A 72,089-nucleotide genomic window follows, 5' to 3' on the forward strand; every position below is an offset into this window, starting at 1 on the left:
TAACATGGTTCACACACACCCACACAGTCGTAAAGAGGGCACGACAGCACCTCTTCCCCCTCAGGAGGCTCAAAAGATTTGGCATGGATCCTCAAATCCTCCAAAAGTTCTACAGATGCACCATTGAGAGCAGCTTGACTGGGTGCATCACCTCTTCGTACGGCAACTGCAAGGTACCCGACCACATGGCGCTACAGAGGGTGGTGAGTACGGCCCAGTACATCACTGGGGCCACGCTCCCTGCCATCCATGACCTCTATATCAGGCGATGTCAGAGACACACACACACACACACTTACACACTGCTGCTAATGCTCCACATACGATGCTGCTACAGCTCAGTCTATTATCTATCCATTGCCTGGTCACTTTACCCATACCTATATATACATAGCTACCTCAATTACCTCGTACCCCTGCGGACTTGTCACGTGACTCCAGCTGTAAATGCAGCATAGGTTGTAAACTTTATGCCCCCACACTTCAACTCACATAGCACAGGTGTTCAGTGGTTTAGCAGCAGACTGCTGTGAACGTGTGTGTGTGCCTGCCTGCCTGCCGGCCTGCTTGTCTGTGTGTGAGTGTGTGCAGTGGTGTAAAGTTTTAAGTAAAAATACTTTAAAGTACTACTTAAGTAGTTTTTGGGGGTATCTGTACTTTATTTTATTATTTATATTTTTGACAACTTTTACTTTTACTTCACTACATTCCTAAAGAAAATGATGTACTTTTTACTCCATACATTTTCCCTGATACCCAAAAGTACTTAGGATTTGTCACATGCGCCGAATACATTCTTACCATGAAATGCTTACTAACCAACAATGCAGTTCAAGAAATATAGTTAAGAAAATATTTGCTAAATAAACTGAAGTAAAAAATCAAATAAAAGTAACACAATAAGATTACATAACAATAACGAGGCTATATACAGGGGGTACCGGTACCGAGGTAATTTGTACATGTAGGTAGGGGTGAAGTGACTATACATAGATAATAAACAGCGAGTAGCAGCAGTGTAAAAACAAACAGGGGTGGGGGTCGATGTAAATAGTCCGGGTGGCCATTTGATTAATTGTTCAGCAGTCTTATGGCTTGTGGGTAGAAGCTGTTAAGGAGCCTTTTGGACCTAGACTTGGTGCTCCGGTAAAGCTTGCCGTGTGGTACTTGTTACATTTTGAATGTTTAGCAGGACAGGAAAATGGTCCAATTCACACACTTATCAAGAGAACACGTGGTCATCCCTACTGCCTCTGATCTGGCAGGCTCACTAAACACAAATGCATTGTTTGTAAATTATGTTGGAGTGTGCCCCTGGCTATCCGTAAATGTTAAAAACAAGAAAATGGTGCCATCTGCTTTGCTTAATACAAGCAATTTGAAATTATTTATACTTTTACTTTTGATACTTCAGTATATTTAAAACCAAATACTAGACGTTTACTCAAGTTGTATTTTACTGGGTGACTTTCACTTTTACTTGAGTCATTTTCTATTAAGGTATCTTTACTTTCACTCAAGTATGAGAATTGGGTACTTTTTCCACCACTGTAAAACACACATACATATACAGTGCGTGTGTGTGTGTGTGTGTTTGTGTGTGGTGGCTTTACCGTAACACTGTACAACTGCGGTGATCTCTGTCTGTCTCATGGTCTCATGCAGAAAGTCACTTTATGTGGCTTAGGTGACAGCACACCTCCCCCACAAGCCCTGGGCTCAGTTTGATAACTACAGTATGCAGTATTTGAAAAGAAATATTAGCAAAATACAGTAAAACACACATACATATACAGTGCATTTGGAAAGTATTCATACCCCTTGAATTTTTCCACATTTTGTTATGTTACAGCCTTATTCAAAAATTGATTAAATAGTTTTTTTTCTCCTCATCAATCTACACACAATACCCCATAATGACAAAGCAAAAACAGGTTTTTAGAAATGTTTGCAAATGTATTAAAAATAAGAAAAATGAAATACATTAACATAAGTATTCAGACCCTTTACTGCCACCCCCATGCTTCACCGTAGGGATGGTGTCAGGTTTTCTTTAGACGTGACGCTTGGCATTCAGGCCAAAGAGTTCAATCTTGGTTTCATCAGACCAGAGAATCTTGTTTCTCATGGTCTGAGAGTCCTTTAGGTGCCTTTTGGCAAACTCCAAGCGGACTGAAATGTGCCTTTTACTGAGGAGTGGCTTCCGTCTGGCCTCTCTACCATAAAGGCCTGATTGGTGGAGTGCTGCAGAGATGGTTGTCCTTTTGGAAGGTTCTCCCATCTCCACAGAGGTGCTCTGTCAGAGTGACCAAGGCCTATCTCCCCTGATTGCTCAGTTTGGCCGGGCAGAAGAGTCTTGGTGGTTCCAAACTTCTTCCATTTAAGAATGATGGAGGCCACTGTGTTCTTGGGGACCTTCAATGCTGTAGAAATGTTTTGGTACCCTTCCCCAGATCTGTGCCTCGACACAATCCTGTCTCTGAGCTCTACGGACAATTCTTTCGACCTCCTGGCTTGGTTTTTGCTCTGACATGCACTGTCAACTGTGGGACCTTATATAGGTGTGTGCCTTTCCAAATTATGTCCAATCAATTGAATTTACCACAGGTGGATTCCAATCAAGTTGTAGAAACATCTCAAGGATTATCAATGGAAACTGGATGCACCTGAGCTCGATTTCGAGTCTCATAGCAAATGGTCTGAATACTTACATAAATAAGGTATTTCTGTTTTTTACTTTTAATACATTTGCAGAAATTTCTACAAACCTGTTTTGCTTTGTCATTATGGGGTATTGTGCGTAGATTGCATTTATTTAATTGAATCTGAATACTTTCCGAATGTACTGTAGATGTAGTCAAAATGCAAATAAGACATGTTTCATATTAATAAGAAAAATGTACATCTGTTATATGACAGGGGACTGGAAGCTTGTTGTGTGCAACAGGGAGGGGCTGCAAGCTTCACAGAAAAATGCAAATTGAAACATAGCCTATCTATCTATGGGTAACAGAGTTTACATATTGTGCTCGATGCACTCAGTTTTCCACCACAAAACACCAGAAAATTACCAAAAAGAGTAGAACCAGCTCCTCTGCTTTTGCACTGTGATTTGACTATTATATGTTCAATGTTTCTTTTGAAAAAATGATTTACAAAGGAATAGTTTGACCATTTTAAAACGAGAGTTCAGTTTATGTAACAGGGTTGACCTTAAAATGAGGGACAGAAGTAAATGAATCACTCATCACATGAAGAAAAAAAAGTCTTCAGAAATGACTTTTCATAGCTAGTACATAACTAGAGCTTTAAAATAATGGTGAAAACATTAAGAAATGTTGGGGTTAAGTGTATTAAAATCTTCCTAGAAGTTGGACAAACATTATGAGGGACATGTCAAAATGCTGATTTGAAATTGGATTTATTTAATTTTCAATGTGGGTTATGTTAAACGGCACTGGATTTAATATAACAGGCTTTTAAAATGTAATTGTGGCAGAATTTCTACTTAAAATATTAAAGGGATGTAAAAATGTACTCTATTCGTGGAAAGACTCAGTTGCTGAAATTCTGAGTAAACACTAAGATTGGTGAGGTGACAAAACCACCGATTGCACTCATTCTGAACATCTTCCCTTAGCAATATAATGGGTTCTGTGTGTGTGTGTGTGTGTGTGTGTGTGTGTGTGTGTGTGTGTGTGTGCGTGTGTGTAGTGTCATTTACTACAGACCTGACTGGAGTGTGACAGGCTACATGACCTGACAGAACCGACTCCTGTCTTCCCGTCCCTTACTATAACTAAATACTTCATACACTTCTCTACATACCTTACCTTCCTACCAAAATAGAACAGATACGGAATGGAAATTACACCGAAAATCTACATCACAATGCCAAAGCAATCCCCAGTCATGTCATGGAATGTTTCTTCAAAATACCATACATGTTATGACACTGTAGGTCTATACATTTTATAGTCCTCCTCGGCATATGTTTGTATACAGTCTTCTTATAGCTACTATAACTACAGTACTCCTGAGTGCCGCAGTGGTCTAAGGCACTGCATCGCAGTGCTAACTGTGCCACTAGAGATCCTGGTTCGAATCCAGGCTCTGTCGCCGCCGGCCGCGACCGGGAGACTCATGGGCGGCACACAATTGGCCCAGCGTCGTCCAGGGTAGGGGAGGGAATGGCCGGCAGGGATGTAGCTCAGTTGATAGAGCATGGCGTTTGCAAAGCCAGGGTTGTGGGTTCAATTCCCACGGGGGGGCAGTATAAAAAATATATATATATTCACTAACTGTAAGTCGCTCTGGATAAGAGCGTCTGCTAAATGACTAAAATGTAATGTAGATGTACTGTACGTTGCTCTGAGAGCAATAGGCTACCTAAACATGTGATGAGAAGAGGGTTGACTTCAATCTGAGTATGTGAGATCAAAGACCGGAAAAAAAATACAGAGGTTTTAATGAGTTCATTGCCATTCTGATCAGAACGTTTGGCTTACGTTTTCATTTATATTTTTACTATATTTTATTGTCTATTGTCCAAGTCTTGTGACTTGGAAGCACACCCATGTCCACTCCCCTCATGATGACCATTGACCTACAATGACCATGCAGAAATTCACCATTGGAAAAGTTATGTCAAAAATAGTGACATTTAATCATTGTATATATGTCACTAAAGCTAACATATTAGGTGTCACTGAAGCTGACATATTAGATATATGTCACTTTTGGTGACATATTACTTATGTCACTATAATAATTTATGAGTATTTCACCAGCAAATAAGATCGACTTGAAAAATTACACTACGGTTAGGGACAGGTAAAAGGAGGTAGATGAAAAACATTGAGAGGGAAACTCCAACCTGAACTTCTAACAGGAAGTATGTGGGTAGACAGGATGTGCTGCACTGTTGTTAATGGAAACATAAAAGAGTAAGCTATCTTTTTTATCAGAGCAGGCTAAAATAGTTACATTTACATTTTAGTCATTTAGCAGACGCTCTTATCCAGAGCGACTTACAGTTAGTGCATACATTATTTTTATTTTTCATACCCCCCGTGGGAAGCGAACCCACAACCCTGGCGTTGCAAACGCCATGCTCTACCAACTGAGCTACATCCCCGCCGGCCATTCCCTCCCCTACCCTGGACGACGCTGGGCCAATTGTGCGCCGCCCCATGGGTCTCCCGGTCGCGGCCGGCTACGACAGAGCCTGGATTCGATTAGTTCATCTACAGTAGTCGGTTTGTCAGTCAATAGGCCTACCTATGGCTTGAACTCACAAGATTAGAACGATAGCAGGTTGATGGTGCAGGAGAGGGTTCTCTAGTCTTGATGAGTAACTCATCAAACACTATCTTAGCTAAGGTGTTGCTATTTAATACTGATGGCTATAAATGTTTTGGCTAAAAATACAAAATGTAAGGAGACATGAATGAGAGACAGAGAAGTTGCTCTGTTATTGGTAAATGTTTCTGCGAAGTAAATTCTGTGATCAACAGGCTTTTTGTTCCAACGTGTTTCCAGTGAGATGACCCGAACCTCAAGATGTTTAGCATGTAGTTGACACTCAAACAGCTGTGATGTCACGTGTGTGTTTCTCTTATGCCCTCCCAGCTTCCCCTAACACCTGTGCTTACTTCAAGAGAAGTTAAGAGGAAATACCTCTTACTATTATCACAGGACACCTGGACTGGACACCACAGAAACAGTCCAGTAGACCTTACAGGAAGATGTGGTAGTGGAGAACATCACACCACCCACTGATAGATGAGAAAAGGGGAAATGAAAACCATTTTATATATAATGGGTTAGTCATTTCTTGCAAAGAGCTGAAAAACTGTTGATGGAAACCCTGAACAGAAAATGAAACACACCCAATTTTGTGTGACTACTAAGAGTATGGAAACAAACAAACACGAAAACAAACAAACAAACCAAACAATGGTAGATGTAGGTCTACCTCTGCACCGGAAACAAAGTGGTTGAGTCAATATTGTTTCCATGTTATTCCACCTTTGTTATTACTGCAATGTAATCATGTTGCATCAATATAGCTTTTTTATTTAGCAAAAAGTAATTGACATACAGTATGTATGCAGTTTTCATCTCATTTGACCTGTTTGCCATGCAAATGTTCTAGAATGATTTCCCCACACCCTGTTTTCTTACAGTAAATTGACTGGTAAGCATGCGCTGGTCTGTCTCGCCGGTGTCTTCCCCTGCTTATGTTGACGGCTTAGTGACAGGCACCTGACTGAACACTAACAACAGCCAAATACTTAAGCAGAGGACAGAGTGACCGGCGTCCATCACCAGCCAGTGGCTTCAAGACATCACACACACACACACACACACACACACACACACACACACACACACACACACACACACACACACACACACGGTGAGCAGACACATACACATACACACTTCCTGTGGCTGAGATGGGATGAAAAGATTGATTGAAAGATAGACATCGAGAGAGAGACAGAGAAAGACAGAGAGAGAAAGAACGAGAGAGAGAAACAGAGAAAAGAAAGACAGAGCGAGAAAGAAAGAGAGAGAAAAACAGAGAAAAGAAAGACATTGTATACAGAAACATCTGGTGCATAGCCTCCTGTATGATAGCTGTCTCCTGATTCTCAGTAAATCTCTGCTGTCTTTTTCCTCAGAATGAAGTTTTTGGTAGTTGTGGCTGCTGCTCTGGCAATGGCGAGCGCCGCTAGCCTTTCATTGGAGGACCTGGAGTTCCATGCCTGGAAACTGAAGTTTGGTAAGAGACGTATCTCTAGCCTATATTCGTGTCAGCCTATTTCATTTCAGCCTCTTATCAATGACAATAATGGAGTGTGTGACTCTCTCCTCTTTTCTTCATGTTGATTATCTGTCAATCTGAACCTCTTCTTTCTCATTGTCCTGTTTAAGATGATATAGAGTAGGGGTCCCCAACATGTATAGAGCTACTCACAGCCTGCACATTTTGTTATTGTAGGCGTATATTTAATAGAGGCACCCAGTGCTTAATTTGAATTATTATTATTATTATTATTATTATTATTATTATTATTATTATTATAGAAAGAGGAGAGCAAAAATAAGTTTGAATGAAATTAGTTTTGTTGTACAAACATGTCAATATCGATGTTCCCGAACAGATTTCAGTTGGTTTTGGGATTTTGTGGCTTTAGTGGGCTACTGTCTGTCTGTTCTTCAAAGTGCAAATGCGTTCGTGACTGAACTCTATAGGTCATGATTCAGGTAGACAGGCTACCGCCAAAACGTGTCATAAATCCAACCGCAAATAATGTCGCATAGCCTATCTACCCCATCTAGGCCTAAGCATAACAGTAACCTACAATTCTATAAGGGGAAAAATCAAACGAATGGGCATATTAGATCATTTAAAATAAATGATGCAGTGTAACACTGGAGAGATAGAGAGAGGGTTGCAGGCTTATGTCTGTCAGAGCAGAGGGAGGGAGATAGCTAGAAGCACTGTTCTCTCTCTCTCTCTCTCTCTCTCTCACCACAGCAAAGGCCACGCGTTGGTTTCAAAACATAGCCTACACAGTTGCACAAACCAAAGAACAGTCACGGCCCACACAAATCAATTCTCAGAATATCGGCAAGAGAATTAACAAGGAGTCCATTTTATTTATCTCTGATCGCTCTCTTTAGAATTGTTACATTGCAAACAGTGAAAATTATGTTTCATGCCATGAGAGGAAGGTTCAGTGGCGATTTCAGCATGTACATCTTGATGGGGCAAACTCCCCCATTTAAAAAAAAATGCATGCCAAAAAAGCCACTACACAACACAACACAACACTAAACAATATCTGAATTGCACTATAAGGGTGACAAACGGTGCCCACAAACTGTTAGGGCCTACATAAAGCTGTCCCAACAGCAGAGCTTTCTTTTCAGCACCATGGAGTTAATCCTTACCACCGCTACACCTGGCTATCAGTGGAGCCTTGTCTGGCAGCGAAACCATTCAGCCTCATTTACTGCCTTTTTAAAAAACATAGCTGATATGGCTGACTGGCTTAAACAAATGTGGTTTCTATGACAAATGAGATGTACAAACTATGGCAAAAGGGAATGATGAGCGGATAAGTGGCAATCCATAATTTTGATTAAGACATTAATGAGCGAGCTAAGACGGACGTAGTCAATATAACTATTTGTTCAGCACTTTGGAAATGTACAGCGACAGAATTCAGAACATTCTTACAGTATTCTCCCTGTACACCAAGTCAGAACCGTAGGATAAATAAAGGGGGCATTTAAGCAGACAATGAAAGCTCTTACAATATTCGATGATGACATTTCTCTAAAACAGGCTATAGGCAACATGTGCACCACCAAGTCAGAACAGTAGGCTAATTTCTGAGGGGGAAAGGGACCAAATTATTAGGGTGAGGCACATGGGCTACTAACAGCTTACTACACAACATACACTTAGTATTACTTTCTTAGCCAGAGTATACATATCTCCCTGGCATATTACATCATTTATGCAGCAGCATACAAGACATTTTTGGACTCGCCGTTGTTGGGCTGTGCTCACTTGAACAGGAAGGTGGCACGGCGGTCCTTGTCATCAAACTTTGTCATCAAAGTCTGGCATTCTCTGGATTTATGGTGCTTTCAAGACAACTGGGAACTAGGAAAAAAACAAGGTTGAATCATGACGTCAGTGATCTTCAAGTCGGAGCTCTAGAAAGAGGCCCGAGTTCCTGACATGGAAGACCATTCAAAACGTATTTTCCCAGACGGAGCACGTTTTTTCCGAGTTCCCAGTTGTCTTGAACTCACTGAAGTCAGAGATTTCCCAGTTCCAAGTTTCCAGTTGTTTTGAACGCGGCAGAAGTCATGCTGGATTGACAACATGGCCAATTTATTCAACCTTTTCTGGCCCATGGTGTTGCATGTGAATGTTTATCCTTTTAAGCTTGGAAAAAATACCCTTGAACCCAAACTTGGACCATACACCCTCACCAATGAATAGCAGGCTACTGATTGCTTTGCAACGCAGTTAGCCACTGATTCCTTCCAAACCACTCTGTTAAATTTGCGATTTCCAACTTGTTGTGTAATGTCCACCGAAACGTTTTATCTATAATTTCTCTTCATATGACAAGGATTGAAAATGATTTGCCAGTAGATTGTCAACTTGATTTATGAGGATGACTGCTTGTCTAGCTTGCTAGCTAAGATTTTGAAAGTATGATGTTGACATGACCAGTCCAATCAAAGCTACGGTAGATATAACGTGATTTGACGTAATTTTATCTGTGGCCAATGACCTTGAGCCTTCTTGGATGGGCACTTCTAAGGTAAATCTATGGTAGCACCCAAGGGGCTTGAATTTTTTAGCTCTCCCCGTAGATTTTGTGGTGACATAGTGTCCCCATGAGGGACAGATCACTGAGCCAATGAAGGCGCAACTAACATGACCAAACCCTACGCATTGTATTTTCCGCTGGCTGCCCCACAAACACAGAAAGCACTGAGCTAGGCAGAAACACCTGTACAGTGGCTTGCGAAAGTATTCACCCCCCTTGGCATTTTTCCAATTTTGTTGCCTTACAACCTGGAATTAAAATGGATTTTTGGGGGGTTTGTATCACTTGATTTACACAACATGCCTACCACTTTAAAGATGCAAAATATTTTTGGGTGTGAAACATACAAGAAATAAGACAAAAAAACAGAAAACTTGAGAGTGCATAACTATTCACCCACCCAAAGTCAATACTTTGTAAAGCCACCTTTTGCAGCAACTACACCTGCAAGTCTCTCGGGGTATGTCTCTATGAGCTTGGCACATCTAACCACTGGGATTTCTGCACATTCTTCAAGGCGAAACTGCTCCAGCTCCTTCAAGTTGGATGGGTTCCGCTGATGTACAGCAATCTTTAAGTCATACCACAGATTCTCAATTGGACTGAGGTCTGGGCTTTGACTAGGCCATTCCAAGACATTTAAATGTTTCCCCTTAAACCACTCAAGTTTTGCTTTAGCAGTATGCTTAAGGTTATTGTCCTGCTGGAAGGTGAACCTCCATCCCAGTCTCAAATCTCTGAAAGACTGAAACAGGTTTCCCTCAAGAATTTCCCTGTATTTAGAGCCATCCATCATTCCTTCAATTGTGACCAGTTTCCCAGTCCCTGCCGATGAAAAACATCCCCACAGCATGATGCTGTCACCACCATGCTTCACTGTGGGGATGGTGTTCTCGGGGTGATGAGAGGTGTTGGGTTTGCGCCAGACATAGCGTTTTCCTTGATGGCCAAAAAGCTCAATTTTAGTCTCATCTGACCAGAGTACCTTCTTCCATATGTTTGGGAAGTCTCCCACATGGCTTTTGGCAAACACCAAACGTATTTGTTTAATTTTTCTTTAAGCAATGGCTTTTTTCTGGCCACTCTTCTGTAAAGCCCAGCTCTGTGGAGTGTACGGCTTAAAGTGGTCGTATAGACAGATACTCCAATCTCCGCTGTGGAGCTTTGCAGCTCTTTCAGGGATATCTTTGGTCTCTTTGTTGCCTCTCTGATTAATGCGCTCCTTGCCTGATCCGTGAGTTTTGGTGAGTGGCCATCTCTTGGTAGGTTTGTTGTGGTGCCATATTCGTTCAATTTTTTAATAATTAATTTAATGGTGCTACGTAGGATGTTCAAAGTTTCTGATCTTTTTTTATAACCCAACCCTGATCTGTACTTCTCCACAACTTTGTCCCTGACCTGTTTGGAGAGCCCCTTGGTCTTCATGGTGCCGCTTGCTTCGTGGTGCCCCTTGCTTAGTGGTGTTGCAGACTCTGGGGCCTTTCAGAACAGGTGTATATATACTGAGATCATGTGACAGATCATGTGACATTTAGATTGCACACAGGTGGACTTTATTTAACTAATTACGTGACTTCTGAAGGTAATTGGTTGCACCAGATCTTATTTAGGGGCTTCATAGCAAAGGGGGTGAATACATATGCACGCACCACTTTTCCGTTATTTATTTTGTAGAATTTTTTTATAGAAGTTATTTTTTTCATTTCACTTCACCAATTTGGAATATTTATTATTCTGTACATGCATCGGTCACGTCTTTCCCCTGCATTTTACAGCTTGTTTGTAGCATTACGGACTAAAGTGTCGTTAGATATTGCTTTATATAATCAGGTCCATTACATTTATTTCAAGATCTTAAACTAACAAGGCGTAGGCCTATGCTGTTAGCATTTTTTTTTTTCAAAAACGTTTGCAAGGCACTGTATGCTGAGCATTTGTTGGCTGCTTTTCCGTCACTCTGCCATCTGACTCATCTCAAACCATCTCAATTGGGTTGAGGTCGGGGGATTGTGGAGGCCAGGTCATAAGATGCAGCACTCCAGCACTCTCCTTCTTGGTAAAATAGCCCTTACACAGCCTGGAGGTGTGTTGGGTCATTGTCCTGTTGAAAAACAAATGATAGTCCCACTAAGCTCAAACCAGATGGGATAGAGTATCGCTGCAGAATGCTGTGCCTTGAATTCTAAATAAATCACAGACAGTGTCACCAGCAAAGCACCCCCACACCATAACACCTCCTCCTCCATGCTTTACTGTGGGAGATCATCCGTTCACCCACACCACATCTCACAAAGACACGGCGGTTGGAACCAAACATCTCCAATTTGGACTCCAGACCAAAGGACACATTTCCACCGGTCTAATGTCCATTGCTCGTGTTTCTTTGCCCAAGCAGGTCTCTTCTTATTATTGGTGTCCTTTAGTAGTGGTTTCTTTGCAGCAATTCGACCATGAAGGCCTGTTTCACACAGTCCCCTCTGAACAGTTGATGTTGAGATGTGTCTGTGACTTGAAATCTGAAGCATTTATTTGGGTTGCAATTTCTGAGGCTGGTAACTCTAATGAACTTATCCTCTGCAGCAGAGGTAACTCTGGGTCTTCCATTCCTGTGGCGGTCCTCATGACAAAAAGTTTTAGCATAGCGCATGAGGGTTTTTGCGACTGCACTTGAAGAAACGTTCAAAGTTCTTGAAATGTTCCGTATTGACTGACTGTCATGAATATCTGTGGAATGCGGTATGCCAGAGTCAAGTGCACTGAATGAAATGAAAATCTACTTTACTGAATAGTAAAGAAACAAGCAAAACCTCCAAACACAGGGAGGAGCAAACAAAAGACACTCTTAACAAGCAACAAACACTCACAACACACAGTCGGGGCGAACAGGTTAAATAGGGAAGGACATAATACAATAATGGGAAACAGGTGCGCAACACTAGACAACAACCAGGTGAACATAGAAACATAAAACATAGATCGGCAGCAGCTAGTATTCCGGTGACGACGAACGCCGCAGCCTGCCCGAACCAGAAAGAAGGGCAGTCTCGGCAGAATCCGTGACACTGACATTCATGTCTTAAAGTAATGATGGACTGTCGTTTCTCTTTGCTTATTTGAGCTGTTCTTGCCATAATATGTACTTGGTCTTTTACCAAATAGGGCTATCTTCTGTATACCCCCCCTACCTTGTCACAACACAACTGATTGGCTCAAACGCATTAAGAAGGAAAGAAATTCCACAAATTAACTTTTAAGAAGGCACACCTGTTAATTGAAATGCATTCCAGGTGACTACCTCATGAAGCTGGTTGAGAGAATGCCAGGAGTGTGCAAAGCTGTCATCAAGGCAAAGGGTGGCTACTTTAAATAATAAAATATATTTAGATTTGTTTAACACTTTTTTGGTTACTACATGATTCCATGTGTGTTATTTCATAGTTTTGATGTCTTCACTATTATTCTACAATGTAGAAAATTGTAAAAATAAAGAAAAACCCTGGAATGAGTAGGTGTGTCCAAACTTTTGACTGGTACTGTAAGTCCATGTTAAAGCTAGAATCCTTAGTTGCTACATACATATTTTTTGGCTGAAATAGCCAAATCCACTAATAGACATACATTTTGACATCATGGATGGTCAGTCCTTGCATCCATATGAATTTGAGAGTGGTTACATTTATCCAGGCCCATCTCTCAGCTTTTTACTAAAACAGAGGTAGGGTGCCCGCTTTGCTATTGTTTCAATTAAGGACTATTCAAGTCTGAATAGGGTCCTGAATGAACTGACTTTGACTCCTACAGGAAAGTCCTACAGCTCTCCAGTGGAGGAGGCTCAGCGCAGGAGGTCCTGGATCTCCAACCGCAAACTGGTGCTGCTCCACAACATGCTGGCTGACCAGGGCATCAAGTCCTACCACCTGGGCATGACCTACTTCGCTGACATGGTATGGCCTAGACACATGCCATTTTAATTGGACAGTGAAGAATAGTTCACATATATGTAAATTCATGAAGGATAAAATGATAAAATGAAGAATAGAAGGAGCTCTTTGACTTCCCCTTTTTCAGAGTTACAGCATTGGTAGAAAATAAAAACAGCCTGTTAGTATGTAGGCTACTGTACCTGTTGTGCTCTGTATCCTCTAGTCTACCTGAAGTTAATAATTAGATACAACAGAATGATAGATACCCCAAAAAACAAGGGAAATACATTTAGTCTTTCTGAAATAATTGTGTCCATTGATTATAAATAATAATTAGGTCTGTCAAACGATTAAAACATTTTATTAAGTTAATTGCAGGATCTGCTGTGAATAATCGCAATTATTCCCATTACCCAAATCCTCAAAGTGAACAGGAATTTAAAGGGAAAATCCACTCAAAAACTATATTTTGGGATTTTTTTCATTAGTTCACTGTTGATACAGTCCCAAAATATTTTGCATGTCAGCAGTCAAGTTTTCAAGATATTGGACTTTAAAGAAGCAAAGTGTCACTGGCCACATCATCAATGTTTGTCTATGGAGATTGCATGGCTTTGTGCTCGATTTTATACACCTGTCAGCGACGGGTGTGGCTGAAATAGCTGAATCCACTAATAGACAAACATTGGCAGTAGAATGACCTTACTGAAGAGCTCAGTGACTTTCAACATGGCACCGTCATAGGATGATACCTTTCCAACAAGTCAGTTCGTCAAATTTCTGCCCTGCTAGAGCTGCCCCGGTCAACTGTAAGTGATGTTATTGTGAAATGGAAACGTCTATGAGCAACAATGGCTAAGACGTGAAATGGTAGGCCACAAAAGCTCACAGAAGGCGCGTAGCGCTTAAAAATTGTCTGTCCTCGGGATGCAACACTCACTACCGAGTTCCAAACTGCCTCTGGAAGCAACGTCAGCACAATAACTGTTAGTCGGGAGCTTCATGAAATGGATTTCCATGGCCGAGCAGCCGCACAAAAGCCTAAGTTCACCATGCGCAATGCCAAGCGTCAGCTGGAGTGGTGTAAAGCTCGCCGCCATTGGACTCTGGTATAGTGGAAACATATTATCTGGAGTGATGAATCATGCTTCACCATCACCATCTGGCAGTCCGTCGGACAAATCTGGGTTTGGCGGATGCCAGGAGAACACTACCTGCCCGAATGCATAGTGCTAACTGTAAAGTTTGGTGGAGGAGGAATAATGGTCTGGGGCTGTTTTTCATGGTTCGGGCTAGGCCCCTTAGTTCCAGTGAAGGGAAATCTTAATGCTACAGCATACAATTACATTCTAAACGATTCTGTGCTTCCAACTTTATGGCAACAGTTTGGGGAAGGCCCTTTCCTGTTTCAGCATGACAATGCCCCCATGCACAAAGTGTGGTCCATACAGAAATGGTTACATTACAGCCTTTTTCTAAAATTGATTGAATTGGGTTTGTTCCTCAATACCACATAATGATAAAGGAAAAGCAGTTTTATTTACATTTTTGCACACACAAAAAAGAAAGAAAAAGAAAGAAAGACCTCATTTACATAAGTATTCAGACCCTTTACTCAGTACTTTGTTGAAGCACCTTTGGCAACGATTACAGCCTCGAGTCTTCTTGGGTATGACGCTACAAGCTTGGCACACCTGTATTTGGTGAGTTTCTCCCATTCTTCTCTGCAGATCCTCTCAAGCTCTGTCAGGTTGGATGGGGAGCGTCACTCCACAGCTATTTTCAGGTCTCTCCAGAGATGTTCAATCGGGTTCAAGTCCGGGCTCTGGCTGAGCTACTCAAGGACATTCAGAGACTTGTGCCGAAGCCACTCCTGCGTTGTCTTGACTGTATGCTAAGGTTCGTTGTCCTGTTGGAAGGTAAACCTTCGCCCCCAGTCTGAGGTCCTGAGCGCTCTGGAGCAGGTTTTCATCAAGGATCTCTCTGTACTTTGCTCCATTAATCTTTCCCTCGATCCTGACTAGTATCCCAATCCCTGCCGCTGAAAAACATCCCCACAGCATGATGCTGCCACCACCATGCTTCACCGTAGGGATGGTATTGGCCAGGTGATGAGCGGTGCCTTGTTTCCTCCAGACGCAACGCTTGGCATTCAGGCCAAAGAGTTCAATTTTGGCTTCATCAGACCAGAGAATCTTGTTTCTCATGGTCTGAGAGTCCTTTAGGTGCCTTTTGGCAAACTCCAAGCGGGCTGTCGTGACTTTTACTGAGGAGTCTGCTAAATGACTAAAATGTAAATGTAAATGAGTGGCTTCCGTCTGGCTACTACCATAAAGGCCTGATTGGTGGAGTGCTGCAGAGATGGTTGTCCTTCTGGAAGGTTCTCCCATCTCCACAGAGGAACTCTGGGGCTCTGTCAGAGTGACCATCGGGTTCTTGGTCACCTCCCTGACCAAGGCCCTTCTCCCCTGATTGCTCAATTTGGCTGGGCGGCCAGCTCTAGGAAGAGTCTTGATGGTTCCAAACTGCTTCCATTTAAAAATGATGGAGCCACTGTGTTCTTGGGGACCCTCAGTGCTGCAGACATTTTTTGGGACCATTCCCCAGATCTGTGCCTTGACACAATCCTGTATCGGAGTTGTACGGACAATTCCTTCGACCTCATGGCTTGGTTTTTGCTCTAACATGCACTGTCAACTCTGGGACCTTATATAGACAGGTGTGTGGCTTTCCAAATCATGTCCAATCAGTTGAATTTACCACAGGTGGATTCCAATCAAGTTGTAGAAACATCTCAAAGAGGATCAATGGAAACAGGATGCACCTGAGCTCAATTTCGATATACAGTACCAGTCAAAAGTTTGGACACACCTACTCATTCAAGGGTTTTTCTTTATTTTTACTATTTTCTACAATGTAGAATAATAGTGAAGACATCAAAACTATGAAATAACACATATGGAACTATGTATTAACCAAAACAGTGTTAAACAAATCAAAAAATATTTTATATTTGAGATTATTCAAATACCCACCCTTTGCCTTGATGACAGCTTTGCACACTCTTGGCATTCTCTCAACCAGCTCTCCTTGAATACTTTTCAAACAGTCTTGAAGGAGTTCCCACATATGCTGAGCACTTGTTGGCTGCTTTTCCTTCACTCTGCCGTCCGACTCATCCCAAACCATCTCAACAGGGTTGAGGTCGGGGGATTGTGGAGGCCAGGTCATCTGATGCAGCACTCCATCACTCTCCTTCTTGGTAAAATAACCCTTACACAGCCTGGAAGAGTGTTGGGTCATTGTCCTGTTGGAAAACAAATGATAGTCCCACTAAGCCCAAACCAGATGGGATAGAGTATCGCTGCAGAATGCTGTGGTAGCCATGCTGGTTAAGTGTGCCTTGAATTCTAAATAAATCACAGACAGTGTCACCAGCAAAGCACCCCCACACCATAACACCTCCTCATCCATGCTTTACGCTAGGAACTACACATGCAGAGATCATCCGTTCACCCACACCGCGTCTCACAAAGACACGGCAGTTGGAACCAAAAATCTCACATTTGGACTCCAGACCAAAGGACACATTTCCACCGGTCTAATGTCCATTGCTCGTGTTTCTTGGCCCAAGCAGGTCTTTTCTTCTTATTGGTGTCCTTTAGTAGTGGTTTCTTTGCAGCAATTCGACCATGAAGGCCTGATTTACACAGTCCCCTCTGAACAGTTGATGTTGAGTTGTGTCTGTGACTTGAACTCTGTTAAGCATTTATTTGGGCTAAGATTTCTGACGCTGGTAAATCTAATGAACGTATCCTCTGCAGCAGAGGTAACTCTGGGTCTTCTATTCCTGTGGCCGTTCTCATGAGAGCCAGTTTCATCATAGCTCATGCTGGTTTTTGCGACTGCACTTGAAGAAACTTTCAAAGTTCTTGAAATGTTCCGTATTGACTGACCTTCATGTCTTAAAGTAATGAAGGACTGTCGTTTCTCTTTGCTTATTTGAGCTGTTCTTGGCATAATATGGACTTGGTCTTTTACCAAATAGGGCTAACTTCTGTATGCCCCCCCCTGCATTCCAGGTGACTACCTCATGAAGCTGGTTGAGAGAATGCCAAGAGTGTGCAAAGCTGTCATCAAGGCAAAGGGTGGCTATTTGAAGAATCTCAAATATAAAATATATTTTGATTTGTTTAACACTTTGGTTACTACATGATTCCATATGTGTTATTTAATAGTTTTGATGTTCTCACTATTATTATACAATGTAAAAAATAGTAAAAATAAAGAAAAACCCTTGAATGAGTAGATGTGTCCAAACTTTTGAAGTCGGAAGTTTACATACATTAAGTTGACTGTGCCTTTAAACAGCTTGGAAAATTCCAGAAAATGATGTCATGGCTTTAGAAGCTTCTGATAGGCTAATTGACATAATTTGAGTCAATTGGAGGTGTACATGTTGATGTATTTCAAGGCCTACCTTCAAACTCAGTGCCTCTTTGCTTGACATCGTGGGAAAATCAAAATAAATCATCCAAGACCTCCGAAAATGTTTTGGGGTCCTCCACAAGTCTGGTTCATCCTTGGGAGCAATTTCCAAACGCCTGAAGGTACCATGTTCATCTGTACAAACAATAGTACGGAAGTATAAACACCATGGGACCACACAGCCATCATACCGCTCAGGAAGGAGACGCGTTCTGTCTCCTAGAGATGAACGTACTTTGGTACGAAAAGTGCAAATCAATCCCAGAACAACAGCAAAGGACCTTGTGAAGATGCTGGAGGAAACAGGTACAAAAGTATCTATATCCACAGTAAAACGAGTCCTATATCGACATAACCTGAAAGGCCGCTCAACAAGCCACTGCTCCAAAACCACCATAAAAAGCCAGACTACGGTTTGCAACTGCACATGGGGACAAATATCGTACTTTTTGGAGAAATGTCCTCTGGTCTGATGAAACAAAAATAGAACTGTCTGGCCATAATGACCATCGTTATGTTTGGAGGAAAAAGGGGAATGCTTGCAAGCTGAAGAACACCATCCCAACCGTGAAGCACGGGGGTGGCAGCATCATGCTGTGGGGGTGCTTTTCTGCAGGAGGGACTGGTGCACTTCACAAAATAGATGGCATCATGAGGAAGGAAAATTATGTGGATATATTGAAGCAACATCTCAAGACATCAGTCAGGAAGTTAAAGCTTGGTCGCAAATGGGTCTTCCAAATGGACAATGACCCCAAGCATACTTCCAAAGTTGTGGCAAAATGGCTTCAGGACAACAAAGTCAAGTTATTGGAGTGGCCATCACAAAGCCCTGACCTCAATCCTATAGAACATTTGTGGTCAGAACTGAAAATGCGTGCGCGAGCAAGGAGGCCTACAAACCTGACTCAGTTACACCAGCTCTGTCAGGTGGAATGGGCCAAAATTCACCCAACTTATTGTGGGAAGCTTGTGGAAGGCTACCCGAAACGTTTTGACCCAAGTTAAACAATTTAAAGGCAATGCTACCAAATACTAATTGAGTGTATGTAAACTTCTGACCCACTGGGAATGTGATGAAAGAAATAAAAGCTGAAATAAATAATTCTCTCTACTATTATTATGACATTTCACATTCTTAAAATAAAGTGGTGATCCTAACTGACCTAAGACAGGGAATTTTTACTAGGATTAAATGTCAGGAATTGTGAAAAACTGAGTTTAAATGTATTAAGGTGTATGTAAACGTCCGACTTCAACTGTAGTATATCATTTTTGACTGGATTTTTCCTTTAAGGTTTTTCATATAAAAAAACATCACAAGAATATTTACATCTTGATTTTGTCTAAGGTAATGGTTAGCAAAATTAGGTACATTGAGAAAGCACACTTTCTGTAACCTCAATGTCAACTTGTTTTTACATCGCATTTTACAGTCGTTGTCAAAAGTTTTGAGAATGACACAAATACTAATTTTCACAAAGTCTGCTGCCTCAGTTTTGATGATGGCAATTTGCATAAACTCCAGAATGTCATTGAGAGTGATCAGATGAATTGCAATTAATTGCAAAGTCCCTCTTTGCCATGAAAATGAACTTAATCCCAAAAAAACATTTCCACTGCATTTCAGCCCTGCCACAAAAGGACCAGCTGCCATCATATCAGTGATTCTCTCGTTAACACAGGTGAGCGTGTTGACGAGGACAAGGCTGGAGATCACTCTGTCATGCTGATTGAGTTAGAATAACAGACTGGAAGCTTTAAAAGGAGGGTGGTGCTTGAAATCATTGTTCTTTCTCTGTTAACCATGGTTACCTGCAAGAAAACACGTGCCGTCATCATTGATTTGCACAAAAAGGGCTTCACAGGCAAGATATTGCTACTAGTAAGATTGCACCTAAATCAACCATTTATCGGATCATCAAGAACTTCAAGGAGAGAGGATCAATTGTTGTGAAGAAGATGTCAGGGCGCCCAAGAAATTCCAGCAAGTGCCAGGACCATCTCCTAAAGTTGATTCAGCTGCGGGATCGGGGCACCACCAGTGCAGAGCTTCCTCAGGAATGGCAGCAGGCAGGTGTGAGTGCATCTGCACGCACAGTGAGGCGAAGACTTTTGGAGGATGGCCTGGTGTCAAGAAGGGCAGCAAAGAAGCCACTTCTCTCCAGGAAAAACATCAGGGACAGACTGGTATTCTGCAAAAGGTACAGGGATTGGACTGCTAAGGACTGGGTCATTTTCTCTGATGAATCCCTTTTCCGATTGTTTGGGGCATCCGGAAAAAAGCTTGTCCGGAGAAGACAAGGTGAGCGCCACCATCAGTCCTGTGTCATGCCAACAGTAAAGCATCCTGAGACCATTCATGTGTGGGGTTGCTTCTCAGCCAAGGGAGTGGGCTCACTCACAATTTTGCCTAAGAACACAGCCATGAATAAAGAATGGTACCAACACATCCTCTGAGAGCAACTTCTCCCAACCATCCAAGAACAGTTTGGTGACGACCAATGCCTTTTCCAGCCTGATGGAGCACCTTGCCATAAGGCAAAAGTGATAACTAAGTGGCTCGGGGAACAAAACATAGACATTTTGGGTCCATTGCCAGGAAACTCCCCCATTGAGAACTTGTGGTCGATCCTCAAGAGGCGGGTGGACAAACAAAAACCACAAACTCTGACATACTTCAAGCATTGATTATGCAAGAATGGGCTGCCATCAGTCAGGATGTGGCCCAGAAGTTAATTGACAGCATGCCAGGGCGGATTGCAGAGGTCTTGAAAAAGAAGGGTCAACACTGCAAATATTGACTCTTTGCATAAACTTAATGTCATTGTCAATAAAAGCCTTTGACACTTATGGAATGCTTGTAATTATACTTCAGTATACCATAGTAACATCTGACAAAAATATCTCATAACACTGAAGCAGCGAACTTTGTGAAGACCAATACTTGTGTCATTCTCAAAACGTTTGACCACGACTGTAGATATAAGGTTTATAGGTTATGTATTTTGGTTGTTTTCAGTGTATTTTCAATGCTTTCAGACAATGCAATTAATCACAATTTTTTAATTGAGTGCACAAAAATTACAAAACGTTAACTCGATAAAAAAACAAAACGATACAAAATAAAGTGCATAAACAATGAAGTTGCCAGACTTCAATATGCGTCAGACTCCAGAAATAAACATGTCTATTTCTTTCACCCATTGAATCCCTCATTCACCCCTCTCTTACCTGTTACATGTCCATGGTGCCGGCTGACATTCACTCACTCACTCATTCAAAATCTTTCTCTCACTCACACAATCCTTCTTTCCCTCAATAAGTCACTCTCTCACTAACAAAACTCCTCAGTGGTGGAAAGAGTACTGAAATATCCTACTCAAGTAGAAGCAGTGGTGATTTAACATATAAATCTTGGTGGGGCAAACTCCAAAACATTTTTTTGATGCATGTCAGCAAAGCCACTACACAACAGTAAACAATACATTAATGCACTATAACTGTGACAAACGGTGCCCACAAACTGTTAGGGCCTACATAAAACTGTCCCAACAGTGGAGCTTTAGTTCACTCAGCCTCATTTACTAACTTTTTAGCACCATAGCTGATATGGCTGACTTGCTTAAATAAATGTGGTTTCTACTGACTCCTTTTGGATTGTTGTAAGTCGAGAAGAACCGCATTGTCCTTCAATAATAAAGAACGCCAACATGAGTTTTGACTTTTGAACCATACACAAACATTATTACATTTATGTTCAGTAAATTCATAATGTTTGTTATTATATCATTAACACTTAGCTCTAAGTATAACCAAGTGCAAGCAAAAGAGCTGTGACGAGGTAGGCCTATTCGTTCGTACTTTCAAAATGGACACCGACAGAAATTCAGATAGATGTTAGTTCATATAAATTTAGCATGATGTTGAGGCCTTAACTTTACTCTTCTTTAAGTCAACACAGAAAGAGAGAGAGAGAGAGAGAAGAGAGAGAGAGAGAGAGAGAGAGAGAGAGAGAGAGAGAGAGAGAGAGAGAGAGAGAGAGAGAGAGAGAGAGAGAGAGAGACAGTTAGCCTACCATTTGAAGTATTTTATTAAGCCTATGTGGTCTAAAAAGGAAGGAAAATACAATCACGAGGATCCACTTTTATAGACAATATACCAACACACAGACAGTGAATTGCGCAAACAAAACAACCGTCGCAATATCAACTGGAATTACATGGGTCTATTACTGAACTTTTTGTTGAAAACAAATATTTGAATGGGAAGAGACTGTCACTGGCAAACATTGTTACAGACCCAACAACATTATATAGTATCCCCTCCTTCTGAAGAAAAGCACATGAGCTAATTTATGCAGCAGCATACAAGACTCATCGTTGTTGTGCTGTGCTCACTTGAACAGGAAGGTGGCAATGCGGTCCTTCTTGTGGGAAAATGCTGTCATCAAAGGTGCTTTCAAGACAACTGGGAACTCTGAAAAAAGGTTGAATCATGACGTCAGTGATCTTCAGGTCAAGCTCTAGAATGAGTCCTGAGTTCCAGGCTTGGAATTCCGAGTTGGATGACCGTTCAAAACGTATTATCCCAGTTGGAGCTCGTTTTTTTCAGAGTTCCAAGTTGTCTTGAACACACTGGTCTGAGATTTCCCAGTTCTGACATTCCAGTTGTTTTGAATGCGGCAGAAGTCATGCTGAATTGACAGCATGGCCAATGTATTCAACCTTTTCTGGCCCATTGTGTTGCGAGTGAATGTTTATCCTTTTAAGCTTGGAAAAGAGACCATTTCAGACAGATGTTTTAAATCCTTAAACCCAGACTTGGACCACACACCCTCTCCACCGAATAGTAGGCAAGGGAAGCAAAATAGTGATTGCTTTGCAATGCTTGCAGTTAGCCACTGATTCCTTCCAAACCACTCATTGTTGAATTTGTGATTTCCGACTTGTTGTGTAATGTTTATGTCCAATGGCCGATGAGCACCGATACCTTTTATCTATAATTTATCTTCATATGACAAGGATTGAAAATGATTTGCCAGTAGACTGTCGACGTGATTCATGATGATGACTCGTTATATCTACCAACCAAAGCTATGGTAGATATAACGAGATTTGACGTCATTTTATCTGTGGCCAATGACCTTGAGCCTTTTTGGATGTGCACTTCTAAGGTAAATCTATGACAGCACCCAAGGGGGCTTGAACTGCCTGGATCTCCCTGTAGATTCTGCGGTGACGTAGTGTCCCCATGAGTGACAGACCACTGAGCCAATCACGGTGCAACTAGAGAAGATTACCAACACCTACGCTCTGTATATTCCGCTGGCTGCCCCGCCACCACAGAAAGCACTGAGCTAGGCTGAAACACCTGCATTTTGGAGCTGCCTTACTCAAGAAAGAGACCATGTTTGTATGCGGCTTGGATTCACATGGACAGTCTATGTCATGGAAAGAGCAGGTATTCCTAATGTTTTATACACTCAGTGTATGTCTATTGTTCTGCTATCACAGGAAGACGAGGAGTACAGACGCGTCATCTCCCAGCGCTGCCTGGGCTCCTTCAATGCCTCCAAGCCCCGCGGTGGCTCTACCTTCTTACCAATGCTCGGGGACAACGACCTGCCCACCACAGTGGACTGGAGGGACAAGGGCTATGTCACCCCCATCAAGGACCAGAAGGATTGCGGCTCCTGCTGGGCTTTCAGCACGGTAAGAGAGGGAGAGGGAAGGGGTTAAGAGAGTGAATGAACTACAGCATAGACTCTGCTCTACTTAGACGTAGTTGAGTAATTGCTCGGCCTGTTCTACTCATTTACCTACAGTACCAGTCAAAGGTTTAGACACACCTAATCATTCAAGGGTTTTTCTTTATTTTTTACTATTTTCTACATTGTCTAATAATGGTAAAGACATCAAAACTATGAAATAGCACATATTGAATAATGCAGTAGCCAAAAAAGTGTTAAACAAATCAAAATATATTTTACATTTGAGATTCTTCAAATAGCCACCCTTTGCCTTGACGACAGCTTTGCACACTCTTGGCATTCTCTCAACCAGCTTCACCTGGAATGCCTTTCCAACAGTCTTGAAGGAGTCCCACATGCTGAGCACTTGTTGGCTGCTTTTCCTTCACTCTGCCGTCAGACTCATCCCAAACCATCTCAATTGGGTTGAGGTCAGGGGATTGTGGAGGCCAGGTCATCTGATGCAGCACTCCATCACTCTCCTTCTTGGTAAAATAGCCTTACACAGCCTGGAGGTGTGTTGGGTCTTTGTCCTGTTGAAAAACAAATGATGGTCCCACCAAGCGCAAACCAGATGGGATGGCGTATCACTGCAGAATGCTGTGGTAGCCATGCTGGTTAAGTATGCCTTGAATTCTAAATACATCACAGACAGTGTCACCAGCAAAGCATCCCCACACCATAACGCCACCTCCTCCATGATTTACGGTGGGAAATACACATGCGGAGATCATCCGTTCACACACACCGTGTCTCACAAAGCCACGGCGGTTGGAACCAAAAATCTCAAATTTGGACTCCAGACAAAAGGACAAATTTCCACCGGTCTAATGTCCATTGCTCGTGTTTCTTGGCCCAAGCAGGTATTTTCTTCTTATTGGTGTCCTTTAGTAGTGGTTTCTTTGCAGCAACATGACCATGAAGGCCTGATTCACACAGTCCCATCTGAACAGTTGATGTTGAGCTGTGTCTGTGACTTGAACTCTGTGAAGCATTTATTTGGGCTGCAATTTCTGAGGATGGTAACTCTAATGAACTTATCCCCTGCAGCAGAGGTAACTCTGGGTCTTCCATTCCTGTGGCGGTCCTCATGAGAGCCAGTTTCATCATAGCGCTTGATGATTTTTGCGACTGCACTTGAAGAAACTTTCAAAGTTCTTTAAATGTTCTGTATTGACTGACCTTCATGTCTTAAAGTAATGATGGACTGTCATTTCTCTTTGCTTATTTGAGCTGTTCTTGGCATAATATGGACTTGGTCTTTTACCAAATAGGGCTAACTTCTGTATGCCCCCCCCACACACACACACCTTGTCACAACACAACTGATTGGCTCAAACGAATTAAGAAGGAAAGAAATTTCACAAATTAACTTTTAAAAAGGCACACCTGTTAATTGAAATGCATTCCAGGTGACTACCTCATGAAGCTGGTTGAGAGAATGCCAAGAGAATGCAAAGCTGTCATCAAGGCAAAGGGTGGCTATTTGAAGAATCTCAAATATAAAATAGATTTTGATTTGTTTAACACTTTTTTGGTTACTACATGATTCCATACATGTTATTTCATACCAAAAATAAAGAAAACCCTTGAATGAGTAGGTATGTCCAAACTTTTGACTGGTAGTGTATGTATAATGTATTCTGTTTGTGTGGTGAGAGCGAAACAATAATGAGTGTGTGTTTGGGTGGTGTATCTTATATCCCCAGTCTGTAAATGTTTACATTTTTGTATTCGGCTGTTTTCCAAACATTGTGGGCTGTGGCCCTAAAATTATGCATAGGAACATCTATTTGAATGCAGTGGTGTAAAGTACTTAAGTAAAAAAAACTTGAAAGTACTACTTAAGTAGTTTTTTTGCGGTAGCAGTACTTTACTTTACCATTTATATTTTTTGACATCTTTTACTTTTACTCCACTACATTCTTAATGAAAATAATGTACTTTTTACTCCATACATTTTCCCTGACACCCAGAAGTACTCGTTACATTTTGAATGCTTAGCAGGACAGGAAAATGGTCCAATTCATGCACTTATCAAGAGAACCTCTCTGGTCACCCCTACTGCCTCTGATCTGGCGGACTCACTAAACACAAATGCTTCATTTATAAATGATGTCTGAGTGTTGGGGTGTGCTGCTGGCTATCCATAAAAAAATAAAAAATAAATCGTGCCATCTGGTTTGCTTAATATAAGGAATTTGAAATTATTTATACTTTTACTTTTGATACTTAAGTATATTTGAGCAATTACATTTACTTTTGATACTTATATATATATACTTATAAGTATATTAATAACCTAATACTTTTGGACTTTTACTCAAGTAGTATTTTACTGGATGACTTTCACTTTTACTTGAGTCATTTTCTATTAAGGTAACTTTACTTTTATTCAAGTATGAGAATTGGGTACTTTTTCCACCACTGTTTGAATGTGAGTGTCCTTCATTTCACAGTTATGTCTCCCTGCCACATCTCTCTAACTCTCCATCTTTGTGAAGGCAACCTACACAGGGACCTTCTTTATAAACAGACAGAGAAACACACACCATGGAGACATTGGAAGTGCATTCAAAGACTCCAGAATTTTTAAATTAGATTTTTCAGAAAGTGGTCTTAAAGTTTCCATCCAGTGTTCAAGATTTTTTATGAAATATTACCTCAAATGAATTTAGATATGAATTAAATAGATGTCCTTCCAAAACATTTGTATAATTAAGGGTGTTAAAAATAAACGTTATATGTGGCCCTGCTTGGCCTGTTGGGAAACAACAGAGTGGTTTGGGCATATAGTGGTAAAAAAACTGATTTGACAGCTCAGCCAATGAGATGCGAATACACTTGGATATTCAAATTAGCTTCCACACTAAATAGTATTGATGGATTCAGGATTTGGAAATGCATGATGGAACTACTAGGGCACCTTACTACAACAGCAAATATATGCAGAAGGAATATTTCACAAGCATTAGTTGTTTCTATCCTTTGCTTTGTTAGCTACCTAACTAGCTGTGAAGCTAGCTAGCTAGCTGCTGCTGCTACCTCTATTAGTCAACAACAGCTAACTAAGTTTCCTCTTGACATAAAACTTTTAGCAATAAATCACAGGATTTAAAATACAAGGAAATGGTGAAATGATTGTTGTGTGGAGGATCTACTTTAAATTGCTTTCTTGTTGGCTAGCTAGCTAGCCAAGTAAGCCGCGATAGCTAACGTTAGCATACAAACTAACATTAGCTAACTGCTTCTAAACTGCCAGCAGGCCAACTCTTACAAATCACACAGTTTGAAATAGAAGTGACTTGCGAGATAGTTGTTGCATTGGCTTTGTTCTTTTTGCTAACATCAGCTGTGGACTGCTTGGCTTGCTAGCTAGCTTGCTTTTGTGCAGTGAGTCCTGAGCCCATGTCTCCCCTAGTCTCGAGAAGGATCCTTCTCCCCATCTGAGAATTTTGGATAAAAAGGAAAAGGCTGCTGGACCAATCATACGGGCCTGTTTCGGCCAAAGAGGATGATGTCATTATGCAAGCAAATTTAGTTTGAGATGGTGTTTTTCTTTAATTTATGATTTGGCCAATACTACAGGTAAAAGACGAGTCAACAACATTATTTGGGTATGAGCAAACAGAATATGATCTTTTAAAAATCAGATTTTCACTGGACAGTTACTTTAAATTAGATTTTTTTGCATAGTTTTAAAGGAGCCCCCTGCCCCCAGATGAAGTTCCTGCCACTAATTTCCTGTCCTAGAGAGTTTAGGTTCCACCTCCGAAGAATGACAAAGGCTACTTATACATATTCACGAATTGGGTGTGATTGGGTGTGATTTCCACTTGAAGCTGTCAACTGTCAGTGTATCTAGCTAGCATGTTTACGTTATCTAGCTAGCTATCTTGCTAACCTTATCTAGCTAACTGATATTTTCTGTTGTTGCAGGTTTTTTTTTTACTACACCGTATTCGAAAGATTAGCTAGCTGGCTGTATGGCTGGTTCTGGAGCTGGATTTGTCATAAGCATTGATTTAAGGAAAACTTCAACACAGATTAAAGCTTATCTTTGACTTCACCATCTATTGTTATCTCCAAAGTTTTGGCATCTTCCGTAATTGCAGCTACAAATCCGCCATATAAATAGTTAGAAAGAATAAGATGAAGCTCCGGTAGTATGGATAACAATTGAAAGATATGCATTTTTCTACATTGTAATGGACACGGTGCAACCTTTGGTAGTTAGGCTGCAGTACAGCAAAGCCAAGTCAGCCCATGCTCATGGTTCTCACAGGGGAAGTGAAATGATAGGCTACAATGATTTTGCTCATGATCATGCATGCCGCAAATTACATGTAACACGCCTTTTCATTATCTGGATAGGCACTTGTGGTTTCTAGCTGACGTTACACCAATCCAAGCAGTGGCGCGTGTAGTGAAGCAAAACATTAGTGGTCAAAACCATTTATCCTGGGGCAAGCGGGTTTACAAATTGCTATCATATCACGCAGTTATACCATTTATAAAATGGTAATATATACAGTGCATTCGGAAAGTATTCAGACCATTTCCCTTTTCCACATTTTCTTATGTTACAGCCTTATTCTAAAATTGATTAAATTAAATATTTTCGTCATCGGTCTACACACAATACCCCATAATGACAAATCAAAAATCTTTAATAATAAAATAATAATAATAATAATAAAAAATAACAAAATATTGACATAAGTATTCAGACCCTTTGCTATGAGACTCGAAATTGAGCTCAGGTGCATCCTGTTTCCATTTATCATTCTTGAAATGTTTCTACAACTTGATTGGAGTCCACCTGTGGTAAATTCAATTGATTGGACATCATTTGGAAAGGCACACACCTGTTCATATAAGGTCCCACAGTTGACAATGCATGTTCTTAAATGGAAGAATTTTAGAACCACCAAGACTCTTCCAAGAGTTGGCCGCCCGGCCAAACTTAGCAATCTGGGGAGAAGGGCCTTGGTCAGGGAGGTGACCAAGAACCCGATGGTCACTCCGACAGAGCTCCAGAGTTCCTCTGTGGAGATGGAAGAACCTTTTTGGTTACTACATGATTCCATATGTGTTATTTCATCATTTTGATATCTTCACTATTATTCTACAATGTAGAAAATAGTAAAAAAATTAAGAAAAACCCTTGAATGAGTAGGTGTGTCCAAACGTTTGACTGGTACTGTATATACAGTGGGGAGAACAAGTATTTGATACACTGCCGATTTTGCAGGTTTTCCTACTTACAAAGCATGTAGAGGTACACTTCAAATGTGAGAGACAGAATCTAAAACACAAATCCAGAAAATCGCATTGTATGATTTTTAAGTAATTAATTTGCATTTTATTGCATGACATAAGTATTTGATCACTTACCAACCAGTAAGAATTCCGGCTCTCACAGACCTGTTAGTTTTTCTTTAAGAAGCCCTCCTGTTCTCCACTCATAACTGCACCTGTTTGAACTCGTTACCTGTATAAAAGACACCTGTCCACACACTCAATCAAACAGACTCCAACCTCTCCACAATGGCCAAGACCAGAGAGCTGTGTAAGGACATCAGGGATAAAATTGTAGACCTGCACAAGGCTGGGATGAGCTACAGGACAAAAGGCAAGCAGCTTGGTGAGAAGGCAACAACTGTTGGCGCAATTATTAGGAAATGGAAGAAGTTCAAGATGACGGTCAATCACCCTCGGTCTGGGGCTCCATGCAAGATCTCACCTCAAGGGGCATCAATGATCATGAGGAAGGTGAGGGATCAGCCCAGAACAACACGGCAGGACCTGGTCAATGACCTGAAGAGAGCTGGGACCACAGTCTCAAAGAAAACCATTAGTAACACACTACGCCGTCATGGATTAAAATCCTGCAGCGCACGCAAGGTCCCCCTGCTCAAGCCAGCGCCCGTCTGAAGTTTGCCAATGACCATCTGGATGATCCAGAGGAGGACTGGGAGAAGGTCATGTGGTCTGATGAGACAAAAATATAGATTTTTGGTCTAAACTCCACTCGCCGTGTTTGGAGGAAGAAGAAGGATGAGTACAACCCCAAGAACACCATCCCAACTGTGAAGCATGGAGGTGGAAACATCATTCTTTGGGGATGCTTTTCTGCAAAGGGGACAGGATGACTGCACCGTATTGAGGGGAGGATGGATGGGGCCATGTATCGCGAGATCTTGGCCAACAACCTCCTTCCCTCAGTAAGAGCATTGAAGATGGGTCATGGCTGGGCCTTCCAGCATGACAATGACGCGAAACACACAGCCAGGGCAACTAAGGAGTGGCTCCGTAAGAAGCATCTCAAGGTTCTGGAGTGGCCTAGCCAGTCTCCAGACCTGAACCCAATAGAAAATATTTGGAGGGAGCTGAAAGTCCGTATTGCCCAGCGACAGCCCCGAAACCTGAAGGATCTGGAGAAGGTCTGTATGGAGGAGTGGGCCAAAATCCCTGCTGCAGTGTGTGCAAACCTGGTCAAGACCTACAGGAAATGTATGATCTCTGTAATTGCAAACAAAGGTTTCTGTACCAAATATTAAGTTCTGCTTCTCTGATGTATCAAATACTTATGTCATGCAATAAAATGCAAATTAATTACTTAAAAACCATACAATGTGATTTTCTGGATTTTTGTTTTAGATTCCGTCTCTCACAGTTGAAGTGTACCTATGATAAAAATTACAGACCTCTACATGCTTTGTAAGTAGGAAAACCTGCAAAATCGGCAGTGTATCAAATACTTGTTCTCCCCACTGTAGATATTTAATACAGACTACATCAAAAATAAGTGAACATTTAAAAATGATCCAATGGATAATGATAATTTTCTGGGGGGAAAAAGTGTAGGTGCGAAAACATAAGTTTGCACCCCCTATTTTAATTTGGTCCACGGCTCAGGCAGCCAAGTGGACATAAGGCTCTTTGGCTCATCTCAGTCGCGAAGAGGAATAACTTTGCAGCTGTTTCTGATTAATAAACAATGCCATGCTGGTCAGTGGTAACATTCAAATAAAACCCAGCCCTGAAACGAAACATAGGCTATCATAGGAAAAGACACCGCATTCACACGGATTTGCACGAAGTGGGCAGTTCCGATTTGTCACATTAAGCCCCAAAATATCATAATTTGACTAAAACAATGACTTATTGACTTAAATCGTTGTGCAATATCGTGGGTAAGCTCTGGCCATCGTCTTTCAGCTCAAAAAAGTGGAGTCCTACTGTGGTTGGCGCTTAAGTGTGCTCCCCCCACCTCCCTCCCTCCTTCACTCCCTCCCTCCCTCCCTCAGACTGGCTCTCTGGAAGGCCAGCACTACAGGAAGACCAATAAGCTGGTGTCCCTCAGTGAGCAGCAGCTGGTTGACTGCTCCGGCGAGTTTGGCAACATGGGCTGCATGGGCGGTCTCATGGACCAGGCCTTCGAGTATATCAAGTCCTTGGCCCCTGGAGGCCTGGACACTGAGGACACCTACCCCTACCATGCTGAGGTGAGCACTGAACAGTGGGCAGGGTTGTGTTAATTAGGACTACACGTTTAAAAACATTTCAGTTCATTTTCTTCCATTTGGTACCTAATGAATACACCCTAGATCTTGATAGAAGTTGTCTTTAGGTACAGATCTTGCATCAGATGGCTCTCCCTAAAGCCCAACTGTTAAGCATTAGAAATTAGAAATGCCAAACTGACCTTAGATCAGTGTATAGATAGGGTCAAATTCATCCTTCTCCCAGTGTGGTGCAGGCCCACACGAGCCCCATACAGAGCAATAGTAGGCTACAAGGTTGGGCTCAATTCAGAATTTAATTGAGAATGCCTCATCATTTCCAATTAAATTATTGAATTTGAATTTAATTTGAATTGAAGCAGTAAACAGTATACAGAATTGCAATTCAAATTTGAATTAAAGGAAATTGAATGATTGATTTCAGTGAAATTAAATTAAAATTATTATATTCTATAATAGGTGTAGTCTATACAATCATACATCTTGTACATAAAAACATCAAACATGTCGTTATATACATGCAAATAAAATATTGTTGAAACAATTGATTTTCAGGACAAACTTTTAAAATGTGAATAGTCAAGGAAAACAAAACTTGAATGTGAATATTTTAAGTTGTTATATTTCATTAATCACTTAAAGGTTCTTAAATATGGGGTAAATACTACATTTCCCAATGCATTAGTTTAACCCTCAAGTTGACCCTGAGACCTTCAAAAAGAAGCCAAACAAATGAAATGGTTGGTGGAAATATAATTGGCTATTATAAGCACTAAGGTTAAAATAGTATATGAACATTGTTTCCAGAGAAAGGTGATATATTCTTTGGTATCTGGAAGTATGAACTGTCAGATTCAATAAAACTCATGTTCTATGACTGTGGAATTTATTTTAATTGCACTGAATTCAATTCTACTTCCTGTCACTCAAACTCAAATTCTACATCCTAATTCTAATTTCAAATCTTGAATTGAATTGGAGTCAATTCCAACATTCTGAATTGAGCCCAACCCTGGTAGGCTATGACAACCTCCAGACTCAAGGAAGAAATACAACAGTGACATCTAGTCGACATGGTTAGTGGTGCAGACAGTTGAGAGAGCATTATTTTACAATGACACATTTAGGTGTGAATAGAATATTTAATATTTGCTAAGTTGTATGTGCTTACACTTCTACTAGTGCATGCTATTTTGGTCAAATTTTAAGAATACTTAATATTTTTACATACAGTCAAAATAATGCTTTTCTACTGAACTTTTGCCATAAACAATTACCAACTACACTTCTATACTGTATATTTAACAATGTCTTTCTATGACAGGACAATATGTGCCGCTACAAGCCAGACAGTGTGGGTGCCACCTGCACCGGGTACGTTGACGTGACCAGCGGTGACGAGAGCGCCCTGCAGCAGGCTGTGGCCACCGTCGGACCTGTGTCTGTGGCCATCAATGCCGCACACTCATCCTTCAAGCTCTACAAATCAGGTGAGGTCTTTTTTAGTCATGCCTCTCTCCAGCCGAATAAGGTTAGGCCTTTTAAGACACGCCTCTCTCTAGATGAATCAGATTAGGCTTTTTAAGACACGCCTCTCTCCAACCTGGACCTACACCTGTCATCTTGGTCAAACTTTAAACAAACTATAACTTATAAGGCATTATAAAGCCTTCAGAAACCGTTTATAAACCCATTATAAGCTAATAACAGGTCCTGACATCTGGTTCTTTAACAAATGTGGCATAAGCCTTATACTACCCATTAAATACTATGACATTTTCTCATGAATGATTTTTGAAGCATTTATGTAGGTAGGCCTTATAAAGGGCTTATGAAAGCTTCATTGAGACTCAATAAGTTATGGTTCATAACTGTGAACTGAATGATCTATGAATGATCTATGAATGAATGATCTATCTATTCTTTCTTAGATGTGCAGTAAATGCTCCCTGTGTGCTCCCTGTGATATGCACACAATCGTGATGCATATCCCTTTGCAAAATGTTCAAAATGTGACACATGTAAACGGACACCAGGCTGATTGTGTGTATATTGAGAATAACTGAGTGGTTGTTCATTCCCAGGTGTCTATGATGAGCCAGAGTGCAGCAGCGATCAGCTGGATCATGGTGTGCTGGCTGTGGGCTATGGCACTAGTGATGATGGCCAGGACTACTGGCTGGTGAAGAACAGGTAAATAACATAATGTATGCTGTATGAAATCAAGCTAGGCCTATCTGATTGGTCAAGAACAACCATGTTGGACTGCTTCAACCATGGTGTTGCAGTTGCATTTCCTAATCTCAGTACTGTCAGAGATGGGCTCCGTTATAACAGGGCCAGTGTGGTTAGTAAGAATGGGGCCTGATGTGCCAATAACAAACTACGATGCTTAAAACAGGTGGTTGAAGCGGTCCAACACACTAAGATCAATGTTGCTATGCTATTGCTAATTGCTAAGTGTTTGCTTGATGTGTGTGTTCTAGCTGGGGCCTTGACTGGGGAGATAAGGGCTACATGATGATGTCCAGGAATAAGCACAACCAGTGTGGCATCGCCACGGCTTCCAGCTACCCCCTGGTCTAAGGGTGAGTCTGACGGGCATCAGTGTCTATTACAACTGCTGTATATCTAAGCTCGCTTACTATCTCATTAGTTACCATAGCATTAGATCACAACTATATCTGTAGTCTAATAACTAAGGGCTCTATTCAATCCGTATGGCGGAAGTTCAGCGTGACTGAAATGTAAAGGCAATGTTCCCGCGTTAGCGGAGACTGCATTCACTGGAAACGCTGCATATGTCGGCTTTAATTACCTTTACATTTCTATCACGCAATCGGTAACGCTTCAGCGATACAGATTGAATAGAGGCCGAACACACCTACTAGCAGTGTCCATCCCAACTACATATTATTGAAATGATAACCATGATCAGCTGATGTTAAACCACAGCTTTACTGTGTATACTCCCTCCCAGACAGAAGGGCCTTTGTGTGCTGAGTAAACATTCATATTGGATTGAAGCAGAGCCAGAAGTAAACAAATCTTATATACTTCGCAAGGCCAAAAGCGAATTCCGTTTGGCAATTCATCACACATCTTTCCACAAACAGATCAAATCAACTTAATCATTGTAATCCACAGTGATTAATGTGCAGTACAGATGTAGTATCTTAATTTAATGACAATAATCCTGCAGCAACAGGAAATGTGAATTATTATTTGGATGGTGATTTTTGTAAGGGTTGATACATTTTCTGTAAGGAAAACGCTAGTCTGAAATTACAAACTTCAGAAGCTTTTTTAAACCTCAAATACACTACATGTTCCCCTGCAACAGGGTGATCAAATTTAAGGGGATTTTCACCCTGGGGACTCTGGGCTTGTTTTCATCATGTCCGAGGCATTTCTAGGTCCGTGAGATGTGTTTCACACATAATTGCCCAGAAGGAAGGCAGGTCTGGGCTTCGCGCGCTGAATGATACACCCTATGACGGCTTTCGGTAATATTAATGCGCGGGGGGGATCTGAAAATAATTGTAGTCCTGCTTTGTGGCATTTCGTGAAGGCTCTATGTGATACTGATCACACTACAGATGTAGGATCTTAATTTGAGCCAATTTGCTACAGCAGGAATGTGAATTATTATGTAGATTATAATTAATGGACATTCTTTGTAGGTGTTGATACATTTTACATTAGGGCAAATCAAGTCTGACATTTTAAAGTGGAAATTACAACTTTAGAAGCCTTTTTAAACCTAGAAGTTTGCATTTCTCATCAACAAAACAGTGTTCAAATTAAGATCCTACATCTGTTTACATTTTTGTGCATGTAGATATGGTTGTCCTTGTTCGATAGAGCCATTGGATGTCTTTCAGTGATGCTCCTACTGGCGGATTAATTGCTAAATGAACAAGCTGACACATTTTTTCTCGAGTGGGGCGGTGCTTTGTGCAAGAGGGCAGATGACAAATACGGTGGCTAGCTCAGTTATTTTTACTGCAAGCCACCTAGCTAGCTAACTTTAGTTTATCTATTGAAACCAAAATTGTGTATTGATGGCAAACATTAACATACTACTGTGTTACAGTAGGGGGACATTATTATTAGGTAGCTAGCTAAGTTAGCTAACCAACTACAGGTAGCCATATCTATTGTATCTCGATTGTAAAATCTCTTCTCTTTTTAGTCGTAGATATAGCTACTAAACAGCAAGCTACAACGTTACAACCAGGGGCTGGAACCTAAATTATTTCCAATAGTTTCGTTCTGAACAAAACCATTTTTTTTTTCGTTCCGTTCCACTGATCCGACCAGCAAAATATAGTTCTGAACCGGTTCGAAGCACCTTTCTGTTCCTTTTTAAACTTCTGAAATCGACATTAAATTACTTCACCAATGGATAGAGCAGCTTGTTATGGAGAGGGAAAGCTATGTACATGTATTGGACAGACAAGTGTAGTGTAGTGTAGGGTGCAACATGCGACTGAAATTTAGCGGGTGATGAGAGTGCTGGGCATCTTGTTGTTATGACATGCATTATCTGAATTAGACCCACGGAATTATACCTACGGAGGAGCGGCTTCTATGAAGGAACTTTGAATGTCTTTGAACTTAAGAGAGTTGGCTTAACAAATGTTGGACCAGAGCTAACCCTTGATCATGATTCTCATTTCCATTACATTACACATAATGCCGCCTAGAGTTTTTGAGAGCTAGACCAGAGCTATCTTAGCTAGCTAGCAAGCTTGTGTGTGCAGAGCAGCACCATAATTAAAATCATCATCATCTTACCTTGTCACGATCGTCGACAGATGAAGCGGACCAAGGCGCAGCGTGATAAGCGTACATTCTTTATTTGTGTACACACACGAACCAAAACAATAAACCAAACGATACGTGAAGTCCTAGGTTATACACAAAACCCTACGGAACAAGATCCCACAAAATACTAGTGCCAAACAGGTTGCCTAAGTATGGTCCCCAATCAGAGACAACAAGCTACAGCTGTCTCTGATTGGGAACCACCCTGGCCAACATAGATATAAACGATCTAGAACAAAAGCATAGAAAATGTAACAGAAACTCCACACCCTGGCTCAACATTTAAGAGTCCCCCGAGCCAGGGCGTGACAGTACCCCCCCAAAGGCGCGGACTGCGACCGCGCCACACCAACACAACGGGGTAGAGGCCGGGTGGGCATTCCGCCTCGGAGGCGGATCCGGCTCCGGGCGTGACCACCACTCTCTCTCTACCCCCCCCGTAGCGCCCCTGGTCTGGTCTGGCCCCGCTAGCCGGAGCTGGACTGGACACCGGTGGAGCGGATTGCTTTGGCTCCGGTGTGGAGCAGCTGACCGGTGCCGGACCAGGCACCGGTGGAACAGGCACGGACCATGCCGGACTGACGACGCGCACCACTGGCTTGGTGCGGGGAGCAGGAACGGGCCGGACCGGGCTGACGACGTGCACCACTGGCTTGGTGCGGGGAGCAGGAACGGGCCGGACCGGGCTGACGACGCGCACCACTGGCTTGGTGCGGGGAGCAGGAACGGGCCGGACCGGGCTGACGACGCGCACCACTGGCTTGGTGCGGGGAGCAGGCACGGGCCGGACCGTGCTGGCGACGCGCACCACTGGCTTGGTGTGAGGGGAAGGAACGGGCCGGACCGGGCTGACGACGCGCACCATTGGCTTGGTGCGGGGAGCAGGCACAGGCCGGACCGGGCTGGCGACGCGCACCACTGGCTTGGTGCGAGGGGCAGGAACAGGCCGGAACGGGCTGATGACGCGCACCACAGGCTTGGTGCGAGGAACAGGAACAGGCCGGACCGGGCTGGCGACGCGCACCACAGGCTTGGTGCGGGGAGCAGGCACAGGCCGGACCGGGCTGGCAACGCGCACCACAGGCTTGGTGCGGGGAGCAGGAACAGGCCGGACCGGGCTGGCGACGCGCACCACTGGTTTGGTGCGAGGGTCAGGAACAGGCCGGGCTGGACTGTGGAGACGGACTGGAGGTCTGGAGCGGAGAGCTGACACAACCCGTCCTGGCTGAATACCTATTTCCACACAATCTGTGTGAGGCATCAGCACAGGACGTACAGGGCTGTGCACTCGTACTGGCACTACAGCACGTGGCACTGGCACAGGATATCCGGGACCGAGGAGGGGTACTGGAGGCCACGAGCATTGAGCCGGCACACTCCGTCCTGGCTGCATGCCCACCTTAGCACGACACGTGCGTGGTGCTAGCACAGGACGTACAGGACTGTGCCGGAACACTCGCGGTACAGTACGTGGCTCCGCATAACACGGAACCTGCCCAGTCTCACGCTGCCTAGCCTGAGTACGGGGAGTTGGCTCTGCTCTACCTCTAGGCTCCGCCAACCACCCTTCCAGCCCCCCAAACCTGGTGGCCTCCTCTCCTAGTCCGCCGATTTGTCCTGTAGCTGCCTCCAGCAGCCCCGTCGTCCACGCCGTGTGCCCCCCCAAAAAAATTACTTGGGGTTGCCTCTCGCGTGTCCGTCATCGGCACGGTTGGCGCCGTTTCTCCTCTCCTGCCTGGGCATTTACTTTTGCCCATGGCCCTCTGCCCACAAATATGTCCTCCCAAGACCACCATTCGCCCACCTGGGACATCGCCAACTTCTCCTCCTGGGCACGCTGCATGGTCCTCTGGTGGTGGGATCTTCTGTCACGATCGTCGACAGATGAAGCGGACCAAGGCTGATAAGTGTACATTCTTTATTTGTGTACACACACGAACCAAAACAATAAACCAAACGATACGTGAAGTCCTAGTTTATACACAAAACCCTACGGAACAAGATCCCACAAAATACTAGTGCCAAACAGGCTGCCTAAGTATGTGCCCCAATCAGAGACAACGAGCTACAGCTGTCTCTGATTGGGAACCACCCTGGCCAACATAGATATAAACGATCTAGAACAAAAGCATAGAAAATGTAACAGAAACTCCACACCCTGGCTCAACATTTAAGAGTCCCCCGAGCCAGGGCGTGACATACCTATTTGTAGTTAATAAATCCAATGTGAAACGTGATGACTATAGTATCCTTAACTAGCAGATTTTCAGCTTGCAGGCAGACAGACACTGGAATAAGATTCTGAGTGACAGTGAGGGCTTTGCATAGGTGCTTTGTTAAAAAAATTTGTCGTCCAAAAAGTTATACTTTTGAATCATCTGTCCATAGAACGTTCTTCCAATAGTCTTGAGGATCATCCAGGTGCTTTTTGGCAAACTTGAGTCAACTTTTTGGACGAGATGGGTCCCATTATGCCTGGCGAAAACCAAACTCTGCATTCCACAGTGAGAACATCATAAGAAAAGGTCAAGCATGGTGGTGGTGGTGTGATGGTTTGGGGATGCTTTGCTGCCTCAGGACCTGGATGACTTGCCTTAATAGAAGGAACCATGAATTCTGCTCTGTATCAGAGAATTCTACAGGAGAATGTCAGACCATCCGTCTGTGAGCTGAAGCTGAAGCGCAGCTGGGTCATGCAGCAAGACAATGATCCAAAACACACAATCAGGTCTACATGAAAATTGCTAAAAAGCAACAAATTGGAAGTTTTGGAATGGCCTAGTCAAAGTCCAGACCTAATCCCAATTGAGATGTTGTGGCAGGACTTGAAATGAGCAGTTCATGCTTGAAAAGCCACACGTCACTGAGTTAAAGCAGTTCGGCATGGAAGAGTGGGCCAAAATTCCTCCACAGCGACGTGAGAGACTGATCAACAACTACAGGAAGCATTTGGTTGGTGTCATTGCAGCTAAAGGTGGCACAACCAGTTATTGAGTGTAAGGGGGCAATTACTTTTTCACACAGGGGAATTGGTGTTGCATAACTTTGTTTATGAAATAAATATGTAATTGTTGTGTTATTTGTTCACTTATGTTCCCTTTATCTAATATTAGGTTTTGGTTGAAGATCTGATGACATTCAGTATCACAAATATGCAAAAGTAGAGAAAATTTGAAAGGGGGCAAATACTTTTTCATAACACTCTAGGTACATTTGTATGGTCTGGTCATTGTGCAAAGGTTGAGCGTTATGCCATATTTATTTCTGTTAGGCTAGAAATGGTTCTAAATGCATGTTCAATTAGTCTACCCTAATGTTGATGTTATGCTGGCACAGTTCAACTGTCGTTCAAACTGTACAATAGAGTATAATCTATTCTATGTTTTTGTCTTACAGACTATATTGTTAGGTACCTGGGCTTCTTCCTGAAGTGGAGTCTAGATGGAGAGAAACAGAATTAATTTGCCTGCGTGTGTTATTGTATCAGAACTGTATCCCGTGAACTGTATCCCTCTCGATGGATTGGACATTATGCTAGATTTGAAGCAGAAGATTACTCAAGAGGAGCTGAATGGCAGTTTGATCATGACAACACTCCTCCCACAGCTGTGCAGTAATCCCTGAACTTTACTACACTGATCATACTGTATTTTCTTACTGTATGCTTTCTTTGTGAATGGAAATTTCATCATGTCCACCTCTCCCATCATCTGCTGATCACCAGTTCTCTTAGCTACAAATTGTTACACCAGATAATGTGATTTAACCAAAGATTGTTGGTATCCATTACTGGGAGATACAGGATAGGTACTGTTTGGTGTAGCACAGAGAATTTTTGACCAACCTTAGTGATGCTGTCTTCGTCCTCGATTTGTGGAAACAGGAGTCACATAAAATGTATATTTCACTGATCGAGACAGGTGTCTGTCATCATGACATGTGGCACTTTGGGGTGGACACCCACCTGTGCTACGCCAAACAGTACCAATCCTATAACTCCCAGTAAAGGATACCAAAAATCTTTGGTTAAATCACATTATCTGGTGTAACAATATGTAGCTAAAGTTCTCTGTACTTTACTACACCTGAGACACACTCAGACACACTGAACTGTACTACACTGTTCATACTGTATTTTTTGTATGTTACTTTTACCATATAACATTATTGTTGAATACCCAGTTCTCTTTTTGAGTTAGTATTAAATATTGTACACTCCCCTGTATTTTAGATCTTGACAAATAAACATTATGCTACAGAGCCCTGTACAGCTTATAATAAATATATTCTGTGAATCCATAAAGGCAGCCAAATTTCGAGGTTTGATAGAAAATATCTACAGTACCAGTCAAAAGTTTGGACACACCTACTCATTCAAGGGTTTTTCTTTATTTTACTATTTTCTACATTGTAGAATAATAGTGAAGACATCAAAACTATGAAATAACACATATGGAATCATGTAGTAACCAAATAAGTGTTAAACAAATCAAAATATATTTTATATTTGAGATTCTTCAAAGTAGTCACTCTTTGCCTTGATGACAGCTTTGCACACTCTTGGCATTCTCTCAACCAGCTTCATGAGGTAGTCACCTGGAATGCATTTCAATTAACAGGTGTGCCTTGATAAAAGTTAATTTGTGGAATTTCTTTCCTTCTTAATGCGTTTGAGCCAATCCGTTGTGTTGTGACAAGGTAGGGGGGGTATACAGAAGATAGCCCTATTTGGTAAAAGACCAAGTCCATATTATGGCAAGAAGAGCTCAAATAAGCAAAGAGAAATGACAGTCCATCATTACTTTAAGACATGAAGGTCAGTCAATATGGAACATTTCAAGAACTTTGAAAGTTTCTTCAAGTGCAGTCAAGAAAAAACATTAAGCGCTATGATGAAACTGGCTATCATGAGGACCGCCACAGGAAAAGAAGACCCAGAGTTACCTCTACTGCAGAGGATAAGTTCATTAGAGTTACCAGCCTCAGAAATTGCAGCCCAAATAAATGCTTCACAGAGTTCAAGTCACAGACACATCTCAACATCAACTGTTCAAAGGAGACTGCATGAATCAGGTCTACATGGTCGAATTGCTGCAAAGAAACCCCTACTAAAGGACACCAATCATAAGAAGAGACTTGCTTGGACCAAGAAACACGAGCAATGGACATTAGACTGGTGGAAATCTGTCCTTTTGGTCTGATGAGTCCAAATTTGAGACATTTGGTTCAAATGCCAAGTCTTTGTGAGACGCAGAGTAGGTGAACAGATGATCTCTGCATGTGTGGTTCCCACCATGAAGCATGGAGGAGGTGGTGTGATGGTGTGGGGATGCTTTGCTGGTGACACTGTCAGTGATTTATTTAGAATTCAAGGCACACTTAACCAGCATGGCTACCCCAGCATTCTGCAGCGATACGCCACCCATCTAGTTTGCACTTAGTGGGACTATCAATTGTTTTTCAACAGGACAATGACCCGACACACCTCCAGGCTGTGTAAGGGCTATTTTACCAAGAAGGAGAGTGATGGAGTGCTGCATCAGATGAAAAACCCTTGAATGAGTAGGTGTGTCCAAACTTTTGACTGGTACTGTATGTATCACAGAAGGTTTCTGGCACCTTAATTGGGGAGAACGGGCTTGTGGTAATGGCTGGAGTGTTATTAGTGGAATGGTATCAAATACATAAAACATGCTTTACATGTGTTTGATGCCATTCCATACGCTCTGTTCCAGCCATTATTATGAGCCGTCCTCCCCTCAGCAGCCTCCACTGGTATGTATGCATGTATGTATGTATGTATGTATGTATGTATGTATGTATGTATGTATGTATGTATGTATGTATGTATGTATGTATGTATGTATGTATGTATGTATGTATGTATGTATGTATGTGTGTATGTATGTATGTACAGGTAACTGTCAAAATTAAGGAAACACTTGAGTAAATGAGGGATACAAAGTTTATGAAAAGCAGGTGCTTCCACACAGGTGTAGTTCCAGAGCAATTCCTACGCAATTTACATACCATCATGCTTAGGGTCATGTATAAAAATGCTGGGCAGGCTCAGTTGCCCATTATTCTGGCTGCCATGGCTATGCCCTCATACGATGACAATGCCCCCATCCACAGCGCACAAGTAGTCACTGAATGGTTTGATGAGCATGAAAACGATGTAAACCATATGCCATGGTTCTCTCATCCACCAGATCTCAACCCAATTGAACACTTACGGGACATTCTGGAGCGGTGCCTATTTTCCACCACCATCAGCAAAACACCAAATGAAGGGGGCCTCCCGAGTGGCGCAGCGTCACTACAGCCTGGGGTTCGATCCAGTGTTTCCTCCGACACATTGGTGCAGCTGGCTTCTGGGTTAAGCGATTAGGTGTTAAGAAGAGCGGTTGGGGAGTTGCAGCGATGAGACAAGATCGTAATCACAAAAAAGGGGGTAAAAATCACAAATATAAAAAATAATTTAAAATATTTCAAGTGTAAGAATTGTGTTGTTTCCTTCCATTAGAGTTCTATACACTTGGTTCTGGCTCGTGGTGGCCCAACCTCCTATTAAGGCACTTTATGTTGGTGTTTCATTTATTTTGGTAGTTACTGTATGATGTAACTTGTCATGTTTTTCAGTTTGGACCTTCCTCTTTTCTGCCTGGTTATGGTTGTGGGTGAATATGGCAAGTGAAAATCAAGATGTGGACAAAGAGTTTGAAGAGTGAATAATTAAACATGGTAATAATTATATATGTTGAATAAGATCCATTAAATTGTTGGAGGCATCAAGATTACTAGTGTTCTGGAGTTTTTATTTTGATTGAGAAAGCTTTTTTCTCTGTGCACTTGGTACAGATGTAGGATCTTAATTTGATCATCCTGTTTGTTAGACAGAAACTATCTGCTTCCTTACATAGAAACAACAAGGTCTGTGGCTGTATGAGGCATCTGGAGGAAGAGAATAATAGTTAGGTCTTGCTTTAAAACAAGAGGATATTGAATATGAACTAAATATATATATAAAAAGAAATATATATAGTTTACAAAGCTTTTGAACTTTTTTTATGCCCATAGCCATGTGTGTGAGGTGTATACTTTAGTTTCAAATTAGATTTGTTTAAGACTACCAATAATCTCTCTGTGTGACCGTGATTTAGCCCACTGAAGTATAAAGTTAAGGTAAGGGTTAAGGTAAGGGTTAAGGTAAGGGTTAAGGTAAGGGTTAAGGTTAAGGTAAGGGTTAAGGTTTGAATTTGTATTTGTATCCACAACACCCTAGCAAAACCGAAACCTATTTGAAGGTAACAGGGCTCACTGTTGCCACTAGTGGCCGATTTCCACATCACCTCCCAACATCCTCAGACATGGATGGACGTGAAATACTGACTTGCATCACGTGTGACCTGGCTGGAGCTTTCAACCTCATGACATTATCTTACTGTGTGTGTGTGTGTGTGTGTGTAAATTGGATTGGTCTGAATGATATACTATATATACAAAAGTATATGGACACCCATTCAAATTAGAGGATTCGGCTATTTCAGCCTCACCCATTGTTGAAAGGTGTATAAATTCGAGCACACAGCCATGCAATCTCCATAGACAAACATTGGCAGTAGAATGGCCTTACTGAAGAGCTCAGTGACTTTCAACGTGGCACCGTCATAGGATGCCACCTTTCCAACAAGTCAGTTCGTTACATTTCTGCCATGCTAGACCAGCCCTGATCAACTGTAAGTGCTGTTATTGTGACATGGAAACGTTTAGAAGCAACAACGGCTCAGCCGCGAAGTGGTAAGATCACCATGCGCAATGCCAAGCGTCGGCTGGAGTGGTGTAAAGCTCGCCGCTATTGGACTCTGGAGCAGTGGAAACGCGTTCTCTCGAGTGATGAATCACGCTTCACCATCTGGCAATCCGACAGACTAATATGGGTTTGGCGGATGCCAGGAGAACACTACCTGCCCGAATGCATAACGCTAACTGTAAAGTTTGGTGGAGGAGGAATAATGGTCTGGGGCTCTTTTTCATGGTTCGGGCTAGGCCCCTTAGTTTCAGTGAAGGGAAATCTTAACGCTAAAGCATACAATGATGTTCTAGACGATTCTGTGCTTCCAACTTTGTGGCAACAGTTTGGGGAAGGCCCTTTCCTGTTTCAGCATGACAATTTTACATTTGACGTTTTAGTCATTTAGCAGACGCTCTTATCCAGAGCGACTTACAGTTAGTGAGTGCATACATTATTTTTTATTTTTTTCATGCTGGCCCCCCGTGGGAATCGAACCCACAACCCTGGCGTTGCAAACGCCATGCTCTACCAACTAAGCTACATCCCTGCCAGCCATTCCCTCCCCTACCCTGGACGACGCTGGGCCAATTGTGCGCCGCCCCATGGGTCTCCCGGTCGCGGCCGGCTACGACAGAGCCTGGATTCGAACCAGGATCTCTAGTGGCACAGCTAGTACTGTGATGCAGACAATTCCCCCGTGCACAAAGCGAGGTCCATACAAAAATGGTTTTTCGAGATCGGTGTGGAAGAACTTGTCTGGCCTGCACAGAGCCCTGACCTCAACCCCATCGAACACCTTTGAGATGAATTGGAACACCGACTACGAGTCAGGCCTAATTGCCCAACATCAGTGCCCGACTTCACTAATGCTCTTGTGGCTGAATGGAAGCAAGTCCCCGCAGCAATGTTCCAACATTTAGTGGAAAGCCTTCCCAGACGAGTGGAGGCTGTTTTAGCAGTAAAGGGGGGACCAACTCAATGTTAATGATCATGATTTTGGAATGAGATTTTCGACAAGCCGTTGTCTACATACTTTTGGTCATGTAGTGTACATCTAATGTATATCAGACAAGAGGAGGTTGGTGGCACCTTAATTGGGGAGAACGGGCACGTGTTAATGACTGGAGCGGAATAAGTAGAATGGTATCAAATACATCAAACATATGGTTTCCAGGTGTTTGATGCCATTCCATTCGCACCGTTCCACCCATTATTATGACCCGCAGCCTCCTGTGTATCAGACATACAAACCTCCTCAATTTTACTCCTTTTTGAGATCTAATGATTTTACCTTTTCTTATTTTTTTATTACGTTTTTGCACATTTTACAAACCATGGTGAAGCCACTTCCCCTCCCCCATAGGAAATAAAATAAATAAGTTGATCATCCAAAAGCAATGCAAAATTAATGATAACATTTTTTATTTGCAAAATATATTATATTCCTTTCCCTCCGTATTCCCCACCCCCCACCCCAGCACCACGTGTTACCCATAAAACCATATTACAGTATATACAGATAGACAGGCCGATAGACGGCACATTGTGATGCTTTTGCAAAAATATATGTTTCAAGATGGTTGATGCCCACAGCCAGCCAGGGGGCATCCCTGTCCTGTGTCTCAGCCGCACAGGCACTGGGGAATATACTTACAGATGGAAAAGCCGTAGCTCTCTGTGCCTATTATCAAATGTGTGAGTTACCAGATTTCTCCTCTGTGTCAAATGGAACACATCTGTTGTCTCTAGAATCCAAAGGCCTACTCCGTACTACTCACAGACACATAGATCCACACTTTAGATATTCATCCATGGACAACGTATTGTATGTACATTTCAAACAAGCAAGGACAGACTTATTGTTGAGCACAAGCAGTCAATGCAAAAGCATGATATTTGACCGTCGATATCCAGACAGTATTCATACTGTCACCTAGATGTTATAGTGAGCACTGTGGTAGCGAAATAGCTAAGAGGCTATGACAGTAGGCAGGTTTCCATAAAAATAAAAATAAAAACTTTGCAGGACAAAGATTGTCCTAACTTTCAAGAATGCCTGAATTGCTTCGCCTTGCTTTTCTGGTTGGCTGGATGCAAGTTTCACCATCCAATTATTTTAGATCTACATTGAGTGCAAGTTCTATGGCACGTTCCGTGGCGATAAGTTGACACATTAAAATGATTAGAATATTAGTCAATTCTTGCATTCTATCCATGGTGGCTTTTGTGGGCTACCTGAGACATGAAACAGATAGGTGGGAGGGCATAAAGGCTGTTGCCAATTTATTAATCAGTAATTTGCCTAAATGGATAATGTTAACACTTCAACCACTTCATTTTCATTACGTCCAGCTGTTTTTGTTGACACAGGATAGTTAAATGGCAATTGTCGCATTTATTTTCTATGCGAACTTGCTAAATGTCAACAGAATAAAATCACTCTATGAGTTAATGGAAACTAGCTAGTGAGTGTTCAGCAGGGGAGCAATAGATGCTGCAACAACACAGAGAGAATCAGTGTGAAGGAGAGCGAGAGAAAGAGGGATATACGAAAGATAAATAGAGGAGAGAGGCATATGCATCAGGCCTGAGGAACAGAGGTACATAAAGAGAGAGAGAAAAAAACGGTGAAAGACAGGAGTAGAAAGACACTTGCCTACTACTTACTTAAACTTCATACACTGCAGTTATCGTACTACGCAGTGGTGGAAAAAGTACCCAATTGTCATACTTGAGTAAAAGTAAAGATACCTTAATGGAAAATGACTCAAGTCAAAGTCAAAGTCTAAAAGTATTTGGTTTTAAATCTAAGTATCAACAGTAAATGTATTTGCTAAAATATACTTACAGTGGCTTGCAAAAGTATTCACCACCCTTGGCATTTTTCCTATTTTGTCGCCTTACAACCTGGAATTAAAATTGATTTTTGGGGGGTTTGAATCATTTGATTTACACAACATGCCTACCACTTTGAAGATGCAAAATATTTTTTGGGGTGAAACGAACAAGAAATAAGACCAAAAAACAGAAAACTTGAGCGTGCATAACTATTCACCCACCCAAAGTCAATACTTTGTAGAGCCACCTTTTGCAGCAATTACAGCTGCAAGTCTCTTGGGGTATGTCTCTATAAGCTTGGCACATCTAGCCACTGGGATTTTTGCCCATTCTTGAAAGCAAAACTGCTCCAGCTCCTTCAAGTTGGATGGGTTCCGCTGGTGTACAGCAATCTTTAAGTCATACCACAGATTCTCAATTGGATTGAAGTCTTTGCTTTGACTAGGCCATTCCAAGACATTTAAATGTTTCCCCTTAAACCACTCAAGTGTTGATTTAGCAGTATGCTTAGGGTCATTGTCCTGCTGGAAGGTGAACCTCCGTCCCAGTCTCAAATCTCTGGAAGACTGAAACAGGTTTCCCTCAAGAATTTCCCTGTATTTAGCTCCATCCACAATTCCTTCAATTCTGACCAGTTTCCCAGTCCCTGCCGATGAAAAATTGTGTTCTCAGGGTGATGAGAGGTGTTGGGTTTGCGCCAGACATAGCGTTTTCCTTGATGGCCAAAAAGCTCAATTTTAGTCTCATCTGACCAGAGTACCTTCTTCCATATTTTTTTTTTTTTTTGTCATTTAGCCGACGCTCTTATCCAGAGCAACTTACATGAGCAATTAGGGTTAAGTGCCTTGCTCAAGGGCACATCGACAGATTTTTCACCTAGTCGGCTCGGGGATTAGAACCAGCGACCTTTCGGTTACTGGCACAACGCTCTTACCTACTAAGCTACCTGCCGCCAGTATATGTTTGGGGAGTCTCCCACATGCCTTTTGGCGAACACCAAACGTGTTTGCTTATTTCTTCTGGCCACTCTTCTGTAAAGCCCAGCTCTGCGGAGTGTACGGCTTAAAGTGGTCGTATAGACAGATACTCCAATCTCCACTGTGGAGCTTTGCAGCTCCTTCAGGATTATCTTTGGTCTCTTTGTTGCCTCTCTGATTAATGCCCTCCTTGCCTGGTCCGTGAGTTTTGGTGGGCGGCCCTCTCTTGTCAGGTTTGTTGTGGTGCCATATTCGTTACATTTTTTAATAATGAATTTAATGGTGCTCCGTGGGATGTTCAAAGTTTCAGATATTTTTTATAACCCAACCCTGATCTGTACTTCTCCACAACTTTGTCCCTGACCTGTTTGGAGAGCTCCTTGGTCTTCATGGTGCCGCTTGCTTGGTGGTGCCCCTTGCTTAGTGGTGTTGCAGACTCTGGGGCCTTTCAGAACATATGTATATATACTGAGATCATGTGACAGATCATGTGACACTTAGATTGCACACAGGTGGACTTTATTTAACTAATTATGTGACTTCTGAAGGTAATTGGTTGCACCAGATCTTATTTAGGGGCTTCATAGCAAAGCGGGTGAATACATATGCACGCACCACTTTTCCGTTATTAATTTTTTCAAATTTTGTGAAACAAGTTAATTTTTTTCATTACACTTCACCAATTTGGACTATTTTGTGTATGTCCATTACATGAAATCCAAATAAAAATCAACTTAAGTTACAGGTAGTAATGCAACAAAATAGGAAAAACGCCAAGGGGGATGAATAATTTTGCAAGGCACTGTAAGTATCAATTCCTTATATTATGCGAACCAGACGCCACCATTTTCTTGTTTTTTATTTATTTACGGATAGCCAGGGGCACACTGCAACACTCAGACATAATTTACAAACGAAGCATTTGTTAAGTGAGTCCGCCAGATCAGAGGCAGTGGGATAACCAGAGATGTTCTCTTGAAACAGTAAGTGTGTGAATTAGACAATTTTCCTGTACTGCTAAGCATTCAAAATATAATGAATACTTTTGGGTGTCAGGGAAAATGTATGTACATTGTTTGTTTTCTTTAGGAATGTAGTGAAGTCAAAGTAAAAGTTTTCAAAAATATAAATAGTAAAGTAAAGTACAGATACCCAAAATAATACTTAAGTAGTACTTTACACCACTGATACTACATTCTATATCGCACGTACTGTTTAGTAAAAAGTATGCAGTATGCCACGGCCGAAACGTACAACTTTTTGTGCGTTCAAGACAACTGGGAATTTGGAAACAAAACAAGCTCAGACTGGGAAAAATGGTGACGTTGGTGATCTTCAGTTCGGTGAAGTCGGAGTTCTATAATGATGCCAGAATTTCTGACTTGTCATTCTGAGTTGGATGACTGTTCAAAACTATTTTTTGTATTTTGAGTAAACTTGTGTGTACCGTAGGCCTATGCATGTATCAATTGAAGAGTCACCTGAAGCTTAAAAGGAATGGGGGATGCAGTAGAGGAATGCAGTGCTGAGGCAGAGGGCTCATAGTGAGGATGACTGCCTACTACTCTGAAGTGTATGTGGTGAGCTTTCTGGCCCCAGAGCTACTGAGGAGGCATCACCTACTGTAAGTGGGTGACATTCATTGTGAAAGAGAAGTCCAGTGTCTACACGACAGAGTAGCCCTATACAAGATCATCACCAGACTCCATCTTCATCAACTATCTCCCTAACCACCTTCCTCTGATCAATGCATGAACTGTCCCTCTCCATCTTTGGTCAATGCATGCATTCAAGGACTTGGCCTCTATTGGTTGAACTAGCCAACTATAGCTATGGTTCCTCACAATGTATTGCTTGTTTATGTTTAGCTTTTGATGCACTTTTGAATGTTAAAATGTTGAAATTAAAACACACCAACAGTAGATGTACCAGTATCAAATAAAAAGGTTTATTACAAACAAGAAACACTTTATGAGAAAACAGAAATCCACTTTGGTTAAAAAAAAATAAGGATTTCAACAAAAACAACAGACAATCTATTAATGAATAGCTAGAAATAAAAATATATACAAAATACATAAAATTACTTTATAATCATGGCCTCTAAAATGGCCATATGGTGTGCCTCCCTGGCAGTCACCTACTTCTCCTGCCTCCACATCTGGACCCTTCTGGGAGGGTGGGAAGGAGATGACCGGTGGGGTGATGGAGTGGCAGCCCCTGCAGCACCTCATCCATCACTGCATACCACTTCCAGGATGTGGACTCCCCTCCCTCCGTGCTGGCTCCAGTGGGAGGAGCTTTCAACTCCTGATAAATATGGAAAAGGATAGCTTTCAGCATCAAACATACTACATGTAAAGGCCTGTAAAAGTTAATATGCCAATTACAGTACATTTGTCTGGAATACTTGCACCTTTCTAACATGTACAGTACCAATCAAAAGTTTGGACACACCTACTCATTCAAGGGTTTTTCTTTATTTTTTACTATTGTCTACATTGTAGAATAATAGTGAAGACATCAAAACAGTGAAATAACACATATGGAATCATGTAGTAACCAAAAAAGTGTTAAACAAATCAAAATATATTTTATATTTGAGATTATTCAAATAGCCACCCTTTGCCTTGATGACAGCTTCGCACACTCTTTGCATTCTCTCAACCAGCTTCATGAGGAATGCTTTTCCAACAGTCTTGAAGGAGTTCCCACATATGCTGAGCACTTATTGGCTGCTTTTCCTTCACTTGATAGTCCCAGTAAGCCCAAACCATATGGGATGGCGTATCGCTGCAGAATGCTGTGGTAACCATGCTGCTTAAGTGTGCCTTGAATTCTAAATAAATCACTGACAGTATCACCAGCAAAGCACCCCCACACCATAACACCTCCTCCTCCATGCTTTACGGTGGGAAATATACATTCAGAGATCATCCGTTGGAAACCAAAATCTCAAATTTGAACTCCAGACCAAAGGACACATTTCCACCGGTCTAATGTCCATTGCTCGTGTTTCTTGGCCCAAGCAGGTCTCTTCTTCTTATTGGTGTCCTTTAGTAGTGGCTTCTTTGCAGCAATTCGACCATGAAGGCCTGATTTACACAGTCCCCTATGAACAGTTGATGTTGAGATGTGTCTGTGACTTGAAATCTGAAGCATTTATTTGGGTTGCAATTTCTGAGGCTGGTAACTCTAATTAACTTATCCTCTGCAGCAGAGGTAACTCTGGGTCTTCCATTCCTGTGGCGGTCCTCATGAGAGCCAGTTTCATCATAGCGCTTGATGGTTTTTGCGACTGCAAATATGTTCCATATTGACTGAGCTTCATGTCTTAAAGTAATGATGGACTGTCGTTTCTCTTTGCTTATTTGAGCTGTTCTTGCCATAATATGGACTTGGTATTTTACCAAATAGGGCTATCTTCTGTAAAAAATGAAGAAAAACCCTTGAATGAGTAGGTGTGTCCAAACTTTTGACTGGTAGTGTATATCTTCACACTTGCATGAATGTGCCGGTGAAGTATAGGAAATATATGGGAAAGTGTTGTTGCTCTCAGACTACAGCACAGCAATAAAAGATAACAGACAGTAATGTTCTGTGTATTTTTGCTTATGATTCTCCAACTTATTTTTCACCCATGCAGGTGACTGCTGCCCCTCCAGCTCACACTCCTTTACATAGATCCTGAAAAGATATAAGATGAAGTACAACATTAACCAAAACATGAGCAGAGTAGAGTTGTGTGAGCTTTCTGCAGATAGTTAGACTGACACATGGTTTATCAAATTGGAGAGCCAAGATGAAACAGTAACAAGTGCAGCTTACCATTACTTTCACCATAACAGGTTATGTGCAATGAAACTAGCTAGACCCATTCAGGCTGTAACCGTTAATGTCACGCCCTGATGTGTTTCACCTGTCTAGTTCTTGTCTCCACCCCCACCAGGTGTTTCCCATTTGTCCCCATTATCCCCTGTGTATTTATACCAGTGTTTGCTGTTTGTCTGTTGCCAGTTCCGTTAAGTCCTACCAGCGTGTTCCCTGTGCTCTAGTTTTTCCTAGTCTTCCCAGTTCTGACCTTTCTGCCTGTCCTGATCCTGCCTGCCGTCCTGTATCTGCCTCTGCCTGACTCTGATTTGGATTACGACTCTTTGCCTGCCTTGACCTACTGATTGCCTGCTCCTTTAACTATTATAAACTCTGAGACGTGTACTATCCGCCTCCTGTGTCTGCATCTGGATTTTAGCCGGAGTCCTGATAGTTAAGGTTAAAACTAATATTGGATAGCGTTAACATTACAAGCAGGTCAACACAGCGACGTGACAAACCAGGAGAACTAGAAGAAAAGAGAAGTGTTGGGACCAGCATCGCTGTGGAATATAGGAATGAAGGCTACCGTGATTTTAACGTTAGCTAGTGGCAGTGCATAGTGCCGTGGCGAGTGCTAACTATGGCCACATGACTTACTCAATTGTTTTTTGCAGCATTTCTCCTGCCGTGTTTGCCACTGAATTAAATGCCTGATATTGACCCTGTAACAGTTTGAACACAAGCCCTGGTATTTACAACAAGTAGCTAACTAGACCAATGTTAAATGAGGTTGTCACTCAACAGCAAGCAAGGAACCCTGTAGCTAACGTAACTGCTTGAACAGTTAACTTCTAGTCTTACTAAAGCACGAAGCTAAAGGCACGGCAGGCTGCAAATCTGTTTTCAAAGATGTAACGTTACGATGAAAAAGTCATGATCATTTTAAGGAAAACAAAAATTACGTACATTTGAACACCACGTCAGAAGATTCGCTATTTGCCATCTTCAGAGTTGTTTACTTGAAGAGATCTAGGCATTTAAAATATGCTAGATTTTCCGAAATGTCACATACTATTAAACTTTTTTTGCATACTCAAACAGCCTATTATTTAGGATGCAAGTATGGATATTTGAACACGGCCAGTGTGTGAGAGAGAGAGAGAAGCAAATTATTTGATTTGGTTAAATCCTCCTTTAACAGTCGAAGGCGATGTGGTCTCACAAAAGACCATTACCGGCAATCAATTTAAATCTGTTTTACCCTTCCCACAGAAACCAATTAGGGCATTTTAATTTGCCTTTTTGATTCCAAGCATAGCCAACCAGCGAGGGAGTCCAATCTACATCATGCAGAAAGGGACGGGTGAAAACATCAGGAGGTGTTGTTGGAAGCAAAGTAACCACGCTTATTGATCCATCAATTTAGACAGTACAGAAGAAGAGACTGAGCATGAAAGCAGGAAACGATGTTGTATTAATGAATGTGGTGTTTCAAAGACGGGAAAACAACAAACAGAAGAATCCCACAGTAGCCATTTGAATCAGCCAGTCAAAAAGGGTACTTTTTTTTCACAATCTAGACATACTAAATATTTTAGAGGACACTATAAGGAGTGACACCAAGATGTTGACTGTATCATTCTTCACAAATGTAAATGTAAAAATAATGTAAAACATCCTTCCTCTCAATGAAGTTTCTCTGTGAGAATTGCCAGAACAATCTGAGATGCCAAATGTATTTTCGGGGCACGCTGTGATGGAATCGCCCTATACACAGTCCCTGTTCATTAGGAAGGCTTTATGATCGGATTGTATCAGTTTATCAAGTGCTGTTGTTCACAGCCCAATTCTGATATTTTGCCCAAAAATGTTGTCAAATGCTCTTATTGGTCAAAAGACCAATATTGGCAAAAGATTAGAATTAGGCTGCCTGTGTAAATGCAGCCATACAGGCTTACACTCAGATTGGCTTTAGGGCCTTTTGTAGTATTTACATGATAGAGCTCAACTTTAAATCGCAGAGAAATTATACCTTGTAATGTAAAGTGCACAGTCTGTGTTCAGTAGATTAGAAACAGTTTTGCCTTTAAGTACATCTATGTTCAAGAAGCTAAATCAACTATCTTTTACATGTAAACTGCATCAGTTTTTGCCAGTCAATCCTAGATACTACAAGCTACTCACCAGCGCCAATAAGATGCCATACTACAATTGGCCGTGAGGCCGTCACAGGATGTGACTGACACATTACTGACCCACAGGAGCAGCAAATAGAGCAGAAATATGCAGTTCTCCATTTCAACCAAAAGATGGCAGCAACTGAATGCTTATGAGACACTCCACCACTACCCTCAACAGCTACAGCAGCCCGCCTCACCTCCACGAGCAACAAAGAGCCATCACTGACATCATTAATACTAGAGCAGTGACTCGCACACAGCAACATACAGTACTCAGGTGGAGCTCAGAACTTTCTGACACCACGTCCACCACATTCCCACCGCGGTGAATCAGCCAAGACATTGTCTCATGTCAACAAGCAGCGCATGTCGTGCTTTGAAACGTCTGGTCGGCCTAATTTAAGTGTCACAATGCATTTCTGCCCCCTTTTTTCCCCTCTGACGCTGCCCTTCACTCGGGATGGAATCAGGTGCCAGTCAAGCATGTCAGACATTTTGGTTTGTGGCGGTGGCAGCCGCGGCCACTCTTCTGGGGCCTCAGATGGGACTGTATCATGCATGGGCTGCTCGGCGACGGCGGGATATCAACTTCCCATCATGCATTTGGTGTCGCGTGTGGGGAAATGGAATGTCAAGTGTGTTTGTCACATTAATGGGGAACATGTGCAATTGTGACAGACAGGAGGTCTCTATAGTGCGCTCCACTGGCTGGCTCGCTCGCACACACACACACACACACACACACACACACACACACACATATAGATCGAGGGAGCGAGGGAGGGAGGGAAGGGAGGAAGAAAAGAGGTGGGGAGAGGGAAATGCATTCCAGCTAAGAAAGCATCCAATATTGGCCAATACAAATCAAAACCACAAAAGAAGCCAAGAAAACCCTCCCTTCTTCTTCTCCTCCCAGCTGCATTTCTTGGATGGAAACTCTGTCAGCTTTCTTTGAGTTCTGATATAATTATATAAATGCTTCACAAATAATCCTGGCAATCCCAGTCTGACACTTAACGATCGCTATGTTATTGTTGCAAATGTATGTTTGATTTTTAAAAATGCGTTTTGATGAGAATTCAGAATGGCATCGCACTTTATTATCTGCATGACGTCATGCACACACTGCCTCTTACAAATAAACTGTACTCTCGTGCTCTCTCTCAAACACGCACACACCCACACACAGACAGACAGACAGACACACCACACACTTCAATAAAAACAACCTGTTCGTTAGTCTTACAGCACTCTCCCTTTCAGTTGTGTCTGCGGTTCCACTCACGCTGTGGGGTGAGTGATGTTGAAAGTACCTATCTAGGGCTGGGTGGTAGAGATGTAGAGAGGTGTGTGTGTGTGTGTGTGTGTGTGTGTGTGTGTGTGTGTGTGTGTGTGTGTGTGTGTGTGTGTGTGTGTGTATATGAGAGAGTGAGATAGAGAGGGAGAAGGGAGGTACATTACTGTATCATCTCTGCTAGCAAAGAGGGAGTTCCCACATGACAACTTCACTTTCACTCCCATCCTCCCACTGCGCATGCAGCATGTACACAATGATGCTATGATAGCACCCCACAGATACAATGGAAATACAATTATGAGATTTGTTTGTTAATTGTTATTTTATTCAGATCCTACTCTTCCTGCAGTCCACACAAAACATAAACATGACCTAATACACAATATTAATAGACAAGAACATCTCAAGGACAGAACTTCATACATTTTATATATATTTCAAAAAGTCCTGTACTGACAACACTGAGAAAACAGAGACCTATGCTCTAGGCCTACACTTAGTAGCATCTATCAATTAGGCCTTCAAAAGAAGACATCTTTCATTGAAAATGTTCAAAAGAGAGATCAAAATAAAGTGGGGATTACTGGGTCTCTCATGGCTGGATGGCACAGCTGGATCTGTTGGCTCACATTCACACAGGGAGCTGCATGTATAGGGTGGAACGTAGCCTAGCAGTTAGCGTGTTGGGCCAGTAACCACAAAGGTCGCTAGTTTGAATCCCAGAGCTGACAAGGTGAAAAATCTGCCGATATGCCCTTGAGCAAGGCACTTAACCCTAATTGCTCCAGGATCGCCGTTGATAATGGCTTACCCTGGCTGTGACCCCACTCTCTGAGGGTGTGTTAGGGGGAGTTGGGATTTACAACATAAAATAGGACAAATATAAGCACCCACCAACCTATTTAATTACTATTATTACTACTACACACTATTGGTGTACGTTGAGCCCAACTGACAGTTATGCAACAGGGTCAAACATCTTGTGTATGTGTGGGGTGAGTGGAGGGGTGTGAGTGTGGGGGGGGTTTAGTGTGTGTGCGTGTGTGTTTGTGTGTGGGGGGAGGGGGATACTACAATTGAAGCCAGAGTAAAAACACCTGAGTAATGATGAGTGTTGCATCATCTACAACCAAAATGGCGTCCTGAGACTTGGGGTCAGAGGTTAACATGGAGGGAATTCCAGGGTATCCATCATGGAAACAGTGGTCATATCTTTAACCACATGTTATCCTCATGCTTTATTCTGGCCCTAGACTTCTCACTCCTTTTGGAACTGACCCCTCTTTGAAGTTGAATCGCCCCTCTATGTATGTCTCTCTACATCCCTCCTCCTCGCTCTCTCTCTCTCTCGATGCCTCAGCTGTTTTCGCTCTCCCTCTCTGTCTTCCCTCTCTCATCGATGGCCAGAGTTAATAAGGCAATTAAGGTCTAATTAAAAGAGACTGCAGAGACAGCTTGTTGTGAGTAAAATAGTGGTGCATATTTGTGTGTGTTTGTATAAAGTTTTCTGTGCATGTCTTGGCTGCGCACACACACACATACATTCACACTCCTTCACTTACCCCACTCATACACAAGATGTTTAACCCTGTTGCATGACTGTCAGTTGGGCTCAGCGTACACCAATAGTGTGTAGTAATAAGAATAACACAAACACACGCACATACAATTCTTATTACAAACAGAGGTGTGGGCGATAGAGAGCAAAGGTGACAAACGAAACAATGAAAGTAACAAAATAAACTTTTTACTGTTTGAAACAAACTCGAAAATACACTGCTGTTGCCTCTTGACCAAAGCAGCTTGACAGGAAACATAGAACAACACCTGATCTAATTTCGGAGACCCTTGTCTCCAGAGAGCAATTTCACAACAGGCAAGAGAGAGAGGGGGCTTCAAATCCAAATGAATAAGAAGACATGACAAAACAGCACGCAAAGAGAGAAGGCCACGAAGACAGCATCATGCTCTCGTCGCTCTTTCCGCTCTCGTGACTCTTACGGGAGATTAATATGCAGCGATGCAACGCCTAGTCATGCATCGTCCCGAGTGGCTCGCTATGTGGTTGCTAGCAAGCCGACAGCCTGCTAGGTAGTTTTAGGTATCAACAGCCAAGTAGGGGTTAGAAGCTATAGCGAGTTTTTAGACTGGTCAATCGCGCTGGGGTATTAGAGTATTTGCATAAAGTTCAGCTCACATTCTTTTCACGCTCCCTTGCCCATGCTCGCATCGTCCAATGGTCTCCTGCCCACTTGGCTTCTCATCACTTTTCTTCATTTGAAAATAAATGGCTTCCGTTGTTTCATCGTCCAACATTGTATGCAGTTAACACAGGCTGTTAGCGCTCTCGTCACTCCCAGACCCTGGGCATCAGATATGGGCAGTTACGTTTCACTTAGGAGGAGAGGATAGGGGGAGGAGGGGTGAGGAGAAGAGGACCTGCTAAAAGGGGCCCCAGCTGTTCTAGTCCAGCTCACTTCCTGTTACACGGGGTAATCCTACTCTGTTTGACTTCTTTCAATAAGTGGGGGATTAGCAAGAGATAAAAACTACCCAAAAAAATAGATTGTTTGGCTGGCCAAGGGGAGGACTGTTTGGCCTCTGTGGATCTAGGTAAAGCTCTCTGTTAGCTTATTGCAACTGACTATGGGTTGTGGCTATGGTATACCTGCACCTTGGTACAGTGAGGATAAAAAGTATTTGATCCCCTGCTGATTTTGTACGTTTGCCCACTGACAAAGACATGATCAGTCTATAATTTTAATGGTAGGTTTATTTGAACAGTGAAAGACAGAATAACAAACAAAAAATCCAGAAAAACGCATGTCAAAAATGTTATAAATTTATTTGCATTTTAATGAGGGAAATAAGTATTTGACCCCTCTGCAAAACATGACTTAGTACTTGGTGGCAAAACCCTTGTTGGCAATCACAGAGGTCAGACGTTTCTTGTAGTTGGCCACCAGGTTTGCACACATCTCAGGAGGGATTTTGTTCCACTCCTCTTTGCAGATCTTCTCCAAGTCATTAAGGTTTCGAGGCTGACGTTTGGCAACTTGAACCTTCAGCTCCCTCCACAGATTTTCTATGGGATTACGGTCTGGAGACTGGCTAGGCCACTCCAGGACCTTAATGTGCTTCTTCTTGAGCCACTCCTTTGTTGCCTTGGCCGTGTGTTTTGGGTCATTGTCATGCTGGAATACCCATCCACGACCCATTTACAATGCTCTGGCTGAGGGAAGGAGGTTCTCACCCAAGATTTGACGGTACATGGCGCCGCCCATCGTCCTTTTGAAGCGGTGAAGTTGTCCTGTCCCCTTAGCAGAAAAACACCCCCAAAGCATAATGTATTGGGGTCATAGACAGCATTCCTCCTCCTCCAAACACGGCGAGTTGAGTTGATGCCAGAGCTCTATTTTGGTCTCATCTGACCACAACACTTTCACCCAGTTCTCCTCTGAATCATTCAGATGTTCATTGGCAAACTTCAGACGGGCCTGTAGATATGCTTTCTTGAGCAGGGGGACCTTGGGGGCGCTGCAGGATTTCAATCCTTCACGGCATAGTGTGTTACCAATTGTTTTCTTGGTGACTATGGTCCCAGCTGCCTTGAGATCATTGACAAGATCCTCCCGTGTAGTTCTAGGATGATTCCTCACCGTTCTCATGATCATTGCAACTCCACGAGGTGAGATCTTGCATGGAGCCCCAGGCCGAGGGAGATTGACAGTTATTTTGTGTTTCTTCCATTTGCGAATAATCGCACCAACTGTTGTCACCTTCTCACCGCTGCTTGGCGATGGTCTTGTAGCCCATTCCAGCCTTGTGTAGGTCTACAATCTTGTCCCTGACATCCTTGGAGAGCTCTTTGGTCTTGGCCATGGTGGAGAGTTTGGAATCTGATTGATTGATTGCTTCTGTGGACAGGTGTCTTTTATACAGGTAACAAACTGAGATTAAGAGCACTCCCTTTAAGAGTGTGCACCTAATCTCAGCTCGTTACCTGTATAAAAGACACCTGGGAGCCAGAAATCTATCTGATTGAGAGGGGGTCAAATACTTATTTCCCTCATTAAAATGCAAATCAATTTATAACATTTTTGACATGCGTTTTTCTGGATTATTTTGTTGTTATTCTATCTCTCACTGTTCAAATAAACCTACCATTAAAATTATAGACTGATCATTTCTTTGTCAGTGGGCAAACGTACAAAATCAGCAGTATATGTAGTTGTTCATGTGCGCGTACACATACAGAGTTTGTCCATTCCTGTGTGTGGAAGATTTGTACTTGACTTATTGAAAGCAAATCACACTTGGATAGAAACAAAGAGAGAGAAAGAGAGAGAGAGAGAGACATGCACACACACACACACACACACACACACACACACACACACACACACACACACACACACACACACACACACACAGTATGAGAGATAATTTGGCAAGAGAAGAGATATATCCCTACTGTAAAACACACTGTATCTTTCATGTGGGGGAGCCCATACAGCGTGTAGCCCCTGGAGATATACTGGGAATTGGCTTTGTTCCAAATCGCACCCTATTCCCTATGTAGTACACTACTTTTGACCAAGTCCTATGGGCCCTGGTCAAATGTAGTGCTCTAAATAAGGAATAGGGTGCCATTTGCAACGCAGACCTGCTGTCTCTCCTCACTGTTTCTTCTCCCCATGTGTTAGAAGAGGAGGAGAGGAGTGTCGACCTGTATGCTGGGTGAAAAGCCTATGTTTCCCAGCTCCCTCATGGCTCCTGAGTAGGCAGAGAAGGCCCTATTATGGAGAATAAAAGCAGGCCAGCAGGCCCGGTTGTTACCCTGGGCACCCCATCGGCATACTCCCGGATTGGAGCGCTAGTCCTGGACAGACTTGGGATGGGAGTGAGAGACGGATTCAATGTACAGTGGAGAAGGAGTTAGGGAGAGTGAGAGAGGGAGAGAGGGAGCGACTCAATGTACAGTAGAGAAGGAGCTAGTGAGAGAGGGAGAGAGGGATTCAATGTACAGTAGAAGGAGAGAGAAAGGGGGAGGGAGGGAGGGATCCCATGTGATACCTAATTTCTCCTCCTCCTTCTTTGTCTCTCTTGTTTAATTCCTCCTTTATTCTCTTGAAAGTAGCTGTCTTGTTTTCTCTGCCAGTTTCTCTCTTGCCAATAGCCAACACCCAACACCAGTAGACATGTGCACTGAAACAAATACACTAATAAACACACGGTAAAACAAACACGGTAACACACCTACACACACACAGAGATACAATCTCTTATACATAGTAATAGAGGAGCTCCTTCAAGCCCAAAGCACACAATCAGTATAGGTGGAAGGTGTCCAAAACAATATTTACCATTGATTTAGAGGCCATTTAAGATGCATTAGCTCATCAGTAATTATGTGAAACTCAATTATAACAATCCTCTGAAGAGTAGAACCAAACTGGAGGGCTTAGGTTTTTAAGCAGTGGTGTTACAAAACCAATAACTAGTCTACTGATTTTTTCTGCACTCATGGGGTGGATTGCAATAAACAGGCAGAACTTAATGCGCTCCTGCAGGTTACCGCTGGATTTCAATGCTACTTACGGGAGAATACGTGCACCTGCATGTTAAAACAAACTTGATTGCGACCAAAAACCCACAAGAATAAACCAGCAGATTAGTTGTTACAATGTCAAGTGATTATGATACTAGAAAGCTGCGTCTACATTCTCTACTCCCACCCTCAATTAAATATCAACCTATCAGGAGTATCGGAAACCGGAAGGCTGATGAATGTAAAAATACTTATTACAGTATGAGAATATAGAAGTAGTAGGCCTATATTTCATTCAAACGTTTCACCTTAGATGTCAAAATAATATGTGTGCTATTTGAAATAACTTTATTAGACTATATTTTCATTTGATAAAAGAAATAGATTATATAGGCCTAACTCCATCACGCTTGACTTGATTTAGGGCAGCAGGTAGCTTAGTGGGTAAGAGCGTTGTGCCAGTAACCGAAAGGTCGCTGGTTCTAATCCCCGAGCCGACTAGGTGAAAAATCTGTCGATGTGCCCTTGAGCAAGGCACTTAACCCTAATTGCTCATGTAAGTCGCTCTGGATAAGAGCGTCTGCTAAATAATGTAATTTAATACACATTTTCAATATGGACAGTCCAGGGATATTTTCCCCCGATCTTGATAAGAAATAACCATTATTTTTAAAGACGAGTTGTAATTAATGACTTACATAAATTGTCGGATAAATTGCCATAGTAGATTTGCCGTGGTAAACGAGGAACTACTTTATGTCAGTTGTATGGAATGATTGTCAATAGTCCTTAGTCTACAGAAAAAGCAGGATCAATTTGTTCAGATGATAATACTCACCAGAGGGCGAAATATTTTTGCATTTTTTGGGCAGCGATCAGGACCAAAAGAAAACCTCGACATCTGCTTTAAGGAGCAGTAAATCCGTGGCCAGTGATGGTTGCAATTGAGATTAGCTGTGCGGGTGATTTTAGCGCATATTAATCAAATCCAATAACATTTAATTTGTCACATGCTTCGTAAACAACAGGTGTAGACTAACAGTGAAATGCTTACTTATGGCCCTTCCCAACAATACAGAGAGAAAGATAGAAAAATAATAGAAAGACAATAGCACAAGGAATAAATACAAAATGAGTTATGATAACTTGGCTATATACACAGGGTATCAGTACCTAGTCGATGTGCAGAGGTACGAGGTAATTTGATGGTTTAGCAAGAGATTACCTTGTGTTTATACGCTGGCCAATGTTTGTTGCAATAGGCCTGTTATGTCCAAGTGGTCTTAGGCCTAGCTACATGGTCTTTAACCTGATTTGATGTGTGCATAAATGTGAGAAGTAAGCTTGTACAGGTGTTGAATGCACAGTATACACCCAGACGACAGCTACCTTAACTTAGATCTAGGGCTAGCTCCTTCTTGACCTCTTGGTCGGCGAGTCCACGCGGATTATTATTTGCTAAAATGGTGATGAAACATAAATATGTACAAAAAAGGGAAAATTACAAAAGGCATGCCCAAACTAAATTAAAAAACAAAGGAAAGGCCTCATTGTCACCAAACAAAACCAGCAGCCACACGGCTCTGCCAGCTGGGACACTGACTAGCGAACCCCCTAATTGGCAGCACCTGTGTACAAATAAATGCTCCGCTCAGCATTTAGACCCGGTTACTGCTGCCACCTGGGGATGGAGTGTGGAAGTGTATCATGGTAGTGTGTTTGTCTATGTCCTAACACTACCCTTCCCCCATATCATAACAAATGGTAAATGTGGTAAATGGATTTGGACTTAATTTAGTGAGTCGAGGGGTAAAACAGCCAACAGTGATGTTTTAAGCTTTAACAGTCCAACCTGGATGTTGTGGAATAGTGTGCGTGTGATATACCTAGAGTGCCTTCAGAAAGTATTAATACCCTTTGACTTATTCCACATTTTGTTGTGTTACAGCCTGAATTCAAAATTGATTAAAGAGATGTGTTTCTCACCCATCTATACCCAATAATGACCAAGTGAAAACATGTTTTCAAAAAGTGTTTGAAAATGTATTGAAAATGAAATATAGAAATATCTCATTTGCATAAGTATTCACACCCCTGAGTCAATACTTTGTAAAAGCACCTTTAGCGGTGATTACAGCTGTGAGTCTTTTTGGGTAAGTCTCTAAGAGCTTTGAACACCTGGATTGTACAATATTTGCCCATTATTCTTGAAAAATTGTTCAAGCTCTGTCAAGTTGATTGTTCATTGCTAGACAGCCATTTTCAAATCCTGCCATAGAATTTCAAGCCGATTTAAGTCAAAACTGTAACTAGATCACTCAGGAACATTCAATGTCGTCATGGTAATCAACTCCAGTTTAGATTTGGCCTTGTGTTTTAACGTCCTGCTGAAAGGTAAATTTGTCTCCCCAGTGTCTGTTGGAAAGCAGTCTGAACCAGGTACTGCCTGTGGTTACCTCTATTCCGTTTCTTTTACCCCCCCCCAAATAAAAAAAAACACCCTAGTCCTTGGATAAGCATACCCATAACATGATGCAGCCACCACCATGCTTGAAAATATGAAGAGTGGTACTCAGTGATGTGTTGTGTTGGATTTGCCCCAAACATAACGCTTTGTATTCAGGACAAAAAGGGTGTGTGTACTTGCATGCCATGTGTGTAGATGTTGGTCATGTGCCTCAAATCTTTCTTCAGAGAGAGGAGTGTTTTATTAATTGTATCATGTGTTCTCCATGTGCCAGGGCGTATTGGTATATGACCTTGTGTATACTGTACATTAATACATTCATGCATGTGCTGCATCTCTGTGTATATAGTGTAATGCATCCTGGTATCAGTTAATATGCACATAGTGATTATTTTGCAAAAATACATGCATCACCAGCCAGCATGTCTTAGTGAATGAGGGAGCCATATTCCCTGTTCTAATATCCACACTAGCATACTACAGAGCACTATTCTAATAGTGATCACATCCACACAGGACAATTTGATCACTATAATCAGTTTAATACTTTAACCACATTCACTATTCAGACTTGAGATAAGTAGACTTAACATGGATAGTTCGGGATTTTGGCAATTAACCCTTTCTATCTACTTTCCTAGAGTCATATGAACTTGTGGATACCATTTTTGCCTCTGCGTGCAGTTTAAAGGAAGTTACTAACTAGCGTTAGCGCAATTGCTAACTAGCAGTAGCGCAATGACTAGAAGTTCATGGGAACAGCTAGCATTCTAGCTGTCCCTATAGACTTCCTGTCATTGTGCTAACGCTAGTTATCATCGGCTTTCGAAACTACCTCTAACTTCCTTCATACTGGATGCAGAGACATGGTATCCACGAGTTCATCTGACTCCGGGGAAGTAGATAAATCCCTAACTATCCTTTAAGTCAATAAAGCATAAAAAAATACCTATCAGGTCTGACTAAGGCCCTATAAGCAGTGTGTAAAGCCACAGAGATTCGGATATATAGGGCAGATGGGGTGGTTTTTTAACCTGGCAGCAGAAGGCATGTGTGTCAGGGTCTGTGTTTGCCCGCTGCCGCGTGGGCGCCCGTGGGTCATGAGGTGTACTACTGTGCCCTCCCTCCACTCTGGGCCAGATGGTGACCGGGAAGGGTGCTGGCTATCCCCCTACCGCTGGTGACGTCATTCCCCGGGACCGTACTGGCAGACCAACAGGGGAGAGAGAGGGGGTGGGGAGGGGGGAGAGAGAGAGAGAGAGAGAGACAGAGCACGAGCAAGCGCGAGAGAGAGAGCGAGAGAGAGAGAGAGAGAGAATGATGGTGCCTGCAAAGGAAGGCAGAGGGAGCCAATGGGCTTTGGTATAGCCTTAACTCAGCCGTCATGAGCCATTGGAGTAGACCATCATTTAAACCTAAAATGCTTTACAGTCAAGAAGGGATGACCATAACTCAAAACTCTCGTGTCAGGAGAGTACCAGGATCCCAAAACCAACATTTTGTGGATACCTAGAAAATGATTTATTTATGGCCCCAGAGAATCAACAACCAAAACTGTAGGCTTGCCTCATTGGTTACAGCTTAGCATTAACACCATGGAGTGTAAACCAATGAGAGTGGTAGGGGTTAGCATGCTGTATATTTATGCCATCCCCTTAATATGCCCTATGTGACTTACTCCTCAGTGAATTGAGGGATGTCACTGAACTGTAGCATCATGTAGACAGACAAAAGGTTACATATGTACATGTATCTCCATTCATGTCTGTGAACCTCAGCACCTTGGGAATAGCTAATTGAGTTGACGAATAGCCCCAGGTCGGAACATGGAGTCTTGGCTGGGGAAGATGGCTGACAAGTGTCTCTTTGTCATGAGGGCCCATGACAGTGTGTGTGTGTGTGTCTGTGTGTGTGCGTGCATGTCCGTGTGTGTGCGAATGCAAGTGTGTGCCACTATGGAACTTAATGAGGCCCTGTGATGGATGTTGTGCCAGACACACGTCAACTCCAAACCCTATTTTTTCCCCAGAGACCCTGGCTTCCTCGTAGGTAGCCAATCAGCTGCTTGCACAAAGGAAGCAGAATTAGAATTAGCAGTCCCACTATTTGGATAGTCCCATATAGATGATCTACAGATGTTCATACGATCAACAAACTATCTGTTGATAAGCAAATGCTTGCTAATGTTACAGTTAGGGTTAGGTTTAGAATAAGGTTTAGGGTAAGGGTTAAGGTTAGGGCTAGGGTTAGGGTTAGTGGATAGTTAGTTGAAATGTTGTTCACAGTTATTGAACATCTACTGAACATCTACAAACCATCTACTTGGGACAATCTGAATAAAGCGTTACCAGCATCGCTCCCTTAATTGCAGCTGCATCAAGCCAGTGCCACCACTCTTCCCCTTCTCCTCCCTCCTTATCCTATACTTTCCACCTCTTCCAATCTCCCTCAATCTTTTCCCTGTTTTTCCTCTCTTGTTCTCTCTGATTCTCTCTGTACTTCCTTCCGTCTTCATCAGGCTGCTATTGTGTGAGGTGAAGAGGAGGGGCTGAGGGTGTCTGGCAGGAACGTTCAGTATATGGTTCAGATCCAGACAGACAAACAGACGGACGGACTTGAAACTTGAAACAGACAGTCTTGTCACTAGTCTGCTATGGCTGTACACAGACAAAGGTGTTAAACAGACTGCCAATTACACCGTCCATCTTTCTCTTACTTTCTCTGTCTCCGTCTCTCTCTCGCATGCACACACGTTCTCCCAACTTTTACTAATCTCTCTTGATCTCTTACATTGTCTTCCTATCTTTATCCCTCTCTTACATTACCCAGCTTTGTTGTTCTGAACTCCACCATCTACCTCTGTATACTGTACTTCCTCTCTTTCTTCCTCATGCGACATGCGTCAACTAATGGTGATTGTTTGCAGGTGCTACCTGTTGGAGTGGGGTGGTGTTTTGCCTTTAAATGCCCAGTGTTCCCCTGTGTTTAGCTGATTCCTTGTATTGCTCTAAAGGCAAAACCCGCCCCACTCCAACAGGTAGCACCTGCAAACAATCACCATTGGCTGACGCATGTCACACCAGGAAGAGCAGCTGGTGCATATGCAACTGTTATGTGGGCAGCTTGTCACTCCCTTTTCTGTTTCCCTTCCTCCTTGTTTTGTCCCCTCTTTGTCTGTTGTATCTGTATGTGTGTTTGTCCCCATTATGTTGGTGCGTCTGCCGGTGTGTGTCTGGAGTGGATCGGGGGGCGTGTTCAGGATCTGCCTCTCCTGTGCAGCTGCGGGTTGTTTCCAGTGATTCCTTCCTACGCAGCTGCATCCTATTCTCTCATCAACCTGCACTACTAATTCCTGGGCATGGCTCTCCACCGGCGCCAGATCGTTGTTCTTACTAGAGCGGTAACTTGGCTCACCAGTAGAGTTAAATTGTCTTTGTCTTCAGCCTGGCTCTTTACTCTCCTTAACCTGTCGTTTGTTTTGTCTTCAGTTCAGACATACCTGCCTGCCTGCCTCAGCCTCTCCTTCCTCCGGAGCCGACTAGCCCACTCTGTTCCTTTTCTTCAGTTGTTTTTTGGACTAAGACAAATTGAACTTTTATTAAAATCATTTTTGTTTCTTCCACTCCCTTAGTTGTGTTTTGTTTCTCTGAGTGCTGGGTTTAACCATAGCCTAACAGAACGATCTGGCCATGGACCCAACAGAGAAACAGCACGGGCCAAACAAAGACAGCTTCTAACAAGCTATCCAGGCTCAAGGAACGTTGCTAGGACAGCATGACCAATTGATTCGGACTCTTTTGGAAAATAATCATCAACTGCTGAACCAGGTGACTCAGTTAACAACACAAGTCTCTAAATTGTCTGTTATCAGTTCTCCATCTCTCTCTGACCCCCAGTTTGATGCACCCCAAGTTGTTTCCTCGGACATTATGCAGGCTTCGTTCCATCGGGAACCCCCTGTCACGTCGCCTGAACCGTTCAATTGTGAATTGGACAAGTGCTGGGGATTTTTGCTTCAGTGTGACTTGATTTTTCGGCAGAGACCACTGTCGTTTTCTACTGATTCCTCTAAGGTACATTATGTTCTGGGGCTGTTAAGAGGGAGAGCTCTGGTTTGGGCTGAGGCTGTGTGCTCAAATCAAACTTTGACTGGAGTGACTTTTGCTGATTTTTCTGCTAAATTGAAGACTGTTTTTGACCATCCTGACCATGTGGGTAATTCCTCCAAGAGACTTTTTAATTTGAGGCAGGGTTCTAACAGTGTGGCTGAGTACTCTATTGAGTTCTGGACTTTGGCAGCGGACTCCAAGTGGAACAATGTGGCACTTCAAGGAGCATTTCTAAACGGTTTGAATGAAGCCATTAAGGATGAACTGGCTGCTCGTGACGAGCCACATGATTTACTTTCTCTCGTTTCCCTGTCCATTAAGCTAGACAACCGATTGCGGGAGAGGCGTCGGGAGAGAGGCGGTCGGCCACATCTAGGAGGACGAGTTTCCCAGCCTTCAACCAATCGAGTCTCGCCTCCCCGGAGCCGGCAGCTTCTTGTTCCTGATCCCATCCCGAGCACAGAGGAGGAACCAATGCAAGTGGGTCGAGCTCGACTACCTCCAGCAGAGCGGCAACAGCGCCTCCAGGCGGGTGAGTGCCTGTACTGTGGAGACGCACACACACATTCTGGCTACATGCCCTAAGCGACCAAAAGACAAGGCTCGCTCGTAACGGTGGGTCTACTTGCGAGCCCAGAGTTCGATCCTGAACCCATCATTCCCCGATTACAAGTACCTGTAACCTTACGTTTCCAGAGTCATTCCCTGCCACTCTCAGCTCTCATAGACTCAGGTGCAGAAGACAACTTTATTAGCCACCAGTTCGTTACACAGGCTCGTATCCCCGTGGAGCCACTACCTACCCCCATTCAAGTCACAGCCCTTGATGGGCGCCTCCTCGCGGAGATAACTCATCAAACCACCCCCGTTTCCCTAGTGATTTCAGGCAATCATGGTGAAAGCATTCAGTTAAGAGTTATGTCTGGCTCAGCTACCCCCCTAATCCTTGGCTTCCCCTGGTTGGCTCTTCACAACCCACAAATTGATTGGACACGTCACACCATTCTCAGTTGGAGCACTAACTGCCATTCAGAGTGCCTTAGGTCAGCGGTTCCCCCCACTAAGTTTAACCCAACTCATCCCTCAGCTCCTCCCGATCTGTCATCTGTCCCCAAAGAATACCATGACTTAGCTGAGGTTTTCAGTAAGGACAAGGCTCTGTCTCTACCACCACATAGGCCTTATGATTGCCCTATTGAACTGCTTCCTGGTGCTCCCTTGCCCTCTAGTCGCTTATACAATCTGTCCCGACCGGAAAGAGAAGCAATGGAGCAGTATATTGGTGATTCTCTGGCCTCGGGCATAATCCGTCCCTCGTCGTCTCCTTTGGGTGCTGGTTTCTTTTTCGTTGAAAAGAAAGACAAGTCGTTACGCCCCTGTATCGATTTCAGGGGTTTAAACAACATAACTGTTAAAAACAAGTATCCCCTTCCACTCATCAACTCAGCTTTTGAACCTCTGCATGGCGCCACATTTTTCTCCAAGCTCGACCTCAGGAACGCTTATCACCTTGTCAGAATCCGAAAGGGAGATGAGTGGAAAACCGCTTTCAACACTCCACTGGGGCATTTTGAGTATTTGGTCATGCCCTTTGGGCTCTCAAACGCCCCTGCTGTATTCCAAGCCATGGTGAACGATGTTTTTAGGGATTTTTTGAACCGTTTTGTCTTTGTATACCTGGATGATATTCTTGTTTTTTCCAAGTCACCCGAGGAGCATGAGTCACACGTCTGTCAAGTCCTTCAACGGCTCTTGGAGAATAAGCTGTACGTCAAAGCAGAAAAGTGTGAGTTCCACAAACAGTCTACATCGTTCCTTGGTTTCATCATTGAGAGCGGGCAGGTGAAGGCGGACCCCGAGAAGATCCGGGCAGTGACGGAATGGCCCACACCCACCACCCGTAAGCAACTTCAAAGATTTTTGGGCTTTGCTAACTTCTACCGTAGATTCATTAAGGGTTTTAGTAAAGGGGTGGCACCCCTTACTAGACTCACATCCCCAAAAGTCCCTTTTCTGTGGTCCCCTGAGGCGGAGCAGGCGGTAGGGGTTTTGATGGAACTGTTTTCCACCTCCCCCGTGTTGATACACCCCAATACCTCTCTGCAGTTTATTGTGGAGGTGGACGCGTCTGACTCAGGTGTGGGAGCAGTCCTCTCCCAGCGCTCCCCCACTGACCAAAAGCTTCACCCCTGTGCTTTTTTCTCCAATAAATTGTCACCCACAGAACGGAATTACGACGTTTGAAACCGGGAACTGCTGGCGGTCAAGCTAGCACTGGAGGAATGGCGGCACTGGCTGGATGGAGCTGAACTGCCGTTTGTGGTCTGGACAGACCACAAAAACTTGGCTTACATCCAAGCCACTAAGAGACTCAACTCACGCCAAGCCAGATGGGCCCTGTTTTTTAGTAGGTTTAACTTTATTCTAACATACAGACCAGGGTCAAGAAATGTTAAACCAGATGCTTTGTCCTGCCAGTTTGCTGACCCTTCGGAGACCAGCGAGCCTGAGGCAGTCCTACCTTCCTCATGCGTCGTGGCGGCAGTACAGTGGGAGATCGAGTCTCTTGTGAAGACTGCACTTGCCACGGACCCGGGACCGGGTGATGGACCTCCCAACCTACTCTTTGTTCCCGAGACGGTCCGGTCTCAGGTGTTGCAGTGGATTCACACCTCCCGTTTTGCTGGTCACCCTGGGATGAGACGCACGTTGACGCTGCTTAAGAGACATTTTTGGTGGCCTTCACTGGAAACTGACGTTCGGGCTTTTGTGGCAGCCTGTTCAACCTGTGCTCGGGGCAAAGCCTCCCATCAGGCCCCTTCGGGGCTGCTGCTACCCCTCCCAGTTCCCAGCTGTCCCTGGTCCCACATAGCCATGGATTTTGTCACCGGCCTACCCAAGTCTGAAGGTAATGATACTATACTTACCATTGTGGACAGATTCTCTAAATCTGTTCACTATATAGCATTACCAAAATTACCGTCTGCCAGTGAGACAGCGGACCTCCTAGTCCAACATGTATTCCGTCCCCATGGAATACCTGTGGACATCGTATCTGATAGAGGCCCACAGTTTACTTCCCGTGTTTGGAAGGTTTTCTGTTCTGCTTTGGGTGCTTCCGTTAGTCTGTCCTCAGGGTTTCATCCCCAGACCAACGGTCAAACAGAAAGAGCCAATCAAGACCTCGAAGCAACCCTTCGTTGTGTGGCTGCTCAACATCCATCATCCTGGGCCAAACATCTGCCTTGGATAGAGTACGCCCACAACTCCCTCACCACCTCTGCCACCGGCCTTTCACCCTTCGAAGTAACCATGGGTTATCAACCCCATCTGTTTCCTGCTCAGGAGAAGGAATTGGCTGTTCCTTCGGTTCAGGAGAACCTCCGCCGCTGCCAGAGAGTGTGGAGCGACGCTCGGGAAGCGTTGCTTCGGACCACCGACAGGAACAAGACGACAGCGGATAGGAGCAGGACTCCCGCACCTGTGTTTCATCCTGGTCAAGAAGTTTTGCTGTCATCAAAGAACGTACCTCTTCGTACGAAATCACGCAAGCTGTCTCCTCGGTACCTGGGTCCGTTTGTGGTGGAGTCCATCGTTAACCCCGCTGCGGTTCGTTTGAAGTTGCCTTCAGCCATGAAGATACACCCTACTTTCCACGTCTCCCAACTGAAACCTGTGTCCTCCAGCCTTTTGTGTCCGCCGGCAGATCCACCTCCACCTGTTCGCCTCATTGACGACCATCCGGCCTACACCGTCAGTAGGCTCCTGGACTCTCGGAGGCGGGGTAGGGGTCTCCAATACCTAGTCGATTGGGAAGGTTATGGACCTGAGGAGAGGTCTTGGGTCCCTAAGCGTTTTGTGTTGGATCCTCAGCTGATCACGGACTTCCATCACGACAACCCTGACAGGCCTGGTGGGTCGCCAGGTGGCGACCATTGAGGGGGGGGTACTGTTGTGGGCAGCTTGTCTCTCCCTTTTCTGTTTCCCTTCCTCCTTGTTTTGTCCCCTCTTTGTCTGCTGTATGTGTGTTTGTCCCCATTATGTTGGTGCGTCTGCCGGTGTGTGTCTGGAGTGGATCGGGGGGCGTGCTCAGGATCTGCCTCTCCTGTGCAGCTGCGGGTTGTTTCCAGTGATTCCTGCCTACGCAGCTGCATCCTATTCTCTCATCAACCTGCACTACTAATTCCTGGGCATGGCTCTCCACCGGCGCCAGATCGTTGTTCTTACTAGAGCGGTAACTTGGCTCACCAGTAGAGTTAAATTGTCTTTGTCTTCAGCCTGGCTCTTTACTCTCCTTAACCTGTCGTTTGTTTTGTCTTCAGTTCAGACATACCTCCCAACCTACCTGCCTGCCTCAGCCTCTCCTTCATCCGGAGCCGACTAGCCCACTCTGTTCCTTTTCTTCAGTTGTTTTTTGGACTAAGACAAATTGAACTTTTATTAAAAGCATTTGTGTTTCTTCCACTCCCTTAGTTGTGTTTTGTTTCTCTGAGTGCTGGGTTTAACCATAGCCTAACAGCAACAGCTAATGGGGACCCTAATAAACTAAACCAAACAAGGTACTCTGCTCCCTGTAAAGAGGGGCTCTCTAAATAAAGGCAGAGGAGAAGAGAGGAGAGTTGACCTGACTGTGAGGCTGAGACAGGGACACACACGGCAGGTAGCCGGAACCACAGTGGTACAGAATGTGCACAGACACACATTTAATATATTGTTATATACAACCCTGGTATTTCAGCAGTACACTGTACAATACACTATAATTCCAAATGGTAGCACATAGTGACTCTTTCCACGTTGTTCTATTGAAGCAGATGGAGAATGATGATGTGGTATTTACAGCCACGTCGATATATATAATTTGGTTTTACCAATAAATTGATGTCAAATTGATACATTTCTGAGGTAGAAATATAGAAATGTAGTGTTCAGCAGTTATCAAGCTACAGTGCATTCGGAAAGTATTCAGAGCCCTTGACTTATTCCACATTTTGTTATATTACAGCCTTATTCTAAAATTGATTAAATAGTTTTTTCCCCCCTCATCAATCTACACACAATACCCCATAATCACAAAGCAAAAACAGGTTTTTAGAATTTTTGCAAATGTATAATAAATATAAAATGGAAATATTACATTTACATAAGTATTCAGACCCTTTACTCAGTACT

General features: G+C 42.9%; 1 protein-coding gene across 1 annotated transcript; it reads left to right on the forward strand.

The window, feature by feature from the left end:
• Positions 1–6,498: 6,498 nt before the first annotated feature.
• LOC121545125 (procathepsin L) lies at positions 6,499–40,150 on the forward strand. Its single transcript, XM_041855538.2, has 8 exons — positions 6,499–6,790; positions 13,170–13,312; positions 23,296–23,493; positions 30,845–31,042; positions 32,385–32,550; positions 33,145–33,253; positions 33,547–33,648; positions 39,287–40,150. The coding sequence occupies exons 1-7, from the start codon at positions 6,691–6,693 to the stop codon at positions 33,644–33,646; spliced, it is 1,014 nt and encodes a 337-aa protein (XP_041711472.1). The 5' UTR covers positions 6,499–6,690; the 3' UTR covers positions 33,647–33,648; positions 39,287–40,150.
• Positions 40,151–72,089: the final 31,939 nt, after the last annotated feature.

Source organism: Coregonus clupeaformis, chromosome 29 (assembly GCF_020615455.1).
Source record: "Coregonus clupeaformis isolate EN_2021a chromosome 29, ASM2061545v1, whole genome shotgun sequence".
Classification (NCBI taxonomy): Eukaryota; Metazoa; Chordata; class Actinopteri; order Salmoniformes; family Salmonidae; genus Coregonus; species Coregonus clupeaformis.

What these genes read in the sequence shown, in the direction of transcription:
- LOC121545125 (XM_041855538.2), top strand. Translation starts at nt 6,691, where the DNA reads ATGAAGTTTTTGGTAGTTGTGGCTGCTGCTCTGGCAATGGCGAGCGCC. An exon ending in TGACCTACTTCGCTGACATG is followed by an intron (nt 13,313 to 23,295) that starts GTATGGCCTAGA and finishes CTGCTATCACAG; the next exon opens with GAAGACGAGGAGTACAGACG. An exon ending in CTTCAAGCTCTACAAATCAG is followed by an intron (nt 32,551 to 33,144) that starts GTGAGGTCTTTT and finishes GTTCATTCCCAG; the next exon opens with GTGTCTATGATGAGCCAGAG.